Source organism: Vulpes vulpes, chromosome 8 (assembly GCF_048418805.1).
Source record: "Vulpes vulpes isolate BD-2025 chromosome 8, VulVul3, whole genome shotgun sequence".
In the NCBI taxonomy this organism is placed as follows: domain Eukaryota; kingdom Metazoa; phylum Chordata; class Mammalia; order Carnivora; family Canidae; genus Vulpes; species Vulpes vulpes.
Genome location: NC_132787.1, coordinates 98,578,989 through 98,650,816, shown reverse-complemented (window position 1 = coordinate 98,650,816; position 71,828 = coordinate 98,578,989). Strand labels below are relative to the sequence as shown.

Below are 71,828 nucleotides of genomic sequence, written 5' to 3'. Positions count from 1 at the left end.
TCAGTCACCCTCCTAGCAACCCCAGGAGCTGGGCATTATTGGTCCCATCTTGAGGATGAGGGAATCAAGATCTGGGCCAGCTCAGTAGCACAAAGCACCACAATTAGCCAGTGGCATATGGTTGACTGGTTATCTCAAGAGTTCAGCTCTAACTCCAAAGCTCAGGCCCTTCTGAGTCATGCTGTCTTTCCTTCCAGCTCACCCCAGGACACCGTGGGCTGGGCAGTGGAGAGCTTTCTGGACAAACGCTCCCTCCTGGGGGTTCTCGACACTTTCTCTGCTTCCCCATCACTGGGACCCTCATTTCTCTCAACCATCAGAAGCATTTCTGATGAGGCTGTCATTGATTTTGTTCTCTAAATTATTTCCCTTTGAACTTCTGCCTCTGTCCCCAACATTTCCTCCGAAATTCCTTTTACTTCCTTGCTGGCACCTAGCACTGACCACTGAGGAAATGTGACTTCTGTTCATTCGTGTTCAATAAAGTGTTCCACAATTCACACCAGGCTGAGGTTTCTTTGTTCTTCTTGTGGTTTCTGTCGCATTAGCGAATTGGAAGAGAGGCCAGGGCAGGGGTAGGGGAGATCCTTCGCGAAGCGACAAGTAAGGTGATGGAATCACCTTTACTTTTGAATATTAAAAAAAATCAATAGCAAAAGGAGATGCATATGCGAGTGAGTTTTGGTGTCATTGCCTTTGGGGTCCTGCTCCAGTAGCTTGGTATGTGTCTGCTCTGAGGTGTCATCTGCTTCCTTGACATGCTCCAGGCTGCAGAAAGGGCAGGGCCTTGACCCCAGACTGGCTTGAGGACAGCCTCCTCTTGTCCTTCTCTAAGAATCTGAGAGTTCTCTACCTCAAGAATGAAATCTTGAAGCCCAAACTGTGCCTCTTAGAGTAGCTGGCAGGACTCGATATTGATATTTTGGTTCCAAAAAGGCCCTTAAACTGTGAGAAGGAAGAAAGCAAAGAACTTCTGAGGAAGTGGGGAGAAAAAAAGATAATTATTTGCCTCTTGGGTTTGGAAACTATTGACCTTCCTTCCTTGAGCATAATCTCCCACTAAATTCTTCTGTGAGTGAACTCTATTGACTTCTGTTAGTCTTCATTAAGTGAAGTGGGGAGAAGGGGAGGGCTGGGGTCAGGGAAGCTGTAGGAAACCACCATCTTGGGCTCTTCCCAGCAGAGCCAACAACATTATGGATTCATCATCTGAGATGTCAGGCTCAGGGCCAAGGTCTCTACATACTTTTTCTCCTTTAAACCTGACAGCTAACAATAGCACGTGGCTATTATTAGCCCATTTTGTAAATAAAGAAACAGGGTCAGAGAGGTCAAGTCACCTTGCCCAAGGTCACATAATTGGTGCCGAGCCCAGGGTCCCATCAGGTCCGCTTGACTCATTCCTTGGCAATTCTAACTCCATGTGCCAGCAACGCAGCAAGCAAACAATAGAAAGTCTCTGCATTTGAGCCTTTCCCACAAGCCCATGCTCCCATCTGGAAAAGTTGACATTTGCATTTGCCTGGTCCAAACAAACTTATTAGGATTTACGCAGATCAGGGCGTATTTTAAATTGTGATACCCTTTCTAGTCTCCTCCTACACGACATGGACCATGATCATTCTCTCTCTCTTGTAAAATGGAATGCGAGAAAAGTGTGGGGCTTTTGTAACAACTTTGGGGCGAGTGTATGCCTCCAGGGGTAGCATAAACTAGATTTCAAGAAATACCCTTTTTTAGGGACTACAGTTTACACACTCTTTTCCTTCAGTTTCATTTAGGCATGAAATAACAAAGCTTAATATGGCAGTTATACTAATAACAACAATAACAATGAATATTTACTGTGTGCTTACTTTGGGTAAAGCACTGTTTTTTTTCTGTTTTAAAAGATATTTATTTATTTGAGAGAGAGAGAGAGAGCATGAATAGGGGAAGGGAAGAGGAAGAGGGAGACAGAGAAGCAGACTCCTCGCAGAGCAGGGAGCCTGACGCAGGGGCTCCATCCCAGGACCCTGAGGTCATGACCTGAGCTGAAGTAGGACATGGACACTTATCTGACTGAGCCACCCAGGTGTTGCGAGGCACCGTTCTAAGTACTTTACATGAAATAGCTATTTTAACCGCTCTGATGTAAGAGCTAGCTACTCGAACAACCCTATAAGATAAGATAAGATAAGGACTATGCATCTCTGGAGCATAGAGAGGTGAAAACTTATCCAAGACTGTGCAACTTAGCAGCAGCAAACCCAGGATTCACTCCTCAGCAGTCATGCTCCACACTGGCCCTGACCACCGCTCCAGATGTGCCCATGGGGCTCAGCAAGGAGTCCTCCCTCGTCCTCCCCCTGTCCCCTTTCCGCTGTTCATGGTCTCTCTCTGTGTCTCTTTCTCTCTTGCTCTAAAATAAATAAATAAAATTAAAAAAAAGACCGGGTGTTGAACATAACACATGTAGAATAAATGATGGGCAGTGTCCCATGTGGCTCAGTTACTAAATGCTCAAGGGTTTCCTATTGTACTTCTCACTCTGTACTTCTTTCCTGCCCACAAAGGAGAAACCCAGTCTAGAGTGATAATGCTTCAAACCTTCTTTCTTCTCCTGCCTGGTTCCTCTGTATCTCACAGCCCCTGCTGCACCTTTATTTCAAACTTTGCAAAAAATTGCTCCCCAGTTGTACCCACATGAGTCTTGTCTTTCACCCCTTCCTCTCCCCACTGTCCCCATCCTTCGGTACTTGGCCCTCCCTGTGTTCTGTGCCACCCCTGCCCAGCCTAGGGAGGCAGGGGAGATTAAGCAGAGAAAGCCAGAATCTTTAGTTGCGGGGTACATTCGTTCAATGGTCATCCTATCCACTTGTGAGCACAGCACTCATGTGGACTGGCTTGAGGTCTCTTTCACTCTTTTGATCATCTGGGTGCTGCAGATTATGAACCACACGTGTAGCTGGCTGAGTATGAGGCCTGGCGGCAACAAACAAGTGCAGGGTGGTCAAGATGCCACAACTTTAAACACAAGTGACACTGTGATCTTTCTTGACCTATGCGATCTTGTTCAAGCCCTCTGACAATCTTGTGAGGGCAAAATGTGGTCTCTGTTCTCAAGATGTTTAAGTGGAGCTGGGGCTAGATCTATCCCTAAATAAGCATATTATAAGCAAAATATAAAGTGAGAAGAAATTTTACAAAGGTGTCCCAAATCAGTGGGAATGAGGGGAGGAGAGAGGAGTTCTGTTGGTTGGGGCACCTGGCCTTGTAGGTAAACTGGCACTGAATGTGAACCTAGATGGGTCACTGGGATCTCGGTGGGGCAGAGGGGCATGTCAAGGGAGAAAGAACAGCAAAGCTGAGGTACAAAGGCAGGAATGGGGGCGCCTGGGTGGCTCAGTTGATTTAAGTGTCTGCCTTTGGCTCAGGTCATGATCCTGGAGTCCCGCATCGGGCTCTCTGCTCAGCGGGAAGTCTGCTTCTCCATCCACCCCTTACCACACTCATCCCTATCTCTCAAATAAATAAATAAAATCTATTTTTTTTTTAAAAGCAGGAATGGCGAGAGGCACAGCACGTGGGCATGTGGGCTGTGGGTGTTTGGGTACAGATTGTAAAGGATCAAATGCCAAGCTAAGGGATTGAATGGAGCAAATACCTTTATTTTTTGCTTGACTCATTCTTTAAGGTAGGCAATGAAGATGAATTTATGCACTGAAGAAGAATTCAGGAGTTCATGGCATGTTTCCTGGCCTGCACTCGGTATCTGGGAGAGAGGCAGGATCTCTGTTCTTAGATCTAGTGGTAAGATATAAATGGCATTCCCTGATTGAGGAGAAAGGACAGTGGCATAGGTGCAGGAACTCTGGGAATTGGAAGCACAGATGGAGGGGTTGAGGGGTTACAGGATGTGAGAACGGAGGCTGCAGGGGTAGGAAGGGAGTGAGAGCAGAGCATTCTTACAGGAACTGAGGAGTAGAGTGAAGGAGGGACCAGGAGTGGTGAGAAGGAAATGGTGGGCCTCGTTTTGGAAAGCTCTGGAAAAGCTAGTGCAAAAGACATCATTCTGAAATACTGATCAGTCCCCAAGCATTCTGTTCTTTCTGAAATGTTCACTTCAGTGAAGACTTGCCACAAACAGACCGCCTACCCTGGGCCTGCCTCTTCCTAATACTTCCAGGAGGGCTGTGAGGTTGCTGCCATCATCCCCATTTTACAGATGAGAAAATGAGGCTCACTGAGGTAAAGCAAATGGCCTGGGGTCTGTGGCTAGTAAAGGGCTTCACCTGGGCCTCTCAGCGGCACTGCCCTCATTTCACACAGAGAACCTGAGTGTAAAACTAGAGCATGATGATCCTACGGGAGGAACGATTGATTGTCTGGGACAGTTCTGAACACAGGAAATATCTGTGATTAACACTGAAAATGAAACATTCCAGGAAAGGGGGAGGGACAGAGTTCTTTCTCTGTTGATAGCTGATTTAAGGAAGTACAAATGCCTCCCCGGCCTTTGATCTCGCAGTTTTCTTGTTTGGGAAGGATCTAGTAAAAAATCCCAGGGTTGAATAAGTTTAGGAAATCAAATAAGTTGCCCCAGTCACTTCCCTGGGTCTCTGGTTCTCAAGGCCCCTTCAGTCCATCCTACTCTGGTGCTTCCCTGTCCACCTCTCCCCCCAGGGGGATAGCCAGGCTGGAGGTGCCAAAGTGGGCCCCTGGGGGGACAGAGGGACCAGGAGGTGCCATTATAAAGGGCTCTACTTAAAAGGAGCAAAAGGTGTCAGAGAAATGCTAGGGCCTTGTTGTTTGTTTGTGTGTGTGGATTTTAAATACCAGGAGGGAATAGCAGCTCCTATTCCAGAGCTCCAGGCGTGTCTCGCAATGCCAAGGACCTGGTAGCAGCTTTGTGGAAGCAGGAGCTGGAAGCAGATGCTATTTCCCCCCCTTTGGGAATGCCCTGCCATTCCTCTTTGGGGACAAAGCTGCAGGTAAGTCTCCCAAGCCAGCAGGCATCCAGTCGTTTCTTCCCGATCCAGCTGCTCTAGGTCACCCCACAACTCAGGCTCACTGTGAAGGCCACGGACAGATGTTTGGGCTGCCAGGGAGGCCCTCTGGCTGCAAACCAAAGAATCCAATCAGGAAACTTTATTTCCGGCTGGAGCAGGCAATCCTGCAGACATGGTCCTGGACTGAAGAGAGCCAAGAGCAGAGCGAATGGGGGAGTCGGGGATGCTCCAGCACACACCTTGGGGGTCGTGCTCCTGGGCTTCAAGGTGACATCCCTTGCTCCCAGCCAGGCTTCGAGCAGACTGGGTACCAAGGCAGAGGAACAGCCGTGGGGCTCCAGTTCTGTGGCCTAAGAACTTGAGACAGTGAGAAGTGGTGGGTTAGGGAAGGACCTGAGCAATGTCTCCAAACTCACAAAATTCATGAAGTCTTTAATCTGCAAAATGGGGGCAGAGCTTACTTCCCAGGCCAGGTGTGAAGATTAAATGGATAATGCCATTAAATTCCATGCACAACGATTGATGGAGTAAATGCTAGTTTCTTTCGCCTCAAGTCAAAGAGCTCTGGTTAAACAAAACAAAACAAAACAAAACAAAAAACAAAACAAAACAAAACAAAAAAATTTATCAAAAAGGTAAATCAGCAAGCTTAGTGGAGGAGAGTTAGCCTTACATGACTTTTCCCCACAGTGGGGTGGCGGGCTGTGTGTGGGGGGTAGGTGGTCCCCTAATGTCAGAGACTGTGCTCCCTATAAATGATCCATCTTGGAGACAGAGATCCCAGCTCAACTACAGAAAGAAGCTGCTGCCCTTATTTCAGTCTTGAGATGATGGAATTATTAAGTATTTAATCATATAACAAAATTGTTTTAAAAAGGTCAAACAGTATGGACAAACTGAAAATGCAAAGTAGAACTAGCTTTCCTTATAGACAGTTACTATACTTTTTTATTCTAGAGATTGCCTTATGAAAGCTAAAGAAATTGGCATTTACCTGTTTCAAGCAATGAACCTCCTAATTGTTCTTTTTTTTTTTTTTTTTTTTTTTTTTTTTTTATGATAGTCACACAAAGAGAGAGAGAGAGAGGCAGAGACACAGGCAGAGGGAGAAGCAGGCTCCATGCACCGGGAGCCCGACGTGGGACTTGATCCCGGGTCTCCAGGATCGCGCCCCAGGCCAAAGGCAGGCGCCAAACCGCTGCGCCACCCAGGGATCCCTCCTAATTGTTCTTAATGCCTTTTTTTAATATCAGTAAGATTTTTATCTATTATTTTTATTTTCAAAAAAAGCTTTTTTTTTTTTTTTGCTTTCTTTTTTTTTTTTTTAATTAATTTTTATTGGTGTTCAATTTACCAACATACAGAAAAACACCCAGTGCTCATCCCGTCAAGTGTCCACCTCAGTGCCCGTCACCCATTCCCCTCCAACACCCGCCCTCCTCCCCCCTTCCACCACCCCTAGTTCGTTTCCCCGAGTTAGGAGTCTTTATGTTCTGTCTCCCTTCCTGATATTTCCCAACATTTCTTCTCCCTTCCTTTATATTCCCTTTCACTATTATTTATATTCCCCAAATGAATGAGAACATACACTGCTTGTCCTTCTCCGATTGACTTATTTCACTCAGCATAATACCCTCCAGTTCAGATGCAACGAAACGTCGGGACACCTGCACCCCGATGTTTCTATCAGCAATGGCCACAATAGCCAAAAAAAGCTTTTTATTTATCTGAAAGAGAGAGAGAGAGAGAGAGAGAGATTGAGCAAGCACAGGAGCAGGGGTGAGGGGCAGGGAGAAGCAGCAGACTCCCCACTGAGCAGGGAGCCCCAAGCGGGTGATCCCAGGATCTAAGGCAGGTGCTTAACTGACTGAGCCACCCAGGTTCCCCACATCAGTAAAATTTATAACATATACATTTTGTTCTCTAATTACAGTGAGTTGTTCTGTGCTTTACTTATAGGTCAAGTCTAAAAACTGAAAACTGATGAACAGCATTTACAACAGTATTCAGTATGTTTTATACCATGAATTTTTAGTCATGGAACTGTGTTTGGAGCCTTCTGAAAGCAATATATCCATGCCTCAGCCTGGTGCATACTTTATTTTTTATTTTATTTTATTTATTTTTTAGATTTTTTATTTATTCATGAGCAACAGAGAGAGAGAGAGAGAGAGAGAGAGAGAGAGAGAGGCAGAGACACAGGCAGAGGGAGAAGCAGGCTCCCTGCAGGGAGCCTGATGTGGGACTCGATCCCGGGTCTCCAGGATCACGCCCTGGGCTGAAGGCTGTGCTAAACCACTGAGCCACCTGGGCTGGCCCTGGTGCATACATGTATACCACCTACATGGCCTGGGGGCATCCAAGCATAGAAATGGCCATCTTTATCATTGGAGGTAAAGAAGACTCCAAATTATTGTAGGTTTATCTTTGCCATAACTGGGAAGGTCTATCTGGGAATGAAGATGAAGGAAGGCCAAGCTAGGTGTACCCCAAGACTAACTCTAACTCTGAAGTTTTCAGTTTCCTGAATGAAGAACTTCCACTGGCCTATTTAGAACAGGGCATCTGTTGACTGCGACCAAGGGCCCCAAGGCAGGAATAGTCCCTACGTAGTCCAACAGGCTAATAAAAAGCCCCAGATATTCATGTGCTACCAAACAGCTCCTTTTCTGTTACCCACAGGGCAGGCTGCAGCTGTGCCCGCCATGAACATCGTCGAGTGCTGCTTGGAGGAAATGTTTGCTCTAACAGAAAAAGTAATGCCTCGAATCCTCCAAGAACCACAAGTAGTTAGGATCCCGACGATTTGTTTTAAAGTTTGTTTCTGTAATAGCTAAGCTATATTGCTGAGTGGTTATGAAATAAATCCATTTGCATTCTCTATGCAAAATATATGTCTTAGAATTTTATGGAAAAAAGCGTCTGCTTCTTTTTGCAAATGGCATTTTGCCTCTTGTAATTTGAAAACCTCTTTGACTAAATAGTGTTTTAATGACTATTTAATGATGAAGAGACACCATAGTCTAAACCATCTTAAAGTCTGAGATTTCCAACTTCCTTAACGATGCCATAATATTTATATAATCATATTTTCTATAGTCAATCTATGCACATGTTCTTTAAAGGGGTATCACAAGGTCAAGAAATATGAATTTCATAATGAATTCGAACTGCTTTATAATGTCTTCTTAACATTAAAAACAGTCTTTGTTAGTTTTGTGGGGGAGAGAAAAACTGTAAGTTTTCATTCATAATTCATAAATTGCTTTCATCAGAAGAACAAGATATTCTTAGATTTAGAAATTGACCCACCTTTGATTCCCGGGCTACAGGGGCTGTGAACACCACTCACAGCAGGACCCTGGTGTCAGCTCTCTTCAGGGTCACACAGCTGGTGAAGAAGATAGGTGGGTCAAACTCAAGTCTAAGCACTCTCCATAATCATTTGTGGCTTCTAGAAGATGTGTAGCTCCTTTTTGAAGGGCTAGCCACCCCCAAAACAGCTGTTTCTTAATGGTAATAGTCAACTATTTACATGCTTGCATGCATTCAAATGTGAAATCTATAGTCATCCCATGCCCAGAGGTCCAGAGGTCCAGGTCCCAGTGAAATAATAGTCTTCAGATGGCAAACGGGGCTGGTTAATGCTAAGAAAGGCAGAAGGTACCGGGGATTTATGGGAAACAGGGTTTGAGCTTTACCTTCAAAATATGCAATCCTTTGGCATGATTAAAACCAAGGAGAACTGCCATGGCTCCCCAGACCCCATGAGAATCCAGAGTGGTCAAAGCTGTACTCATCAACTGCAAGAAGGTCAGTTTACTTGTCTCTGCCATGTGGGACCTCGAGGATCACGTGCATGAGGCTTCCCACGCGCTCCAGAGTCATGAAGGTTACATCTGCATGTGTGGAACAACATGAAGAGGGGTGATGAGCCTCCTAAATACCACTGTTAGCTCCTCTATGTCCATGTGGACAAGAAGAACCTTATCACCTACCTGTAGTAGTGGCTCCATGTCTGAAAGCCAAAGCTCCTATATGAATTAACATGCAATAAAAGCACAAATCCTACTGTTGAGTCTGTACACCAATGTCTTCCCCTCTCTGCTTTGAGACGTATTGAGAGAAGCTTACCAAACAGCAGGAGAAAGAGGAGCTGAAGGGGTGTGGGGAGACAGAGACGCACAAACATATATGCACAGAGACACAGAAATGGACAGACATGCACAGAGAGAGAGAGAGAGAGAGAGAGAGAGAGATGATCAGAACCTTGAGGCCTGCGGCTCTCTCAGACCCATCATAAGAGCCTGGTAGGATCCCTCACGTCATAAGATGGAGCCCATACTATAGCAAGAAGCCCAGCCTTTTGGCCTTTTATCTCTGCAGACAAGTTCTGCTTTCTCTTTGGCCTATCAGCATGGAGCTGCCCTCAGCGGAGCTTGCAATCACCAGGAGAAACCATTAGAGCTGCCCTTCCTCCCTTCGCAGCAACAAGACAGGACCCTAAACAGTTGTCCTATAAGGAGGCCCCACATTCTCTGGTTCTTTCCTAAGGCTTGCCTTCACATCTGTCATAATGTTCCACAAACACTCAAAGGTGGAGGCCCCAAAGTAGGGCTGCCAGATAAAATACAGGGCACCCTGTTAATTTTGAATTGCAGATATGACTCAGAATATTGCAATATTTAGGACACACTGATAGTAAAAAATTATCCACCGTTTATCTGAAATTCAAATTTAGCAATGTATCCTTTATATTTATTTGCTAAATTTGACATCTCTATTAAAAAGATCTTTGTTTTGTTGAGCTGAAAAGGAAACCTTTAGGATGAGCTAGAATAGATATATTTTTCCAAAATTTTTTTCTGCCACTTTTGGTCAGACGTTCAAGTTAAATGGATAATTGCTAGGAAAGGCCCGTGTGATGTTTGACCGAGACTGGGCGACGTTGGCGAGGGCTTGAGTAATTGGGAATACACGCACACCAAAGCCTCATCGGAATGAGAACTTTTCCGTGGCAAGAATATGTTATGGATTAAAACCCTTTAAATGAGAACCTACTGTTTACCAGGGATTGTGCTAGAGACCAGGGTTGCAGGGGTGAATGCTCATGGCTCTCATGGTGACTAGCCCCCACCGGGCTGGCGAGCACCCTCAGGAACTTCGTGGGTGCGATCTGAAACTGGCCCCGTATGCAGAGGGCAGGGGGGAGAGGAAGGCCACTCCAGACTGCTAGGTGGTGGTTGTACTTACACAAGAGACCTTGCATGCGAGGCTTCTCCTGGGCACCGCAGGATGGGGAGATCTCCACCAGGACATCCGCCAGGATCTTATAGAGAGAGGCCTTAACTGGATTTAATCACATATACTGCCCAGAAGCTCTCAGCAACCCATTGCTTTCTCAAGTCTGTGTCCTTAGAACCATCTCCTCGTGTGGGAACAGTGGGCCGAGCATATATCGCAGACAAGGGCGGTTGTCCAGGTCAAGCTCGAGGGTCAACAGCAGTCACACTCTCTCGATGACCTCCTCGAGAACAGACCTGGCTCATGAGACACTGATCAGCTCTCTCTCTGTTAGTTTACTCAGCTGCTAACTCCAATTGGGCATCCAGTGGGGGGAAAAGGCTCAGAGGACAGTTCATGGGTGATGGTCCCATTCTACAGCCCTGTGGGTGACGAAGGAGCAGCTGCCCTGATCAGTGTGTTATAGCCTCTGATTTTTAATTTGCTGCCAGCGATGGTCCCAACACTGGAAATTTAGCCTTCTTTCTGTTTCACATTGAAGACACTCTCTTAGGATCCATGATTAGCTGCAGAGCTGCCTCTGGCCCTAACCTGCTGAGCACTTTGGTCAAGTCCTCTCTCCTTGCTGGGCTTCCATGTCCTTGTAAGTACAAGGAGCTTGTCGGGCTGGATGATCTCTGAGGCCCTGTGAGCTGGGACGCAGAGTGATTTCTCATTAAAGGACGCTTCCTCCCATGAGGGTCCTGGTGGCTGAACTACAGCTGTGGGCAGAGGCTCAGTGGGAGGGGATGGGGTGGAGGCATCTGGCTGCCATACAGCAGGGCTTGGGGACTATAGGGGGCACAGAGGGATTTCCTCACTCACCTTGGGATTTCCTGGCTGGTCACATCAGCTGGAACAGGAGCTTATTTAAGTACAACTGTGGGAGAATTCTCAGAGTTTGGAATGTCCCTAAGCCAACAGAGGAGCATTTAATGGGAATAGGAGAAGACAGCCCAGGAACGACTCAGTGCCCATTTGTGTGTGTGTGGGGGGGGTGGGGCATGAGAAAGAGCTGAAGTCATTCTGGTTGGATGTGTGAGACTGATCAACCACGACAGTGACAACAAATCTGGAAGGTGTCCCAGCTGAGGTTGTTCGAAGACACCCCCCCCCAACCCGCACCCCGCACAGGGGTAGGTAGCAGAAAGCTCTAGTTGGACAGGTCCAGGATCTCAGACAGAACAGGGCTTTGGGGTCATAGAAGGGGTATGCTTGATTCCTGGTCTTGACATCCCCCGCTGTGTGACCTTGGGAAAGTCACTTAACTCTTCTGAACTGAGGTTCCTTATCAGTAAAGTAGGAAGATCCTGCACCACAAGGTTCTCATGTAAAAAGCACCTTTGGAAATGATGGACACACACTCAGGAAAACATGCAAGAAGTTCCCTTCTCTCTTTCCATCCTCAACTCCTACCTGGAAGAATAAAGATCCTCTGAATGTGTACGTGTGTACGTGTGTGAGTGACAGACACACAGACAGCCGGTGAGAGAATTACGGAGTGTAATGTAAGTGATTATTTCTCAATATTTCACAATTCCTTCACAGTTTTGTGCAATAATTTTTTTACATTAAAAAATGCCCAAGAATAGCAAAATTAAATTGTCTTGGGAGATTAAATGAAAAAAGAGGCATATACATCCGCATGCCTTCTGTGCTAATGGGAAGCCTCCTGGAAGTCAGACGGTAATGTGACCATTTCTGTGCATAGGAAGGGTCTGAGTGCTTCGAGAATTGTCCGGAGGCTGCAATCTTGTGCGGGTGCAATGGCCAATGCAGGTCACAGGGGGGCGCCCGGGCCTCTCGAATGATTTTCTGGAGGCTCCGCAGAATCACAGGTGAGGATGAGAGCCCCGTGAGCTGTGGACTGGCTTAGTTGCTGGAAGGCGCCCCTGAAATAAAACGTGCCCTAAGCCCCCCTTTATACAATAGTTGGCCCTATCCAGGGAAGGCGACATACTAGAATGAGACTGGGATTGAGCAAGATAGTCTCAGGTCTGAGGGTGTGTGGCTGGGGTCACGAGCCCAGGCCTCCCTCCTGCTTTCCCCTTGGCCCTTATGTATCTCTGGGACCCAGAGTGGAAGGACCAAGTGCCCCAGCAGAGGTAAGTGCCCACCACAAGCTCGGAGGTGGGAAGCTCCAGGAGGTTCAGGAAGGATATGGCATAAAGGTGAGACTGGCCACCTGCCTGGGCAGGGATGTCGCAGTCCTGCGCTGAGCTGTCCTGAGCAAGCAGGAAGAGCCCTGGGTGGGGACCGGGTCTACTGCCCTCCTTTGGTGTGATGAGAAGGATGAGTTTTCCATGGCCTGCGGGATACCATGGAGGGCCCTGGGGCTTGCAGGTTTGCCCTCTGTGATGGCCATCTATGGGGAGGCGCTTCAACCGTGAGTGGAAGTGGCTGGGGGAAGAGTGGGTAGGGAAGGAAGAGGCAGCCATCTAGGCTGGAGTCTCCCATGTTAGTGGCATGTGTGGAAGGACCCTGTCAGGTCCTCTGAGGTGTGCACACCTCTCCTCTCCATCCACATCGGACATTTGTCACATAAGAGCATTGCTGGCCAGTTGGTGGGAACCAAAGGAGCCATGACCACTCACAGGAGCACAGCAGTGGCCAATTCATTAAAAATAAAGAAAGGATCCCAAATCACACACACACACACACACACACACACACACACACACACACACAATGATTGTTTCCCTCCCTCTTTCTCTCCTCTCTGCTGGAGTTGGTCCTAGAGGAGGAAGGGGTGTGGAAAGGGCTGGGAAACAAGTCACCCCTCTTGAGTCTTACACACCTGGGAGTAGAGAGTGTCCCAGGTCCCTTGTCCTGGGCAGAGTTCAATTCTGCTGATTTTCTTTTATTAAGGCTGGCCCCCCCCAGTTCATGATGCCAGGCTCATGTGAGATTCAGAGCTGTTCTCCTTGGCTGTTTGAGGTCACTGTCATGATTTTCTTTTATTAAGGCTGGCCCCCCCCCAGTTCATGATGCCAGGCTCATGTGAGATTCAGAGCTGTTCTCCTTGGCTGTTTGAGGTCACTGTCACGCTCAACAGCCTTGGAGCAGGGAGAGAGCATGTTCTCTTTTACCTCCTCCTCCTCCCCTTCACCTCCTTCTGCTTCTCCTGCCTCCTCTAGTCTTCAATCCAGCAGAATGTTGGGGCAGGGAGGTGGAAAGGGGGCGGTGGTGTGCTGGTAAATGTTGAATGACCAGCTCTCCAGAAAAGATTCCCCAATTTGTAGCATCTGCCTATTTCTGTGTGGTAAATGGCCCACCATGGCTGCTTTCAAGTTGCTGGTGTGATGTTGCTGGACATGGCATTGGGAAGAGGTGTGTAAACTCTCCCAAAAGCTGAGGTGAACTGGTATGACCCAGTGTGAGGTGGAGTGAGTTGCAGTGAGCACATCCCTGGATGAAGGATAAAGAACTAGCCTACCTGGGGATGGGGGGTGGGGTGGGGGCAGATAGCGTTCCTTCTGCTGGCTGCCTCTGCCACTCTGGCTGCCATCAGTAGGTTCTGATATGCTCTGTGGGCTTTAGGGGCCTCCAGTATCCCCACTGCTCAGTCCCTGCACATGGAAGACCTGACTGTTCCACTCCTCTTCAGCTCCGGCCACCAGTGCCTAGTCTAGGGCCTTTTGCTGATGGTCCCCCTGGGCTAGGTGGGCAGCTTCCCTCCCATCATGGGGCGCACCTGCAAGGGGGCCCAAGCTGAGCTACATTCTCTAGTGTCTGCCTGATGCTCAGAGAAACCATGAACCCCTGACACAACAAATCACAGGAAAGCACATACTTTAGTTCCTGTTTCTGCTCTCTGAACTCTTTGTAGGAATAAGTTTTCAATCTCATGCCACTTCTGATACCAAATGTGTGGGTTTTCCACTGCAAGCAAGTCTCCAGTTCTCAGTGAACACCGACTAGGTGTCCCATAAGTCACTTGGGTTCTAACACTAACTACCTGGCTTCCTTCACATGAAGACACAGCAAGAAGATAGCCGTCTGTGAACCAGGAAGCCAGCTCTCACCAAACATCAAATCCGCTGACACCTTGGTCTTAGACTTTCTAGCCTCCAGAATTGTGAGAAATAAATTTCTGATGTATGCAGAGAGTTTTATCAATGCACATTATTCAACATGGGTATTTTAGAGAAAGTTGACTGGGTGGCATAAATAACAGATATTTATTTCTCACAGTTTTGGAGGCTGGAAAGTCCAAGGTCCAGGTCCAGTAGATTTGGCTCCTGGTGAGAACCCTTCCCCTGGCCTCTATAAAACCACCTTCTTTCTCTGTGCTTATGTAGCCTTTCATTGGTGTGTGTTCTGGAGAGACAGAGAGAGCTCATCCCCGAGTGTGACACTTATAAAGACACTAATCCCATCATGAGTGTTCCACTCTCAGGATCTAACCTAAACCTCATTACCTCCCAACAGCCTCATCTCCAAATACCATCACTGTGGAGGCAATGAATTTTGGGAGGTCATGAACATTCAGCCCAAGGCTACTACACACACACACACACACACACACACACACACACACACACACCCATATATACCTGTGTGTATCTATATACCTTTTTAGGTTTTTGCTAAATCTAGCAATGTATCTCCTACCAGTGCATCCCCTACATTGCCCCTGCCCACCCCTACCCCCAACTTAAGCAAGCAAATTCGTAGGGAATGGGTAGCATCTGACACCACTGCCCTGGAACCTGTCCAAGGTCCCAGTGTGACCACCAGTGATTCCAAGCCACTCATGTCCTCCTACCAACTCTGCTATATTGCTAAAGAGCTCTCCTCTCTCCTGAAGGAATCCAACTTTCTGAACTCTGATGGAATGGCCAAAGATTCTACATTAAGTTTTGGTGACTTTGATGAGCCTTTCAAATTATACACTGATACCTACTTCAAAGGCTTGCAGGTGGTGTTCAATGAGGAGAAGATGAGGAAAAGCCTTTGTGGTATTTGTGAAAATTGCAGAGCTTATCTCAAAGCAAAGTCCAATGCCTTTATCATTATGTGGAGCTTTTAGTAATAATATAGGTTGTTTGATCCATAGCATGGCTAAGTTGGGTGCTGTGGGGCAGCCTTGGGCTCCAGCCTGGTATAGGTGCAGAGTCTTAGGATTCCTGTACTGCCAGTCCCACCCTCAGACCATTGGCATCACTTCCAGTGGAAGACCATGGGTCATCTGCAATGGCAAATGGACTGATCTGTTGAAGAAGGAGCCATGGCTGAGAGCCTGGGGTTATCACCCAGGCAGGAGACTGGGCATATAGCAGTCACAGTTATGTCACTCAGACCTGCCCAAGATAGAGAAGAACAATGATTGGCAAATTACTCATTGAGAAGATTCCAAGATGCAGAATGATGGGGGGTGGGGCTGATATGTTTGAACTCAATATGATTCAATATGATTTAACTCCTGGCTGCTAGTAACTGAAATATGACTGATACATTTAATCAAAGAGTAATTTCCTGGGAGCTCACAGAGTACATGAGAATCCAGAGGATCTGTACTTGGGGATGAGCAAGAATCAAGGCCATTCTGGATGGCTGCTTCCACAGCCACCACCACTACTATCTGAAACCAACTTCACCACTTGTCCCATGTTTGCATTGCCTTCTTGGGAGATGGCTGATTGGCCAAGCAGAAGTCTCCTCTATTCCTATGCAGTTTTATTTTTCCCATTCCTTGAGGAAGGATTATCACCCTGGCATTTTCTGAGGCCTGCCCCCACCCATCTTTTGCTCTAACCTCAGAAATCCAATGAATATAGAAAGTAACTACTACCCTTCCATAGAGCCTGGATGCACAGCAGACTAAGTACTAAGGAAAGGGTTAGAATAGAAAAAGAAAAAGTCCACCCTTTGATAAATAGAGCTGACAAGAAAGCTTGTCTGTTTCAATTTGGATTCTGGGTGGAATAATTTTTTTTCTACTTTCACAATTAGGGTTGGGATTTGTATTTACACTATTTTATGGTCCATAGAACCACCACTTCATGCCATTAACCTAAACATGGTCTCCAATGATAATGCACCAGAGAAAACAAAAAAAATTTTGGTACGGCAGGCTTAAAACCAGGCCTTACAGACATCTTGGATGAGTGGGCTGATGTGTTCATTAGGATGAGTATGAGGCTCCTTTATGCTGTTGGAAGGAACCAGAATGGGAAGGCAAGAGTATCTGATAAGGGTCTGTGGACCTCTACCTGTGCTCCTGTCATAGCCCCAGAAATGTTAGGATAGGGACAGAGCTAAATCCACGGGTTAGGTTACAAACCAGTGTTTGATAATTACAGCCAATCTTTGGAGTTTATATTAGATATGGTTAGTGGGCCTGTTTGCTGTTTGATGAAAATTTCCCATTGACTATGAGCCTTTCAATGGCAGGGACCATGTATGGTTAATATGTGGTGAGATGATGTTTTAAAATATTAATCAGAGTGCTTCCCCTTCCCATAGATTTTATATACAATCTTCTCCTCTTTTAGTTAGAGGCCAGGATTAGGATTATAGGGATGCAAAGAGGAAGAAATGTCAGGGTTTCATTTTTGACTTGCAAAATAGGCTCTTGACACTCATATCAACAACTTCGAGAGAAACGAATTCATTATAGAAGCTCAAGAGCCAAGGCTGTAGAACAAACAGTAAATGGGAAAGGAAATACATGAAAAGCCAGTTTTCCTAGAGTTGTTGGAGCCAGGTGAGAGATGGCGGGAAGACCTATGGAACTTAGATCTGAGAGAGCTGGTGGAGGCCCAAAGAAGGGGAGGGAGAGGGAAAGTCCAGGTCAATTTGGAAGAATCCCAATCAAAGGATACCAGTGTCCATATTTGAAGCCATATAGAGAGATCTGCTCCCAGCGTGGCGTTTGAGACAGGGTAGTGGCAACTGAGTAAGCTGTTGGGGAATGCGGGTCTATGTGTATCTTGCAGGGTGCTACACACTCCATGCAGTGTAGGAAATGGGGCTGGGAGTTTCACAGCCTGCAGAGAGGCTGCAGCTGTGCTGAGGGTGGAGTGATGGACCCAAAGCATGAAGGTCAGGACCATGAGAACAATAAAGTCAACAAGCCCAGTGGAAACATAGAAACCAGTAATGCATGACCAGATAGGATGAGGGTCAGGCATTGGGCAGTCCAGTCCAGCAGAGGCCATTGAGGTGCATTCCTTCACTTACCCTCACTTCTGGGGTGAGGGTACACAGGCCTCCACAGATCACAGGTGTTCCAGAGAATAAGGGAGGGCTGATCTTACAGAATTTGACTCTAGGAATCACCAGATTTACCTGGAATTGCCAAAAGCGTTTTCTGCTGCCACACAGAAATGGATTCTCAAGAGCTGTCAGGGATAGAGAAATAGAGAATATTTAAAAATGTGCACCTGTAAATCTGAATCCCTGAAATTCACATTCAACCATCCCAGTTTTTTGCACTGATCCTGGAGTGGAAATAATGTTTGGAAAACCTTTGTTGCCAGGGAATTAATGAATGACAACACAGCATTTCTGATCATCAAAGAGAGCATATTTGGAAGCCGTGCTGCCAGCCCCCTGGCCTAAGGGGTCCTTCCTGTCATCATCTGGCAAGACTTGCAGCCTCAATCCTGGGATGATTTACGTCGAATGAGAATGTTGTTCAACTAGCTGCTTACAACCTAGAACTTTATTGTGAGAACAGAAGGGTATACTTTGAAGTATATGTGGGATTTATATTGATGCTTCTCATTAACAAACTAGAAATTTATTTTGTTTATGAGGAATTCCTCTTTCTATACAGAATAGGAGCAGGGGTGCTACAAACCAGGAAGGAAGATAATTCACACTTATTATTTCTTCCTGTGCTTGATGGGGCACCAATGCCTCAAGACAAACTTTCAGGTTCATAGCATTATTACCTCCATTTTATAATAGCTGAATTCTAGCTGCAGTTAGTACCCTTGACACTCAGTATATCTTCAAATGTTGGTTGAAGGAATTCATACATGAAAGTTGAGTCACATGCTCAAAGCCAAACAGGTGGTAAGTGGTAGAGCCTTGATACAGCTCTGAAACATACATATTTCTACTATGCAATGACATGTATTCTAAGATTGTAATCTATTCCTTGGTGATCATTTATTTTTTTTATATCTATTGTTTTTCTTTTCTTTTTTTTTAATTTTTAAAAATTTTTTTAAAATTTTTATTTATGATAGTCACAGAGAGAGAGAGAGAGAGAGAGAGGTAGAGACACAGGCAGAGGGAGAAGCAGGCTCCATGCACCGGGAGCCCGACGTGGGATTCGATCCCGGGTCTCCAGGATCGCGCCCTGGGCCAAAAACAGGCGCCAAACCGCTGCACCACCCAGGGATCCCGGTGATCATTTATAAAATTCTCTTTCTTGGGACACCTGGGTGGCTCAATCGATCAAGTGCCTGCCTTCAGCTCAGGTCATGATCCTGGGGTCCTTGGATCAAGCTGACATGATCCTGGGATCCTTGGATCAAGCTGACACCTGGGTGGCTCAGTCGATCAAGTGCCTGACTTCAGCTCAGGTCATGATCCTGGGGTCTTTGGATCAACCCCACTGTGGGCTCCCTGCTCAGCGGGGTGCCTGCTTCTCCCTCTCCCTCTGACCCTTCCCTCATTTGTGTTCTTTCTCAAATAAATAAATAAAATATTTTTTAAAATCCCTCTCTTTCTCTATGGTCTTGCTTCTCTTGGCGACCATTATATTGGCTCTCCAAAGTACATGGGTATAAGCATCTTTCCTCAAAGCAAGAGAAAAAGAGAAAATGTATAAGCCTCAGAGACTTTGAGGTGGACAAGATGGAAGGTGAGGGACCACAGTTCCTGTAACCTCTATTGTCTCGGTAAGCAGGTGGTCAGGTTACATGCTAAGGATGAGACCCGAGGATTGGGTTGGAATGGAGACATTCCAGGGCTTAAGATGGAGACTTGAAAGGGATTCTATAGAGAATGTTGAAACAAATTGAAGTTGACTAAGAAAGATTTGCTAGGACCAGAGGAGATTCCCTAAATAAACATCTCACAAGTTTCTGAGGGTGGAAGTTCTCATTCCCAAGGTTCTACAGGTACTAAGCATTATTGAGATTTGTGTCAACTCCTGTAATTATCTGTACATTTTTAGAGCTGACTTTTAAAATTTATCTCTCAGTTAATTAAGTCATAGAATGCTCATTTCTTGAGAGCAGAGATTGTTTCTTTATCTTTGCATTTTCCAAAGTCCTTAACACAATATGCAGCTCTGAGCAGCCTCTCAGAGGACTGGGATTAGAGGTAGAAGTTGAGATCTAGGAGACATCAAGATATACAGGCAGGGATTGAGTCAACTGATAAACTGGTCGAGAGGAGCAGCCCCGAGAAGAGTACAGAGGCTAGGGTAGGAGCTTAATTCACCCTTAATTTACCCTTCTTCTGACCCTGAATCAGCATGTGGGAGGGGATCCCCTTCTTCCTGAATCTCCCTGAGTGTACCTCCATGGCTAATGATCAAGCTGTCTTGCCCTTGCTCTTTATGACTCAGCATCCTACATCCAACCTAGTATACATCAAAAATGATAGTATTATCATCTTTAAAATGAGGGCAGCCTGGGTGGCTCAGCGGTTTAGTGCTGTCTTCAGCCCAGGGCCAGATCCTGGAGATCCAGGATCAAGTCCCTTGTCAGGCTCCCTGCATGGAGCCTGCTTCTCCCTCTACTGGTGTCTTTGCCTCTCTCTCTCTCTCTCTCTCATGAATAAATAAATAAAATCTTTAAAAAAATAAAAAAAATTATAACTCATAATAGCTTAGTGCTCTGATGAAGGAGAAATCTGGGGCTTTCACATCTCAGGGAACTGCTGGCAAGTGCCGCTGGGTGTGGATGCGAGGGGGTACCTGTGTGCGTCTGTGTGTGTGGATGAAACATCTGTAGCTTCCTGGCGGTGTATGCACACCCATGCAGGTGTGTGCATTGTAGTGTATTCATGTGTAAATAGGGATGCATGTGGGCCTTCATCTTGTACAACAGATTTGCTCTCCTAGAAATGTATCTGTTAGTTCAGAAGAAGATAGAATTTTCCATACTTTTCAGCCACAGAATGACCTGAGCCTGAACATGGATTTGGATGTCCTAAAGGTAGTTACGAAAAATACCTGTAATGCATTGCTGCACCACCATGGAACCTGACATTTCAGAAGCTAAAAAAATAAAAATAAAAAATTCTTGAAGCATCTCAATTTTCTAAAAAACCTCCTGGTGCCTTTAGGAGCTAAATAAAAGAGTATGTAATATTTTTTAATACTAAGCATTTTTCATAACAGCTGAGATTAAGATCACTTGAATACATACACACACCTACACACAAATAATTTTTTTTTTCTCTCAGGTAAAAGAATTGCAATGATTGGCAATATATAGCGTTCATTTATATAATAGCTCCACGAAGTGGTGAAGGCCCCAGATTCACAACTCTTTGAGAGAGGTACCTGTTCTGATAACCTCCTAGTCACCTGGTTGGTGAAGGAGGATTCTTCCCATAAATAGGATGAGTCTTGAACACATGACCTCCGACCCAGGACAGATGAGACCAATAGCAGTTTATTAGTCCCGTGTACTCACAGCCAGGGGGAGGGGGGCCCTGCACAAGGCCACTTGGGAATGCTTGGGAGCAGAGAGAACCAGCAGAGGCTCCAAGGAGGCAGGCCTTGTAGTGATGAGAAGATGGGGTGACTCTTGGTTCCTGCAGGAGGATGTGATTGGCTTGTTTGAATAATTCCACAGGCTGGCCCTGAGGCAAAACCCATTAGGTTGAGGACCAGGTGAGGTGCAGCTGGTCCAGTCAATAGGGCTACTAGCCAGAAGGGGAGACTTTCCCCATGTGTTGGGGTGGGGGGAGCACATCTGACCAGAGCAGGAGAACTCCTGGCTAAGCCTCCAGGAGTCCTGTGAACCTCAAAAGTGTCAAGGCAGCACACGGGATCTCATAATAATTGAGGGATACAATATGGGATAATGATCCCCAGTTTACATGGGAGACACAGAGACACAGTGAGGGCTAAGGTGACACAGATAATTTTATGCTGAGTTGGATACCAAGAGGCTTTTTCTTTCCTTCCTCTATATTGTTCTGTATCGTCATTATCTTATTTGAACTTTACTCCCACCCTGTCAGGGAGCATCTAGCTAATGAAGAGGCTGAGGGTCAGGGAGAGAGGAAATGCTCCAAGTCACACAGCTAGAGAGGAAGAGAGCCAAGGTCAAACCCAGGAGGTTGAGTCTAGAGATGCTTCACTTGCTGGCACAGCTGCCTTGGGTGCTGGCCCTGATATCAGGAGAGCGGTCACAGGCTGCTGGCTCCCATGTCTCTGCACAGCATTGGGTAGGACGCAACCGCAGTAATGCAGATGGAAACATCAGCAGGGATTCTGCGGCTCTGAGAATTCCAAGTCCTGAGAAGTCCAAGAGATTGGACTGAGTCCTTTGGGTAAGTTTTTTGTTGTTGTTGTTGCTCTAGGAAGAAATAAGGACTGGGACCATCGAGTCAAGTATGTGCATATCCAGGGGCAATAGTTAAAATATTTAACAACTGTTGGAAAGACTGTCAGCTGTAGCTGGGCCAGGCACTGGACTTTGGCCCTTCGGCTGTAGGATGGTTGGAAGTTCTGGGCGATCCTGGACATAGGCTGAGACAACAGGAAGGATGCTCAGGGAGCTTTGGGGCAGGGCAGGACTATTTATCAAGTGGCATATAAGTATCTAAATATTTCTCTCAGCCTTGCCTACACCCTATGACCAGCAATGCTGCTGTTGGGTACGTATGACCCTCTCAAATTCTTCCCAGGTCCCTAAGTTGGGCACGTGCAAGATGTCCTGTTCAATTACTGTGGTAGTGGTGGAGAATGTAGGGCATTCTGAGCACCCGCCACTGGGGAGGAGACGGTGTGCAAAATAAAAAAAAAAAAAGAGGAGCAGACCAGATGCACACAGAGCAACAAACAGGGATGGGGGTCAAAACTACTCGAGTGGAGTGAAACACTCAAGATGATGAAGATAAAGGACAAATTTCCATTTGCATAAATTAAAAGTGCATGCACTCAAAACAACCCTCTACAAGGACACAGGGAAACAGAAGGTTATCAATAAACTCATTAGAATGGCTGCCTATGGAGGGTGGGCTGGGAATGCCAGTGTGGAATGGGGAATAAAGGAATAAATAAACAATAAAAACAGGAAGAGGCTTTGTGCATACTGCTGCTGACAATATGCCATACCCGAGGGATGGTGAGTGATTTAATTCTTTGCAACCAAGGGGAAAAAAAGAAAAAGGCAAGAGACATGAAGTCAGTGCAGCTACCCAACACTCATGGGTGTTTGCAGCTGCATTTAAAGATGAAGAGTGAAAAAAAATAAGGATGAAGAGTGGGGTGCATTCGAGAGAGTGATCTCCCAGCAGATAGTAGGGTGTTGACTTTCTGCCTTGCTCCTCCAGAAAGATCTTTTGGTTTCTTCTCACCATTGTAACTTGATACAATACAATCTCCTCCTTATTATCACTGCAGTAAGAAGTTGTGATTTTTTTTCAAAAGAAATTTTAATAGAAAATTCCTCCTGTCCCAGAGACTGAATAGGCCTCTTCCACTGCCACCCCATTTGAAAGAACTCAGTCATGTGCTCTCCCCTGTTGGCATGGGAGGCTTGGACATGTAGGCTTTATCCTGGGCCTCAGTGTATCTAATAGGATGACCAGAGTCCTGGTTTGTCTGGACTGAGGAAGTTCCTGGGACACTGGACTTTCAGTTTTTTAAAAGTGGGACAATCTTAGGAAAACCTGGAAGAGTTGGTCACCTTATGATCCAGGTAACCATTGGGGATATTTTTACTGAAGAATCAGAAAAGACCATGGGGTTGTGTCTAACGGTTTCTGCCATGGAGAAACTTTTCACTTGTCTAGTTGGTAATGAAAGCTAGACCCCAAGTTTCATCACAGGAATGGAGGTTTATTAAAATAGGCACAGAACTCTCCAAGAGAAGGAAAAACCAGGAGGTTGACCCATCTGGTCTTTGGTGCCTCTGAGTTGTTTTCCTGTACTCTCCCTGAAGTCTGAACTAAGGTCTTAGTTCATCCATCTATCCATCCACCCATCCACTCAATGACCCATCCATCCATCCATCCATCCATCCATCCATCCATCCATCCATCCATCATCTACTTCTTTATTCTTGAAGTAGTCACTGAACATCTGTAATACACCAGGCTCTGAAGATATTGAGATGAGCAAAACCACATAATGTCTGCCTTCAAGGAGCCTGCAACTTAATAGAGAAGATCCAATCTAAACAGGTGCCCGTACTGTAAGAGTATAACTATAACTAGAGGCTTGTATGAAGTATGAGGGGACACAGTAGAAGGATTTACTAAAAACTATTCGTGGCTCAAGGAAAACTAAAAGAATGGGTGATAATGATATTGCAGGTGAAGTTGGCATTTGCCAGGTAGGGAAGGGGACATATAGGAACAGGCTGTGGACAAGGCCAAGGCTCAGAGAGTATACATGAACACAATGGAAAGATGGATCTATTGTGTCAGGCTGGAATGCAAGAGTGGGCAATGTGTGTGTCAGGGTCAGGGAGGATGTGTGGAGTGAGTGAGGCAGGGAGAAAAGTGTGAAGAGCCCAAAATGTGACTGAAGAGGTAAGTTTCAGTCCAATTGTGAGCACTCTGGAAGTCCATTCCTTGGAGTATTTTCATGGCTTGACCTCTCAGACAGAGCCCTAACTATGCTGAAGCATGGGCCAGGCATTGGTGGGACATAGTATGTGCTTGTCCAAAGTCTTTTTTTTAAAAGATTTTATTATTTTATTTATTCATGACAGACAGAGAGAGACGGAGAGGCAGAGACACAGGCAGAGAGAGAAGCAGGCTCCATGCAGGGAGCCTGATGTGGGACTCGATCCCTGGTCTCCAGGATCACACCCCAGGCTGAAGGTGGCGCCAAACCGCTGGGCCATCGGGGCTGCCCTGTCCAAAGTCTTCTGACCTGACACAGGTGTTCCATGGAACCCAAATTGGGAAATGCTCAAGGATCCTTGGAGGACATCTCCAACGACCTGAGGAGAGGATTCCTTTGTGCCTGGAGACTTAAGCCATATTCTGTTACAGAAGGTTTTCTTTAAATTTAATAATTTATAAATAATGTCCTTTTATCTGTGAACTGTAAGGCTTTTAGAACTGGCAAACACCTTGGGGATCATCTTGTCAAGTCCAGAGAGCCAGAGAGGAGATATCACTGAGTTGATCAGAGGCAGAGATAGCTTAGAATTCAAGTCTATGGACTTGAAGACCACAAATATTTAAGGTACTTTTTTAAAAAATAATTTATTTATTTGTTTGTTTATTTATTTATTTATTTATTTATTTATTTATTTAATATAGAGAGATAATGCAAACTGGAGGAGGGGCAGAGGGAGAGGGAGAGAGAGAATCTCAAGCAGACTCTGCACTTGAGCACAAGGCTTGACCAGGGCCTTGATCTCATAACCCCAAGATTATGACCTGAGCCAAAATCAAGAGTTGGAGGCTTAGCTGAATGAGCCACTCAGGCGCCCCTAAGGTACTTTCAATATAAAAATAATATAACAGCTTAATAATAAGCATACAAATAGTTTTGTCAAAGAAGAGAGATCCTTGGAGCAGTAGTCTGGGATAAAAGCATTCTAGCTAAATAACTAGATTTAATCTCTTGCCTGGCATCCAAGCAGAGATTGATGTGATGGTTGATATGTTTTCTCTTTACCTGAGGGAAGAAATAAAGTATATCAATTTCCATCAGAAGCACATGTGGAGTTTTCAGTAATTCACCTCATAAACACGTAGACCCTATTAAAGGGTCTAGAAATTCAGCCTTCAAGGAGTTCAGCGCCAAGTTGAAGATAAACAATGAAAATCCAATATGGTAGGTGTTACCTAAGTGAGAAGCAGAAAGCATGAGGGAGTGTGAAGGGGAGGTACAGACTCCTGGATAGGTGAGGGGGCTTTCCAGAGGGTAGTGACCAGCAACTGAAAGGTGTCCTAAGAGAAAGGGAGTTGGGTGAGCAAACAAAGGCTTCCAGTTGGGAAGGATATTCCAAGCAGAGGGAGATCACGGTGAGTGCAGGGAGACAAGAAAAAGGCTGGCACTGTGGGGAATTGCAAACGCTTCAAGTACTCCTGTGACATTCAGGCTGTTGTTTAAAGAGATGCCAACAAAAGGAACCAGTGGAACAAATGTTCACCCCTGTTACTAATACTCCCTCACTCACCATCTCCTCATCAGAGATAAGAACACCTTCATTTTCACAGGTAGACCTTTTTCCATTTGAAAAGCAAATTGATACCTCACTGGCTTTCTGTCATTTGGATTTGAGAGAGAATGAAGGGTCAGAGACAGGTTTGGGGTGGGAGAGGAGGGGGACGACATGGACCTGTGGGTAAGTGGGTAAGAGAGGGGGACCTACCAAGAGTGTCCAAAGCAAGGAGAATTATGGAAGCCTGGAAGACATATGCACCGAGGCCCGCATTTGCTTGAGATGTCTCCACTGACCCAGGGAGTTCTGGAAACCATGGAGGAGGGAGTATTATTGTCAGCCAATGACTAACCCCTTATAGGTTAATGTCTGGCTTGTCCAGATGTTTTTCCATGCACATGGTTAATGAAAAGGGGATGGGCCGTATTATGTGGCATAAAGACATTTTAATGGAGGGAGGAAAAAAGGAGGTGGCGTGTGGGAGGAAGGAGGCGGTTAAATGGATCAGAGCAGGCATTGTGGCAACGATGATTGAGATTAGGGGAAGATGCCCTAGACACACGGGGTGAGAGCATGACTCTGTGTGTGTGTGTGTGTGTGTGTGTGTGTGTGTGTATAAATGCATTTACCACCTTGCCTGACTCAACCTTGGTAAATGGTCAGGGGTGAATTTCTGGGGAACAGACATGCATTTTATGGCCCATACAATGCTTCCCTGTTGATTATTCCATTTGCCTCATATGATCCCCCTGATGACCCCGGAAGGTGAAGAAGAAGAAGAAGAAGAAACATCATGTTGAACCACTAAGTGACTTGCTCACAGGGCTCCCCCTGGGTACAGCATGATGAGAACCCCAGTCTGTCTCTTAAATCTGAGCCCCTTTTCTACCACACCCCCATATGTGCCCAGTAAAGTCCTGTCCTTTCTGTGCCCCGTTTTCACAGATGCCGAGAGGGGGGTCCTCTCGGAACTCCACCATGGGTGCCTCCCTCTAGTTCCCAGGTGCTATTCAGACCAGTGAGAAGGCCCTGGCTTCCTGGCTCTTCTGCACTGCAGATGCGCTCTGCAGTGCATGGAGATTCTGAACATATCTCATTCTCAAGTAAACAATGCTGGACTTTTCGGGTTACTTAATGATTTGAAATGATTAAAGAGCTAACTGCTGGGAGAGATTTGGAAGCATTCTTCTCAGGTGCTGATAAAATATAAGCATATTTTTAGAATAATCTTAGATCTTACGCTAAAGATGATTATTGTATATGCAAATTACCTTCTTCAGAGGCTTGCAAACAGCAGTGTAGACAAATGCTTTGGATCCTCTTCCATAAGAGAGGGGACAGGCCTGGGAGAGCCAAACAACAATGGGATTAGGGACAGAGGGCCCCCAAACACCTGTTTCCCAGCCACCTGCCTCCCCACCTTGCCTTCCATGAGCCAAATGAAAATGCTGGTGTCTGAGGGAAGACTCTGCTGTGCTTTTGCTTCTCCTCTGCCATTCCTGCTTGCTATTATCCTCTCTTGTAGCTCAAACTCTCTGTAAGGTGCAGGTTTCACCCCCTTTAGAAGCCTACCAGACATTGTAAAACACCGCTCCCCTTTCTCTGATTCCTAATGTGGGTTTTGATCAAACAAAAACAATGAGAAAATCCAGACACCACTGGGTCCTTGGATGAGGTCAGACAAAAGTGTCTTTCACCTTTCCCGTGCATCCTTTGCCCCTGTCCCCCCCCCCCCCCCCACGTGCCGGCTCAGGGCCTGGAACTTAACTCTGTGTGGTCCTGCTGGGTGCTTGTCTGAGGCCAGCGGGCAGCAGGCGCTGGGTGGGGGGCGGTTGTCCCATTGCGTGCTGTGGGGCGGGAACACCGGGCGCCTACAGCTTGGAGCAGCTGGCTCTGAGGAATTATTGCAAGTCTGCACAACTTAAAAATCTGCAGTTTGGGGGCGGGAGGGGGAGCGCGGGGGTGGGTCCCCGAGCGTCCCATTTCTGCTCCGGGCGGTTCACTGAGTTCCTGCTCACTGCGGAGGGGCCGGCCCGGCCTTCCGGACCCCACGGCGCCCTAGCTGACGCCCCGGGTTCGTTCCTCAGCCTCGGGCCGCGGGCGTCTCCCCCTGACCTCCTCTTCCATCCTCGGAGGGAGACCCGACTCGCCTTCCGCTCGCTGCGTGCGCCTTGCCAGGTAAGTCGAGGAACGGAGCGCGTGAAGCAGGCTCGCGGCACAGTGCACGAGCCCCGGGCCGCGGGGCTGGCGGGTACCAGGCGGGAGCGGGGCTGGTTCCTCCTTCGCACTTTGTTTTAAAACAAGTTGGGGCCTCGGTACTTCCAGGGGAATCCCGGCAAATCTGCAGAGCGTCGCTAGGGCCGCGACTTTTCGGAGCCGCCGGGGGCGGCGGAGGAGCTGGTGGGTGTCCGGCGGCGGCGCGGGCTGCAGCCCGGGGAGGGGGGCGCGCAGGGGGGCGCGGGGGGGCCTGCAGCGGGGGGCGCAGGGGGGCGCGGGGGGGCCTGCAGGGGGGGCGCAGGGGGGCGCGGGGGGGCCTGCAGGGGGGGCGCAGGGGGCGCGGGGGGGCCTGCAGGGGGGGCGCGGGGGGCGCAGGGGGGCGCGCTCCTGCTCGCAGCCGGACGGGGCTCGCGGCTGCGGGGCTCGGGGCGCTCGGGGCGGGGGCGGGGGTCTGTCCTCCCGTGCGTCCGCCGGAGGCGCGGCGCGGGCCCCGCAACCTGCCAGCGCCGGCGGCGGGGCGCCTGGCCCCGGGCCGGGGGAGCGCAGGCGGGGGGCCGAGGCGCGGCGGCCGGCGGAGCGGGACCAATGGGGCGGCGGCCGAGCAGCCCGCCCCGCCCCGCCCCTCCCCGCCCCTCCCCGCCCCGCTCGCCGCTGCCCCGCGCTGCGCTCCCGCCGGGCGGGACGGGCCGACCGACCCGGGCGGGCCACCCGCTGTCCTCGCCGCCGCCGTGGCGGGCGCGGGGCCGCGCGGCGAGGCCGGATCCCTGCGGCGCGGGCGGGCGGGCGGGGTCGCCGAGCGGAGCGAGCCCGCGGCGCCGGGACTCCCGCAGGTACCTGCCCGCGTCCCCTCCTCCGCGCGCGCTCCGGAGACTTCTCCGCGCGACCCCGCAACTTTCGCCACGTCCTGCCGCCCCCGCAGCCCCGCGGCCCCGCTCACGGCCCGCGGGGACTGTGCGCTGTCCCCCCCCCCCCCCGGCCCCGGAGCCCGCCGTCGCTGGAGCCCTGCAGATCGCCTGTTGCGCGAGCCGCGGGCGGCGGGACGGCGGCTGGGCCCCTCGGAAGGCCTCGGGGGGGGGCTGGGCCCCGCTGTTGCGCGTGGGGTGGGGAGCGGCGGGTGCAGGGAGCCCGCCGGCGGAGGACGGCGAGCCGGGGAGGCGGCACTCCGCCTCGGGCATCCCTGGGGCGTCTCCTGCGCCGGGAAGCCTTTCCTTCTCCTCCTCGAGAGGAGGCGCTTTCCCGGCGAATGTAAGTGCTTCCCGGGCCGCCTGCTCCGCCTTCTTGCCCGTCATCCCCCCCCCCCCTTTGCCCTGCCCGGTGCCAGGCGCCCCGCGACAGTCGCAGAGCGGAGCGCACGCGGGCCCCGAGCTGGTGCAGCGCTGCCCACGGACTGCCGGGCGCTCGGGGCGGGAGCGGGGCGGGAGCGGGGCGGGAGCGGCGCGGGGCTTGCAGGGCCGCCGTGAGCCGCCCGGCTCCGCGCGTTTGCGTCCGCGGTGGTGGGGGCGGGGTGGGGGCGGGGGCCGGGGACGTCCCTCCCCGCGCCCCTCGGGGTGCCTGCCGGACCTCCCGAGGTGAAGCGGCCGGCGGGCGAGCCAGACCTTCCTGCAGGGGCCGCGGCGCGCCGGGCCGGCGCCTTTCGCATTGCAGGGCTCGGTCGCCCCCCCATCCCTCCTGCGCTCCGTCTTTCCCCGTCTCTTTTGGGAAAGGAGCACCGTTTGCGTCCTTGGTTGTCACCCACCTCTCGGCTGGGGAGACTGGGCCGGTGGAGGACAGCAAAGAACCACCTCCTCCCGCCCGAGTAACCCGGGGGCTCGGGGTTGATGCCCGAGCGCGAGCGGGTGGAGCGGGGTGGTGCGTGGTCTTCGCACACAGCGGACTTGCGGCTCGTCCCGCTCTTGGACCTTTCACTCCATCCTACCCTCCGAAGAGTGGGGCAGGTGAGGAAAGCCAGATCAGAAACCTTCCCCTCCCTTTTCCATGCATTTGTTTAAGTGATTTGCATAACCATTTGCTTAGAACTGTATACATCCCCCACCCCCGCCCCCGCCCCTTAGACTCCTTGCAAATACCTGCCCAGGTAAACAGGAAGCTAGCATTTTCCTGAGCACCTGCCCCACGGAGTTCAGGCTGAACGAGGGTGGAGTTGATTTTGTGGTTGAACTTGGTGTAATAGTTAGGTTACATTCCTCACCTGGGTTGCAAACTCCGTGGGGACGTGGATCCAGGCAGTTTGCATTTACCACCCGTTCCTCTGGGGCTGGGCCCCGGGCTCTGCTCCGGGGAATACACAATACAAAATGCAGTTTCTGCTCCCCGTCTAGTCCTGTCCTTCTTTTTCTTTTTTTCCACCAAATTCCTTCTGTTCTAATATTAAATTTGTCTTTTCACAACTGGGGATTGTCAGTATTGGGATAGGGAGAAGGTGATACGGAAATGCTTTAGAACTCTAAATCCAAAGCATGTCGTGAATATTCTAAGGAGATTTGTGGGTTGTGTTTTAATTCAGTCTTGTGTCTGAGCCATTTTTTTTAACCTGGAAAATCAGCCTGAATAAGCCCATTCATCAATGCGGCAAAGCCAAGCTTTTGCTGCGCAAGTATATGTAAGCAAATAGGGAGTGGAAGCCGTCTTTGCTCTGTTTAGAAATACTAAAATATTAAAAATCCAATGCTCAGATACTGGGTTTTGCTAGCAAAGCACCAGCTAAAGATTTTTCCTTTTCCCTTATTATCATTATTATTATTTTTTTTTTCTTAAAGATAGACAGGGAAGAGTGAGACTCCGGACACCACTTCTGTCTTAAGTCAATCTCACCCTTCACTGTAATTCTTCATGGACTTTGTGTCCCTCTGTTCTACCCAAGTGAGATCTCAGTCTGCCCTGTGTCTGGCATTTGGGATTGGAATGTGTACAGCTTCTAGAGAGCAGGCACTACTAATGTTTTAATAGACAACATTTATTGGCTGCATACCATATGCCAGCTACTCTGCTCGGCACTTTTCCAAGCATTATCTCATTTAATCTACAAAACCACCCCATGAGGGAGTGAGGTTTTCCTTCATCACAGTGTTTCTGGCGGAGCTAGCAGTAGATGGAACCCCTCTAGGTATATTCTGAGTCCCATGGGAGAACAAAAAGGGCAAGGCCGGACTTGGGGTCCCATTGGCAGGCAAGGGTGGCTGTGCAGGGTAGTTGGAGGGACAGTAGAAGTAGGTGTCTTTACTGTCCCCGCTTATCAGGTTTCAGCTTATCTGGACTCTCTGGAGTGCCACTTGTGTGAAATACCCACAAGGAGCTGGGTTCCAGTCCTCATTGCAATCTCTTTATGGCTCCTTGACTTAAGTCACTTTGCTTCTCTGAATCGCAGTCTGTTCAGCTACAAGGATTTACATGGTTCATATTTTTGTTACCCTATACTAGGCACTATGCTAAAAGCTCTCAGTGTATTGACTCAGTTCAACCTGAAGACAACCTTTGGAGGTGGGATCTATTACTACCCTATTTTTATTTTTAAAAAATTTATTTATTTATTCTTATTGAAGTATAGTTGACATATAATATTCTATTAGTTTCAGATATACAACATAGTGATTTGACAATTCCATACATTACACAGTGCTCACCATGGTACGTGTGGCCATTATTACCCTATTTTAGATGAGAAAAAAGAGAAAAACTGGGTGACTTGTGCAAAATCAGGCAGGTTGGACTATGTGAAGCCAGAATTCTATCCCTGGCAGTCTGGCTGCAGACCCATTGTGGGATTCTGCTGACCTTGTTTACCCTTACAGCCCCAACACTGTGCCCTATGCTCAGCAGGACTCAGGCTGGGTTTGTTGAAAAGCAAGTAGTAGAAGTGGCTTGCCATTACCAAGTGACTTTTTGGCTGCTATCTCATCTTTAGAAGGAACCTCGAAAATTGCACTGGAAAAGTATTCTTTTTTGCTTTTGCCAAAAATGCTTTCTTTCCAATATAATTGGGGAAAAGGGAGAAAGATCATAAAGATTATTGTCTAGATAAACAGTATGGCTATTTCCAGAAAAAGTGCTTATTATCAATGAGAAACCCAGGAAGGTCATGGAACACTTTGTACTCTGAGTCAAATCCGTCAAAAACGCCAACAAGTAACCAACCTACAAGAATTTATTATGTGGGTGCCATGTGCCCAGTACTGCAGGCATCACCAGCAGGCAGATTGTAAGGCGTGTGTTCTCTGAGCCTGAATATACAGTGGACCTGGAGGCTCGAGATTAACAAGCACTAGACAGGTCAATATGAGATGCTAAATATTTGAGTCCTGATAAAAGTCAGAAACTGTCACATTTGTACAGCCTACTATAGTCTGCGGAAACTTTCACAGGTAACCTCATTTCACTCCTAGTAACAGTGCCATAGGCCATGGGCAGGGTGGTGGTTGGAAGCCCATGTTGCAAAGGAATAAGGAATTAGGGCAAAGTGAGCCACTTGACTTTAGCCATGGCAAGGGGTCTTCTGACTCCAAAGCCATCATCATCTGTCTGTCTCACAAGGAAGGTGGTGGATGTGGAGGATCCTCAGAGCTGGCAGTTTGAATTTCATCCTGAAGCTGGCTTTCAGTCACTGCTCTTGGCTAGTCAGGAGGAGCAGGGGAGGAGAAAGTATTTGTCGCTCTTGTTTCATTTTTGCATTTAGGAGTCTGGTATGTGAAACGTGGAGAGAAATTTCAATTATGGTGAATTCAGTAACACTGTTTAGAACATGCAGTCAAATGTAGAACCTGATTTAGAAGAAGCTCCATCCGTGTCCTCCTTTATCATTTTTCTTTCCTCTTTATCATTTTGGGGGCAAGGGGCTCTTGCTCTCTTTGGAATCCTGCAGAGCCTGGCACCATGGTTTGCTTGGAGTAGACACCCTTTAAAATTATCCGTAATTGCCCAAGTGTTGAATGATAAAGGTCTAACATCTGCTTTTAGCTAATAATGTTACAGATAAGCAGTTAATGTTGACAGCAGCTGGCTTCAGTGTGCTTGTTGAGGTCCCCCGTGAATGCAAGCCTCCCGCTCATCATCCTGAGCAGATCAGCTGAGCTCAACTAAGCAGCTAGCAGATGCTTACCAATGTTGACTTAATGAGTAACTTATGTGGTCATATATATAAATGTATATTTATATATATATATAAATCTCCTATACATATACAAATATGTACAAGCATTCATTCTATAAGGACTGGAGTACTTACCCGGGGGTACGTACTGTTAGGTGCTGGGGTACTGTGGTGAAGGAAACAGGCACGGAGGAGTAGGTGGTGGATGAGGAGACAGACATTAAACAAAGAAATGCAAACATTAGGTAGTGCCAGTTGCTCTAAAGAACTTCCTGGGGGCAGAGTGCCTTCCTGGGGAGGGCACTCATTTAGGTGCAGGAGATGGGAAGATCTGAGGAAGGCCCTTTTCAATCTGAGGGAGGCACAGGAGTTTATCAAGTGAAAAGTGGGAGGAAGAGAATCCCAGGCTGTGGATGGAGTGTGAGGATTTGAAGGCAAGGATGCACACTGAGCCTCGGAGGGACTTCCAGAGAGTTGGGTGGGGCTGGAGGTGGGGGTCATGGCTGGGAGGAGGCTGGCAAGGAGGGAAAGGGCAGATCATGCTGCACACCCCTCCCCCCTTATTTATTTATTTATTCATTCATTCATTCATTCATTCATTCATGAGAGACACACAGAGAGAGGCAGAGACATAGGCAGAGGGAGAAGCAGGCTCTGCCATGGGGAGCCTGATACAGAACTCGATCCCAGGACCCTGGGATCGCAAGCTGAGCTGAAGGCAAACAACCACCAAGCCACCCATGTGCCCCCATTGCTGTACCCTTTATGTCAGCTTAGAGACCTTTTGGTGTATCCTGGGGCTGCAGGAAGGATCTCTTGGATTTGTAGGAGGGGAATGTCAGGAGCCAATTTACGTTTCTGCAAGGTGGCCTGTGAAGACAGCAAAGAATAGATCCGGAGAGGCTCAGGCATGGCAGTTGGGAGCCTCCTTAACTGGAACTTTGGAGAGTTGGGACCAGATTGGACTGAGTGGGGACGAACAGGAGCTGAGAAAGTAGAGGCCACACTTGTACAGGTTGGTTCTGGAAGGGATCAGAGTGGGCGCTGGACAAGGGGGTGTGGATATGCCCATCTATGTGCAAGCACCCCTGGCTGAGGTTAGGGAGCTGAGTCCAGCTCCTCAGTGAGTCAACACAGCCACATCTCTGTGCTTGGGGTAATATCTAGCACTTCTAGAAGATAAGACATTTGAATCCTAGCTCTGGTTTTGTCTCTAATTGCTGGAGAAATTTGAGCTTATCTCTTAATCATCTTTGTTTTTGTTCTTATTTTCCTCACAGCCTGTTGATTTTATCATTGAAAAAAGTAGGTAATCTGTCTATGAATATTTTTCTTCAATAGTGTCATTCATATGTGTTAATTTGGATCATTTTTATAAATTGAACTAGGAGAACTATGAGTGGGTATGTGGAACATTTGTGGTGAGTTTCTAAGCATTTGCTCTTTGATGATTACCAATAAGCTGCTTTCGAATTGCCTTAAATGGAGAGACAGCAGCAGCGATAAGCCTGGTGGTGAGGAGATGCTGAGCTCTGCTGAGTTCTGTGGGGGTGAGGCCTGGTGGAGAGCTCTAGGCATGGCTAAGTGTCTCAGTGGAATCCTTCCTTACCGATTCTTCCTCATCACGTAAGACTCTTCCTCTTTATCCATGGATATCTCATAAAAGAATGCAAGAGAGGTACCTCTGGTCTGTCATTTGGGGACACATGTTTGGGAGAATGTGACAGCCTAAAGATCCATAATGAATATGACACATAGCCTAATGGGGCCTTGGAAAAGTGATCCCTTTGTAGCTGTGTGGAATGAGGACGTAGGTAGGACCATAGAACTGGGAGTTACTCCAAAGATCAGTTTTCAGACTTCCTCCTCGTAAATAATTATTGTGGTGAGATAAAAGAATGACAGCAGACTAAAATTTGAGGCTTGAAGATACCCACATTTTTTTAAACTCTCATTCTTTTACAGACTGGGTGTGATTTTCTTAAACTCTGACTGACATGCCAAGGTGAACCTCAAAGCATTTCCTAGGGTTTACTTAAGGTAAAGAATTTCATTGGCCAGAGTGGTAGGTGAACTTGGCAGCCAGACTGTGGTTGGTTGGTTTGGATTGAGAGGAGGTGCCTGGGTTCTGGCAAAAAGTGAGGTCAGCACTCTTATCTTTGAGGTCAATAAATCATACCTTCTGGGCAGGGTTTTCTTGTGGGTTTTTAAGATCTCAGTTTTCTAAGAGTGGAACCTTCATGAGGCTGCTTACATCAAACCTCCTCCTCCCCTCCTCTTCTTGGTGATAAGACATCATCTGGCCATGGTTTAGCTCCAAGGATGTTTCAGGGTTGAACCTTTTCCTCCTCTAGGCTAAAGGTATAAATGAAAAGTGTCATTGTCCTTTTGTCAGTGTCCTTTTGTCTATCCATCCATCTACTTTTTAAAAATTATTTATTTATTTATTTTAAAGAGAGAGAATGAGAGAGAGAGAGAGAGAGAGAGAGAGAGAACACAGAGGAAGGGACAGAAGGAGAGAGAATCTCAAGCAGAGCCCCTGCTGAGCGTGGAGACAAGCTTGGGGCTCCATCTCAAGACCCCGAGATCATGACCTGAGCTGTAATTGAGGGTTGGACACTCAACCGTCTGAGCCACCCAGGTGCTCATCTTTGTCAAAGAGTAAAAAGGTATCGGTATCCTTATCTCTTATGATCTCCTTAAACCACAAATGCACAGGGTAAGCTCTCTGGATATGCAAAACTAGGAATCTCATGAAAGTTCATATGATGCCTGAGAACTTCACCTTTTATGTAGTTTCTTCAGACTTCCTGACCTAATTAGAAAGCAGAGGACAGTGTGGTACATCTTTGTGGTGATGTGCACTGAGTTCTCTCCCAGCCACCCCCCACCCCACGACTTAAAATGCGGACACTGCAGTGCATTTTGCCTTCTCATCTAGTGTCCTTTACGTGAGGCTTTGAAGCAAAGAGTACAAGATACAGTTGTGTAATGTGGCCCTAAACTCTAATGGGTTTGCTTTTAGCTGTTTTTGACCAGTCACTCCTGTCATCCACATCATTTAAAAGCATCCAAGCAAGCCTGTTTTTTCAGATGCTTTTTTAAAAAAATTTTTTTTTGCAAGCCCTGTTTTACAACCCTTCATTCCTAAGTTAGTGTCAGCAACTCAGAAATAAATCCTACTTTAACGTTATTAGGCACTGGGTTAGGTTTCAAAATGCTTGCAAATGCAGAGGTAAGTCAGAAGGAGTAGGAAGCCAGATGGTTCTTAGTGGAACGCCACGATTGTGTGGTGTAGAAGAGAGGTGCAGTTCCTTCTGCTGAAAGCAGGGCTCTACTCCACACACCATGCACACAGATGCACACCCTACAGGGGAAAGAGTGCTCGCTGCTGGGGTTTGCTCCGTGGATTGCACAGAAGTAGACAAACCATAGAAGTACCAATTAGAAATGGAGTTTCTGTTTGACAAGATGCAAACAGAAGGTAGAAGGATGGTACTGACGGTTGCATATTAGGAAAGCATTTAATACCGCTGGACTGTACCCTTAAAATAGGTAAGATGGTAAATCTTATGTCATGTGTATTTTTATCACAATTAATAAGTTGGAAAAGAGAAATTGAGATTCCTTTGTTTTGGTCTCAGATTCTTTACATGCTTAGGGATTATTGAGAACTCCCTGAAAGCTCCTGTTAATGTGGGTTATATCTATCCATATTTTTTCCGGATACCATTAATTTATTATAAAAGAGAGACAGAAGTTATGTACATGATGAAAGATTTCATAACTTCAATTGTGAAAGGGCAGCTTCAGGTGATACCATTACAATAATAATGTATTTCAGTCTACACACTTTCTGAGAATGTCACAGTCTCTAAATAAGCAGTAATCCTTGTCATCTAGAACTACTTTGGTACCTCCATATTCTGGGAGAAGAATTTTATTTCCAATTTTCATGCTAACTGGTTGAATCTCTCCACACTTTCCTTTAGAGCCCAAACCAGTAGCTACTACTGTTGCTTGTAATATTTTTCCTTGAGGTTTTTCTGGAAGCCTAATGTCTCCTTTGGTTACAGTTTTGGCTATACTCCTTTCAACTAAAACTTGTTCAAAGATGGGAAGGGGGCGCCTGGGTGGCTCAGTTGGTTAAGTATCTGCCTTTGGCTCTGGTCATGTTGCCAGGGTTCTGGGATCAAGCCCTGTGGTGGGCTCTTTGTTTAGGGAGGAGCCTGCTTTTCCCTCTCTGTACCCCTCAACCCTGCCATGTTCTCTCTCTCTCTCAAATAAATGGATAAAATCTTAAAAAAAAGAGGGGAAGAAACTTTCTAAATGCCTGTCCTGCTATGACTCTGGTTGCTACAGTGTATACTCTCATCTATCAATTATATATTAGAAATTAAAATTAGTTACATTTTAGGGTGCCTGGCTGGCTCACTTGGGTAGAGCATGCAATTCTTGATCTTGGGGTTGTAAATTGTAATATTCACCATGTTGGGTGTAAAGATTACTTAAAAAAACTTAAAATAGGCAAATTTTGAAGTATTACTAATTCATTTAAAATAACAATAACCAGGCAGCCCAGGTGGCTCAGCCGTGTAGTGCTGCTGTCAGCCTGGGGCCTGATCCTGGATCCCTGGGATGGAATCCCAGGTCGGGCTCCCTGCATGGAGCCTGCTTCTCCCTCTGCCTGTGTCTCTGCCTCTCTCTCTCTCTCTCTCTGTGTGTGTCTCTCATGAATAAATAAATAAAATCTTTAAAAAAATAACAATAACCTCATTACATGTTAACATAAATGGCATATTTTTATGAAATATATCTTTTTTCAAAACAAGAACAATGCAAGAGTGGCAGTGTTTTACATTTTTACAAATGTATTTATCCTCTGGTTTAATGGAAAACGTGGGATTCTTGGACTTGCTTCTTTGTTTAGTCTATAATCCCACAAGTCATAAACTTGCTGGAAAACTCTATGGGACACTTGTGAGAGAATGAATGAAAGTAAACAGGAAAATTACATCTTAGTTGATTATGAAAGCAGTTTTGATCTTACGGACTCTTTAAAGGGTCTTAAGAATCCCAGGGGTCTCCTGACCACATTTTGAGAGCTACTGATATAGAATAAATCTGCAGCCAAATTAATTTTTTTGTTATGTTCTACAGTTTTTAGCTCTGTTCATCAGATGTTATCCAAACTTGAACTTTAGCAATTCAACGTGTTGCTTATCTGTGATTCAAATGCAAGACCTAGGTGGCTCCTGAAAATAAAGTAAAAGTACCATAATTCTTTCCCTGAGTTTGTATAACAAACAACAAAAAAACTCTCTTTGCACCATTCCATTGTTAACTTTTTCGGAAGCTACCAGATTAGTCTAGGATTTTGATTAAATTCAAAATTCAAAGGACTTTGAATTTCCTTTGCTAACCTGACTTGAGTTCAAAGCTCAAGACATGGAAAATTTTGAGTGTGAAAATCAGGTAAAGAAAGCCACGCTTTCCTCCAGGATACACAAAGTTTCCTTTTTTTCAAGTGTGCATTCCTGTTTACTGAGGAGTCTGTCCTGAGGTGGTGCCCAGAGCTATCTCCTGGGTCTTGGCCTTGAGTTGCCCTCTCAGGAGGATACCTCACTCTTCAGAGAACCTCCCTGTCTTCCCTCCAGCTCTGTCCCCCCTCCTCCCTCCTTGTGTGGAAAACTGGGAAACCCTGTGAGGAGAATGCACTTAGGAAATGGAAAAAAGAGAGTTGTGAGATTTAATGTTAATAAGTCAAATTGAAAGCTTTATGGATCACATTGTCTGGGGAATCTCATTATTTTATAATTTTTTTTTCATGTTGATGAAGTATGCGGTTAGTCACAGCAGATAGTTCTGCGGAAAGTGTTAAGGAAAAAAAAATCCTCCCAGGGTGGCTTCTAGAAGCTGGATGTGGATGTTTGTGAAGCATAAAAACATTTTTTCTACCTCTCAAATAATGGATTAGATGCTGTATGAATGATCATATTTATTTGATTATATCTTTTAAATTCTAAATGAAACTTTTTTTTTTCACCCCATGAAATAGCCACTGCTAGAGCAGTAGACACTTGGCTCCCTGAGTTCCTTCTGAACATACTGAGGATTTATGGTTTGGCAAAAGCACTCTGTTACTTCTAGTAGCAATAAGCGCTTTTCTACAATTCTTTGGAAATGTCATAATGTGTCGGACACTCCCACTGGGTACAGAGAAGCAATAGCTCAGCAAGGCATCCTCATCCCAGTGTCTTGGAGGCCTCAGGAAGGCCTGTATGATGTAAAGGCAACTCCCAAGCAGCCTCCTTTGCTCCATTTTGAGCAGGAAAATCCTTGTCTTTTACCCTTAAGTAGATCATTCATTTAGTGATACGTGCACCCAAATCTCCCACTTGTCTGCTGTGTATCAGACACCGATAACCACTGTGTCTTGGTGAGGTTGCTAAGAAATTGGGACTGGCGGTGCCTGGATGGGCTCAGTTGGTTGAGTGTCAGACTCTTGATTTCAACTCTGGTCATGATCTCTGGGTCATGAGATGGAGCTCTGTGTCGGGATCATGCTGGATGTGGAGCCTCCTGAAGACTCCCTCTTTCCCTCTTCCTCTGCCCCTCTTCCCCTGAAGAAAAAAAAGGAGAAGAAGAAAAGAAATTGGGTTCTGGAAGCATCAAGAGGATGTGACTATTTTTTTTCCTATTTAGCATCTGGTGTGTGTGTGTGTGTGTGTGTGTGTGTGTGTGTGTGTGTACGCACATGTGCTCACATGTGGTACATCAAAGGGAAGTGTCCTGAAAGAGGTGATATCTGAACTGATTTCTTGTAGACAAAGGGATTAACTGGAAAAGAAGGGAACAGAAGGAAGAGCGTCAAGGAGATTTGGGGAGGAGAGTGCATTGTGAGGTTGAAGATGGTGAATAATTTGTTGGGACTGAGGCAGAGGGGTTTGAAGTAGACTGGTGCATCAGAGGCCAGAGGGGCAGACAGGATGTTCTTGCTTGACATCTGAGGAGGAGTCTGGACTCTCTCCTCAGGATGCTGGGAGCTCTTAAAGGTGTATGCAGGGCAATGACACATCCTGACTTGGAATTCAGAAAAGTCCCTCTGGCCTGTGGAGAGGAAAGGGAATTAGAAGTGGGGCAAGACCATGCCATTGACTTGTCTACTAGTGCAATTTTGGGGGTATAAAAAGGGGTCTCTGTCACCCAGTCGTTAACTTGGTCTGTTTCTTGATACCCGAAATTCCTCAGGCTTATACATTCTCTTTGTGTTATATTTTAAGTTCAAGAATGGAGAACTCGCTGGGAAAGGTGAATGGTGTTTTTGGCCACATGTTGGTTTGCTATTCCTGAAACCCCTTAATTACCTTTGGATAATTATCCCTCCCCATTTGAACATTATCTTGATGGGACGGCAAACACTAAGGATGTGCCCATAGGTTCCTTCTGCCAGCTGCTTCTGGTTCCCTGCCCTGGTAAGAGCCATTGGTGGGCAGGTGGTGTAGGCTCAGCCTATCACATGCTCTGTCCATTGAGTGACTCAAGGTTGGAAGAGGCCTGGAGTTGCTCCTTGCCCAGACCTCTTCTGTGAGTAGTTTCTCTTTGACCCTGAGAGCTGCAAGTTGCCTTCTGACAAAAATTGCATTTGTTTAGTTAGCCGACACCAGCATCTCTCGCTTGTATCCCAAGAACCCCCCAAGATGTGGGAATATCCAAAGGCCTTATCTCACAGCAGAGTGTAAAGACTAATCTTGTAGCCCTTTCCGCTGGTTTTCAAAGGTGTGTGTGTGTGTGTGTGTGTGTGTGTGTGTGTGTGTGTGGTGGGGGGTGGTGTTGAATGCAAGGATGTCATTTGCTAAAATGGAGCAAAGAATGGACTGAAAGGGACACAGTTCACTAAGGCCCTGCAGATGAGCTTGGCTGGCTCCCCCTGTGTTGCTGCCTGTGGTACCTCTGAGGTGTGTCTACCTGGTGGGGTCAACGCACACTTCTGTAGCACTTGTATTGTGTGCTGGGCACTGTTCTAAATGTGGCCTACATGGTAGCTCATTGCATTCTCACAACAATCTGAGATAAGTATTATCATTTTATCTTAAATTATATATTTGTTCTATCTATACCATATCTATCTTCCTCCCTCCCTCCCTCCCTCCCTCCCTCCCTCCCTCCCTCCCTCCCTCCCTATCTACCTATCTTTCTATCGACAGATGAGAAAACATCTGAGAGATTTTGATAATTTACCCAAGTCATACAACTAGAAGGTAGCAGAACTGAGATTTGAATCCTGGCCGGCCAGGTACAGAATCTGCTCTTATCCAAGAATTTGAACCTTGACTCCACCACTTACTGTGAGAAAACTATTTAATGTCTCTGGCCTCAGTTGCTTGATCTGCCGAGTGGAGATAGTAATAGCATCTGCCTTAAGGTAGATAAAATAAGGTATTTAAAGCAGTGCCTGGTACAAAGTAAGCACTATAGGAGGCTTGCTAGAGATTATTTTGTAATGGATGCTCTAAAGAAGGCTGAGTGTACATCTTTCTAGAGGTAAGCATAGAAATAATTGTGACTCTTCTATTGGTCACTTGTACCTACAAGGCCTTTCTAGATATTTTGAAGCTCTTCATGGCAAGAGCATAAGTTGATGACAATTCATATGTATCATCCCACACTCATTTAGGGAGCTAGGACAGAAGTAAAAGTTGTTTTAAGGACACGAGCCTAGTGTGTAAAAACAGACAGCAAAGCAGCACCATGAAGAGCAGAATGTGAGCAGCTTCCCCAACATGAGCCTCATCCAGAAAGCTGAGCTTGGGCTCTGAGCTTGCTGTTTCCCCTTCATGCTAAGCCATTCTGAACCTCATAAATACCTGCCTCTCTGGGTTGATCTGTGAATTAACAAAGTTCATCCAGTCATTCATTATTTTTTGCTGGGCATTAAGGATATAAAGATTAAGAAAACGTAGGCCCTCCCTTTGTGGGGCTCACAGTGCAGTGGTGGAGGCTTCCAGGAAATTGTTCTACTGCATTTCAGCAGGTTAAATACTTGGTAAAGGCAGGCAATGGTGGATGGGGATGGGGGCCTGGATTTGGGGTCGGGAGAGGTCTGGGGTCAGGGCTTGGTTCTAGAGACTGTGATAGAGAATATGAATGTCAAAAGGCATTCTGAGCAGACAAATGAGTGAGAAGTTGAGGATACTTTGGGGGAATTTCAGGTAATTCCTTACCATTCTAGAGTTTGAGTTGTGTTGTGGAATGTAAGGATAATGGATAAGGAATCATAATAATGATAGTTAACATTTGAGCATTTGCTATGGACTAAGCACACAAGGCTTATCTTATTTTTAATCTTCATGACTGCTCTATGTAATTTGTGACATTTAGTATTCATGTTTTACAAATGAAAAAAATCATTCTGACTGGTGTGAAGTGGTATCTCGTTGTGGTTTTGATTTGTATTTCCCTGATGCCGGGTGATGTGGAGCATTTTTCATTTGTCTGTTGGCCATTTGTATGACTTCTTTGTTCATATCTTCTGCCCATTTCTTGATTGAATTATTTTTTCTTTGAGTATTGAGTTTGATAAGTTCTTTATAGATTTTGGATACTAGCCTTTTATCTGATAAGAAATTTGCAAATATTTTTTACCATTCCATAGGTTGCCTTTTAATTTTCTTGACTATTTTCTTTGTTGTGCAGAAGCTTTTTATCTTAATGAAGTCCCAACCCAGCAATTCTACTAAGTATTTACCTCAAAGATACAAATGTAGTGATCTGTACAGGGAACCTGCACCCCAATGCTCATAGCAGCAATGTCCACAATAGCCAAACTGTGGAAAGAGCCCAGATGTCCATTGAAAAAATACATCTATATATGTCTCACATCTTTATAAATGGATAAAGATTTTATATATATATATATACATATATATGTATACACACATATACATATATATAAAATGGAATACTACTCAGCCATCAAAAGGATGGATTCTTACCATTTAGATCGATGTGGATGGAACTGGAGGGTATTATGCCAAATGAAGTAAGTCAATGAGAGAAAGACAGTTACCATATGGTTTCATGCATATGTGGAATATAGGAAACAACACAGATGATCATGAAGAAGGGAGGGAAAATTGAATGGGAAGTCAATAGAGAGGGAGAGAAAACATGAAAGACTCTTAACTGTAGGAAACAAACTAATGGTTGCTGGAGGGAAAATGGGTAGGGGGATGGGGTAACTGGGCATTAAGGAGGGCATGTGATGTGATGAGCACTGGGTGTTATACAAAACTGATACATTGTTGAACACTATGTCTAAGACTAATGATGTACTATATATTGGCTAATTGAATTTAAATAAAATAAATCACTAAAAAGTTTATAATGAAAACAAACAAAAACCCCCAAGGCTCAGAGAACTCAAGTAATTGACCAAGGTCACACAGCTAGTGGGTGGTGAAGCTGGGTTTCAGACTCAAGCAGTCTGGGTCCAGAGTTCATTCTGAAGGGCAAGGGAGCTAGCTAGCTATCAGGGGACTTGAAGCTTGCACATTTTAGAAGGTGCTTGAATATGGCATGGAGAATGACTCTGAAGGTAGGGGATGGGTTAGATCCAGGGCAGGGAAGACGATTAGAAGTGAATTATAATCATGGTAAAATACAGAGTGTCTGAATTAAAGCAGAGGCAGGAAGGATAAGGAAAGGAAAGGAATTTGAGAAATGTTTGGGAATAGAGGATGAAGGGAAAGTGTGGACACATTTATTTTAAGGTCCCACTGGGACATTCAAATGGACATGTCCAGTAGGCAGTTATAGGAGTCTGAAATGGAGGGAGGCAATCCGGGCAGGAGATACATATCCAGGCTCTAGAGTTCAATGAAATTCCCGGATAGAGGAGTGGAGGGACAGGAGAAATCCATGGGGTTACATCCACACACATTTGAGGCCTGAAGATTATACCCAGGCTACAGATTTGTTTGATTTGGCTCACAGTAGTAAAATATTAAAACCAATAATTGCCAACATTTAGAAAATTGGGAAAAAGTGCACATGAAAATAAGATTTGTGGGTGTTCTTGAGAAGTTGGGCAATGCAACCACTTGATGTGCACAGATAAGGGACAGAAGTCCCCTTTTGGCAGGGCCGGTGCTCTCCAGCTTGTCACAGCAGCCAGATGTCCTCTTTTATTCATTTTGGGCCTCTGCATGGCCTCTGGATATTTTGTGATCCCAGATTTAAGGTACCAGAACATGAAGCAGAGTTTCACCGGAAACCAAGAGTGAGTAGTCAGATGGGTGGCATCAGTGACCCCCAGGGGTTGGGAGCTGGGCAGTGACAAATCCTTGGGCTGGTAAGTCATGCACGGATGAGAGGTGTGCTTAGTGAAAACACTTAGTGGAGTGTTAGGGCAAGAGTTGCACAAGAAGAAGGAAGGGGGAGTGTAAAAAATGATTTTAAGAAGCTGTGTTGCAAAGAGCAGTTGGGGTTGGGAGAGTTTGTTTTGTTACTTTTTAATATGTGAATGACTTGATCATTTCTATATAAGGATGTATGTGATACGAAAGAGTACTTTCTTTGTCCTCAACTCATGTTTTATAGCAATGAGGAATCCAGTCTTACTTAGGTTGTTTTTATTAAAACAGAGTGCTCCAGGGTACAGAACGGAATGAGGCTCCTTGTATGTGTATGAAGGCAGCCCTGCCAAGTTCAGATCTTCCCAATGTTAAGTGCATTTTTGCTAGTTTGAGCAACAGTGCCTTAAAACAGGCAATTGTGTATTTTCACAGCAGCAGGTTAAGTTGAGGTGTGCCCGTGTGGTGACTTATTACCTGCATTTATTTACTCATGTGATTGTTTACTGTCCGTTTCTTTTACTGTTTGCCAGGTGGAATCTGTGTGATGATCTTATCAACTGGCATCACTTCTGTCTCAAGCTGGGTTAGTGGGCCTTTTACTGGATGTACATGACATACCAATTTTCCCATTTGCTTTTTTGTATTTGTTGATCCAATAACATATTGTGTGTGTGTGTGTGTGAGAGAGAGAGAGAGAGAGAGAGAACTCATCTATCTTATCTTTGATGAAAATTCTTTTTATTAAGGAAAAAAATGCATCTCTCTCTGCAGTAGCTGATGACTAAACTACCTTTCTTCTCTGGTGGCCACAATTTTACAAGTACGTTTGCCGTGATTTTTCTTTTCTCCCAGGAATACAATGGGAAGGGGAGACTTTAAAATTTGACATGGAGGGCAGCCCGGGTGGCTCAGGGGTTTAGCACCACCTTCAGCCCAGGGTGTGATCCTGGAGACTCGGGATCAAGTCCCAAATCAGGCTCCCAAGCATGGAGCCTGCGTCTCCCTCTGCCTGTGTCTCTGTCTCTCTCTCTGTGTCTTTCATGAATAAATAAATAAAATCTTAAAAAAAAAATTCGACATGGAGTGGAAGCAGCCAGCAGCCAAGCTATATGACAAATGTTACGTAATGAATTCAACAAATAATTTTGAACCTACTGTGTGTCAGACGAGGTTGTAGGCACTTGGGATATGGTGGTGTTTAAGGCAGATAAAAATTCCTAATTTCATGGAGCTCATATCTGAGTGAGGAAATAAATAATAAATATGATAAAGAAATAAAGTACATGTCTGTAAGTATATTTTGGGGAGTGATAAATGCTAAGGAGAAAAAATAAAGCAGGGAGTGGGGGATATTTTGGATAAGGTAACCAGGAAGGGCCTCATTTGGAAGATATCTTTTGAGTCCAGGCCTGCAGAGAGCAAGGAAGCAAGCCATGCAGTCTCCTATGGATAGAGTATTTCAGGCACAGAGATTAGCCAGTGCAAAGGCCCTGAGGCAGGAATGATTAAGAAATAGCATGGATAACACTATGCCAGACGGGAATGAAAGAAAGGAGAAGGAGATGAAATCAGATAAGTGGAATGGGAAGAGGGGAGCTTTTGCCTTGAGTAAGATGGAAGCCACTGAAGAGTTGAACATAGGAGTGACATGATGTGACTTACATTTTAATAGGATCTCTAGCTAATGGATTCTTTTTGTTTGTTTGTTATTACATTTTTTTAAAATTTAAATTCAATTTGTAACATATAGTATAACACCCAATGCTCATCCCATCAAATGCCTTCCTCAGTGCCTGTCACCCAGTTACCCCATCCTCCCACCCACCTCCCCTTCCACAACCCTTTGTTTTCCAGAGTTAGGAGTCTCTCATGGTATATCTTCCTCTCTAATTTTTCCCACTCAGTTCCCCTCCTTTCCCTTCTAGTCCCTTTCACTATTTCTTATATTCCACATATGAGTGAGACCATATGATCATTGTCTTTCTCCGATTGACTTATTTCACTCAGCATAATATCCTCTAATTCCATCCATGTTGAAGCAAATGGTGGGTATTTCATCCTTTCTGGTGGCTGAGTAATATTCCATTGTATATGTAGACCACATCTTCTTTATCTGTCCATCTGTCAAAGGACATCGTGGCTTCTTCCTCAGTTTGGCTATTGTGGACATTGCTGCCATGAACATTGGGTTGCAGGTGTCCCAGCATTCCACTACGTCAGTATCTTTGGGGTAAATACCCAGTAGTGCAATAACGGGGTCTTAGGGTTCCTCTATTTTTAACTTCTCAAGCAACCTTCACAGCCACTCTGGAAGTGAAGTTTCCTTAAGAAGTTAAAAATAGAGCTACCCTATGACCTAGCTAATGGATTCTTAATTTTTTTTGTGCCATGGACCCCTTTGGCAGTCTGGGGGAGCCTATGAACCACTTTTTAGAATAGCATTTTTAAATACAAGTAACAAGAGCCACAGAATATAAAGAAATCCAAGTATATGGAAATATGTATATCTCAAAATATTTAAACCTACGTATGATTTAGTGATATATGTACTTCTTTATCAGCTCCTGAAGGGTGATCTAGCAGTAAGTCTGTAACTACTATGATTTTAAAGAAACAGTGAACTTCTGTGATTATTTTCTGAGACCTAGAACAACTGTGCTATAATATAAAATTATCTGGAACTTCTAATGGACTGAAGTCAGTGGTACTGCTCTTACTGCCCTGGGGCACTGCTCGCATTTTTACTGGGAGGAATTACTGAATTTCAGTTAGAGATTAGTGAAAATCAAGATTTTTCCCCCCACCCCGCATTTAAATTTAAGGACCTCCTGAGTTCTCTCTACTGACCACTGCTTTCCTGCTCTGGCTGTTAGGTGGAAGTGCAAGAGAGAAGTGGGGTAAATTCATGTGATAGATGTTGCCCATGTTTCTGGTCTTGCCATTGTCTTAGGTCACTGCCATTCCTTGTGGGTTTGCTGTACCCAACATCAGCCTCTAGTTTTCCAGATGTTCTAGAAACAGCGATAACTCTGAGAGTTTTTTTTTTTTTTTTTTTTAAGTCTCTCTGACTGGTTCCTTGTAGCTACGTAGTTCCAGAGACCTGAATTATGGTTCCCGTTTCAGCAGATTCTCTGCTGGGCCACCTGCAATCTGTTCTTTCGTAAAGCTATCACTGACTCACCTTGGTTATATTCCTGGCTCACAAAGGTGTGGATAGTACAGATGTAGAGAGTTCTTTATACTCTACATGAACACCTGGAGGTCATAGGGCTCCATTAGCCAGACTCAACTATTTTCTGCTCTCTGTACATGCCACCAGCTTTCTAGTCTGCAGGGCTTTGCATGTGTTCCTTCCTCTTCTTGCAGAACCACCTTCTCACTCTTACCTGTCTTCTTTCCTTGTTCATGTCTGACCTGGCCCTCCAGCCTCAGCTCAGATCCCACCTGTTCCTATAGTTGTCCTTCCTTCCCAATCCCGGAGGGACCCCTTACCTCCTGTGAACTTCCATGGCACGTCTTGGTACCTCTCCTCAGGGTATCTGACATCTTCTGCTTGTACTGCCGTTATTTATTTACCTACATGCCTTCCCATGACCCTTCTAAGTACCTGTAAGCATTGAGGGCAGGAGCCATGTTATCTTTTCTTTGCCATAGTTCCCAGGACAGTGCCTGCCACAGAGCAGCCATGAATGAGCCACAGAAGCTTATGATTCTGCAGATGACAAAGGAGCCCGTTCCGTCGGTGGAGGATCCCATCTCACCCAAATCTGTAGGGTGAGATCACCTTAGCATCTATACTGCTCCCCCTTCCCCTCCATGGGTACTGACCAAGGCTACTTTTGATCTTTTATTTTTTGGAAAAAAATTCCAAAAAATTTGGAAATTTTTCCAAATTTTTTCCAAATTTGTTTTGGAATCCTCGCAAAGAAAGTCACACAATGTTGAGAGGCACAGAGCAGGAAGCAAAAACCACCCCAAATTCCAGCAGCCCGAGAGAATGCATTTAACATTGTAGCATATCCTTAGAGATTTTTTTTCCCCCCACTTTGTAAAGTTAGACCTTTTTAATAAAGATCAGATCAGGCCGTATATTGTACTATAATTATTTTCTCTTTTCACTTAGCATATCGTGATGATCTTTTCATGAATCTCTAGGTCGTAGAGCGTTGTGGTTAAGAGAATGGCTTTAGAGCTTTATTGTTTAAATTCCAACTCTGAGACCACCACTTAATAGCTGTTGACCCTGGAGAGTTAGTTAATTTCTCTATTTACTAATTCCTCCATCTGTACAGTGAATCCAGTAAAAATACTACTTGTTCAAGTGCTGGGAGGGTTAGGTGCGTTCAGATATGCAAATGCCCAGGGGTATTGAAACATCTGATTCAGGATACGGGAGCTCTTACTATAGTTCTTACTATGAGTATTTCAGTTTTTAATGACCACAGAATATCCCATTAGATGCCTACCTCCTGACATATTTCCCCACTGATGGACATTTAGATTGCCTTTGACTTTTTATATAACTACTGATGCGGTGAACATCCTTGGATACCCATCCTTGCACACTTGTCTAATTCATCCCCTCGGGATACATTCTCAAGTGTGAAACCATGATTTTGTAATACACATCTCTACAGTATCTTCCAGAAGGTTTCCCTTTGCCTGTTTCCATCTCTGTTACCATGGCATGATATGTTTTTTCTCCTCTGTTCCATAAAACTGCTTGCTTTCAGGTACTCTTTTCATCATGGGGTTAGTGCAGATGCTTGATGCATCAGCCACGGGCCAGATGACACAGGATCTATAGCCCCTCGGTGGGCTGGTTTCCTGTCTGTTTGCTAGCTGTAGCCTGAGCCCCTGCTTCCAGCCAGATCTACTGCAGGGGGTTCCTGCAAGGGGGAGGGAACTAGGGCAGTTCTTTTCTGGGGCTGGTGGAACAGTGACAGCCCTATGGGGCACTCCCATCTCTGGGACCCCCATCAGCACCTGGGGATGACCGTGCTGAGGTCAGTGGCTGCGGTGTTTCACTTTCTCGGGGCTCTTCCTCACTTTCCTCTCTGAAGATTGCCTTTGGAGGTGACTCAGTGACTCAGCAGCAGCCTGCTGTCTCCCTCTGTTCCCCAGGGAGGGTTGTCTAGGAACACAGAACCCAAGGAAAGGAAAGTGGTGTTTAGTTACCCGAGAAATCAAGCCTTAGGGATTTCTGGAGATGGTATTACATTTATTCATTCTGGATGGCCAAGAGAAATATAATTTATATTAACTTTTGAAATATAATTTAGGGGCTTTGCTTTGGGAGGTGCTCACTGGTTTCTTCCCCGAAGACCAGAACTTCTATAAATTTATTTTTAATCCCTGAATATATTAGACCCTGAGAAGTTTTCATTTTCTTCTGTGGACAGAGCAAAATTTTTAAAAAATCATTATTAATTCAAGGATTTCACATATTAATAGATGTCTCAAAATTTTGATAATCTGGAAAAAGGAAGTAATTCAGGGATATTCTTAGAAATCTACTGTCTGAGTCAACTGGGAGGTGTTGTATTATTCTGATTGCTTTGGATTATGGGATTTAAATTTAAGTACAGTCTTTCTGGTACACTAAATCTAATTATGGCAGCCTGAATGTGAGATTTTAATTTTATTTAGGCAAAACCCCAGACTACCACTCTCATTAGTTAATCAAGATAGAAGTAGGGTCAAATTTCACCTTTTGTTATTATTCCTATTATTTCATTACTCTTGGATTTTATTGAAAATTAGTCTGTGATTGATAAAGAATGGCAAGACTACAAAACTGACATATATTTGCATTTTTCCTGGGACATCAATGAGTTTTCACAAGATTGGAGCTTGTTCAGGGGCAGGTATGGTCAGCAGGAGGACCCCTACATGCAGAGAAGTATAGTAAGACATCTTTCAGACTATATTAGTGCATTGCACGGTGAGTCATTCTGGCACCAAAAATGTTAGCAAATATCAGATAGATTCTCCAAGAAAATCAGTAACCTTTACTCTAGACTCAAATTGCCTGATGCATGCTTTGAGTTTCAACAAAAGCTTAACCTTCCTTTATCTTTCCTCACTTGCAAAGTTTCGCTTGTCTGACACCAGAAATGCCATGACTGAATTCTAGAACAAGTGTCCAGGGGAATATCCCCGGCTCCTGTCAGCAGACAGAGTATTAGTACAATCTCCCATCTTCCAAATGGGTATCTGAGGTCTTTTTACTCTACTTCAGAGCAGTGGTTCACAACTGGGGATGGTTTTACTTTCTGGGGGACATTTGGCAATTTTGGTTGTCATGACCTTAGGGGATAGAGGGGAGATGTGCTCCTGGCGCCTAGTGGGTTGAGGCCAGGGATGCTACTAACCATCCTGCAGTGCATCAGACAGCCCTCCACAAGAGGATTACCTGGCCTCAAAATGTCAACAGTGCAAAGGCTGAGGAAACTCTCCTGTAGAAGTTGGCCAGGTTAGGATGTCTCCAGGGAACCTGGCTGGCTCTCAGGGTGGTGCTTAAAGGTGTCATTTACCTGGTAACTCTATCACAGGTCAGGGTCAGGCTCTCTCGCAGCCTGGCAACTTCAGAAACTCACTTTCAGGTGTCCCAGAGTTGATCAAACTCTAGCAAATTGACTCATAGAAACTCACAGAAAACTCAATAAATAAACCTCTTCCTGCTTTATTACATTCCACTTATAAATATAACTAGTGGACAGAGTGGACACTCGTGTTGGCAGCTCATATGCTCCCCGTTGGCGAGATGCCTGGGAACTAAAATTGCCAGGAGATGCCTCAGAGAGTCTGGAATCAGAACAAGGAGAGGTTTTTGGGTATTTAATGATACCTGAAACTCTGGGTCTAGACCCTTAACAAGCCACTCAAGATATACCCATCAGGGCTGGGAGGTGCTACATTTTCAGGATGAGATGCCTTTTGCAAAGTTTTGGGCTGGGTCTTGGCAACCTACCTTGATCTTTTACACTTTCCTCCTCTGCTTCCCTTTGACCAACTGCCTTTCATTATCCATATTGATTCTTTTTAGTTAATTTACTCTTTAGTCTCGTTGCCTTGGGGGAGAGGAATTGGTTCAATAAAAATGTGTCAAGCACCATTGTGTAACAGGGATAATGAATATGAAGACTGACATTATAACACTGTCCCTAACTGGAGGCTGCCCAGTCTAGTGGATAGATGAAGGTGACAATATTTCAGAAGAAAGTGAGCAGGGCAGTAACAGGTGCACTCAGGATTCTGTGCAAGTGCATAAGACATAGACCTATTATGCAGCAGTGTCACTCAGAGTGTCTGCTTTGATCTCGCAGACACTGATTTTATAGTTTAATTTTTGGAGAGCAACCTTAATCCTGTGATTCTGAGTCCTGGGAGACAGGCATAGGGAGTTATTATTACCGCTGTATACTGTCTGCTTGTCCTTTTGATTTTCCTCATTCTGTGCCAAGATTGGATGTCAGCTCTCTAGATGATGAAAGAGGCCAATATGCCACTTAATCTCCACCTTTTCCCTCTCAATAATGGAGCAAGTCATTTTGTACATTTTTGAATACTATAGGCAACCCACCAGGAAGTATAGCCACGCTAGAGGGCCTACCGGAAGGATGCCGCGGAGGGGGCCCCCTTTTATCATGAAGAGGATTCTACAGAGGCTAAGTGAACCTGATGTGCTGAATCACCAGCAAAGTCAGAAACCTGCTTAGGTGCTAAATTGCAAACAATACTGTCTTCTTTGGAACAGTTACACACTGATAGGGGTGGTAGGAACATAGATCATGGAACCATTTGGTGGGATTGTAAAGCAGGAAGGGGACACTGCGTTGGATGTATACATTTTTCTTTCCCAAAGCCTTGCTGGTTTGGGAAAATCCTTAACTTTCCCCAACAACTGATTTTTTTCTTCAGTAATTAATGGATCAAAGTTGATTTTCTGTGCTGAGTGAAATCAGGCAGACTTGCCCCAGTCTGAATCCTGGCTCTGGCACCCATCAGTTTTGGGACTTTGGACAAATAGCTTCCCTGAGCTTTATGTCCCACTCATAAAATGGGGATCACAACAGTTCACACTTTCAGTGGTTGAGAATAGAGACGAGGTGTGTGAAACTCCTGGAAGGTTCCTGACATATTGTAGGGACTCAGAAAATGCTGGTGTCATTTATGTAGAAAGGTTACCTTTAGAATGTGAATGCCCCAGGAGGGGTGTGAATTGACATAAATTCACAACAAGAAGTATTGACTGGTATTATATCTTTTCCAAAAATCTAGGGTTTTTTTTGGACAGGAGTCATAGGGATGGAAAATGAGGTGGAACATTGGCATTCTGAGTTTGGGGGGGAGCAGAGAGGAAGGGCAGCCAGGTATGTTATTAATTTATCAGACATTGATGGAGGCCCACTAGGTACCAGTTTGTGTAAAATAAAATACACTTGGCTCACCTCACAGCCTGTCCCTGGGCCAGCCCTTCTGTGATGAGCCAGTGCCCAACAATGCTTAGGGTTTCTTAGAAGTGCCAAATAACCTAAGTACTTCGTTAATTTTTTTCTTCAGTAATTAATATAGTCGTATCAAAGCTGTTTGCAGTTAATTAATTATCTCCCAGCCAGATTAATCTTACCTTCCCTTAAAATGTGCTACATTTGGAAAGGTATTTGATGGGCAAAGGAAGACTATACATGTGTGCTCTACCCTTTAAAAAAAGGCACAGCAGCATTTCTGCGTTTCAGTGGAACAAAAATATTTGAGACTGACCCAATGATGTGTTGCTGGGAGCTTATGGAGGAGGAGGAGAAGGAGGAGGATTTTAGTTCCTGAATTGATTTTATTTATCCTTGTTGAGATTTCTCTACCTCTTCTGCTCAGAGTCCCATCTCAGAAATTTACTTTGCGTAGAGCTGCTTTTTTTTTTTTCTGAATCTTTCATTGTTATCATTATTAGTGGTGAAAATGCACTGAAGGGTTACCCTGGCCATTGTTGGGACCAGTGTGTTCCTGTTCCTGCTTTACTCCCTCTCTATCGCATCACCTTGATGTTGGTAGGATACCATTCCTTTTTATTTCACTTGGTGCTGGGCCTGGGAGCTCCTGGAGTGGGGAGGAGGGGGCAGGCGTGGCATCTTGTTTGCTAGGATAGTTCCAGGCATATCTTTAGTGATAATGAATGTTTGCTTAATGACTGACATAGCTGGAGGCATTTCCTACATTTTCCTACTGAAGCTTGGAATCAATCTTTTCTTCTTCCTCCCCAACCACCCCTGGCCCCCTTTAGGATCTAGCATTGATTGGAAAACATGAAAATCAATGGAGAGATGCTTAGATACTAGTATAAATCTATGGGAAGGGATTGACATGAGGCAAGGCTTACCTTGTTGGGAACTGGAAACTTTTTTTTCCCTTAATTTATTCAGACAGAGAAATGTAATTTTGTCCTTGTGTTCTGGTACAAACTTAATCCCGCCCACCCCTCCACTCCCCCATACACACTACACACACATCCATGGACACACACCTGTTTCACCAAAGGACTCTGAGCTGGCTTATGTAGTCATTTCTGATCTGTGAAATACAACAATGGACAAATAAGGCAAAATCAAATTTGGCCAGCCTTTGAAACCTATTGATTTCAAATTAGAGCAGCAGTGTTAATTCTATTAGGGCAGTCACGCTCAGAACTTGGTCTCTGAAATGGATTAAAATGTATTCATTTAGAGGTTTATAAGTATATCCTTGATGAATTAGCTGGGAAAAATAATACTCCTAGGAGAAACTATGTGGAAAGTGAATGACTGTAGTCCTAATTCCAGTGCCTTATTTTATCTTTGCATGCTTTGTTGGCTTTGGGGTCAGTGGAGATGTTCCAAGTGTCCACTGTGGTCATGACTTAAGAGTCCTTAAGCCTGAGAGCAATTGCAAGTCAGGTCTTGGAGCTCCCTATCCATCCATCTGTCCAGTGAGAGTGATGGTTCCACGGGGAGAGAGGAACACACCCTCCCTGAGATGAGATGGGGCTCTAAGATATGGGTCTAATCAGCAAAATGCCCAGATCACTGAGTCTGTGTTAGAATGTCTTAGATGTGTTTCTTCCTTGGAGCTAAAACTTGACCTATGGCTTTCTCTGCAGGTGAGAGTGGATTTCCCAGTGATTGCTTTGGCTGATACAACCAGAAAACAGGATTCTTCTCTTCTTTCTGGCCACCAAATGCCTATGTGCACCACACATATCCGTGAGGGAAAAAGGGCGGAGCTTCTTGGATGATGATGGACATTCTACTGGACAGGATGAGGGCAGGGAGTGTGACATCGACACCACAAGGGTAAGAGCTGCCACTCACCTTTCCTCTGGCACCATTATTAATCGGAAGGGAGAATGAGCTTTACAGTGTAGTGACAGAAATGAAGGTCACCCACCAGAGAGACTATTCTGACTAAAATTCACTGGCCGTTGGGGCAGACGAGTAAGGAAGAAGGTGAGAAAGCCAGCCTGGAAGGATTAGGTTGGATTCTTTTGGGGGATGCGCCAAGCCTGCTATGGAAGACTCGGTGGTCCACATTGCCCACCTCCCCTTCTGACATTTATGGCTCCAACTTGAGGAAATAACAACTACTGTTAATTGTGATATGATTTTGTTCGTGTCCATTTAAGTCAGTCTGGCTTAAAATGGGCCGTGGAGCCAGGTGGGTAAGTCTGGCTCAGGTCACAGATTGTGGGCTTCTTGGAAGTACCTGGCCTGGAGACACATTTTGTCTGGGCCACATAATGTTGAACACGTGTTGGATCAATTCTAATTTTTTTTTTGATTTTAAAAATTTTTTAAAAGATTTTATTTATTTAAGAGAGAGAAAGTGAGTTAGAGAAGAGAGCACAAGCAGGGGGAGCGGCGGAGGGAGAAGCAAGCAGACTGGCCGCTGAGCAGGGAGCCTTGATGTGGAGCTCTGATCCCTGAGCCCTGGGATCATGACCTGAGCTGAAGGCAGACACTTAATTGACTGAGCGACCTGCACGTCCCAGATCAATTCTAATTAAACTTGAGATATCCCACATAAAAATCAGGATTTCAAGGTGAGATACGTGTGTACTGGCTCTCGGTTCCCGCAAAGGACTCTGGTACTGAGTGGCCTCTGCCTCTGGATAGTTCACCACAGTCCCAACCAACCCACTTCATTTGTTTAACTTCCTTGTTTCGCCGCTGGAAGCATTTCATTTCACTTTGTTGGGTCCAGATCATTCTGCTAGCTTTTTGACAAAAATAGTGATAGCCTTTTAATTCTTCTGGACAAAAGTGAGTATCTTTCACTAGATTATGGCAGAAATTAGCATATGGGGCTGAGACTGTAGAGGTGGCAATACACGATTCCTTCCATCGAACAGCTGAGGGTATAAAGGACAGCAGTAGTCAGACCTGGGGGGTCAGGGGTTAAGGAGAACTGTAAAAACATTATAATATCTGGTGGTGGGTGCTAAAATAATTGTGTACTGGGGACTGTTGGGAGAAGGTGAGAGGGGTGAAGAAGCGGGTTTGTCCAAAACTCCCTCCCCTGGACACCAGCGTGAGCATGTGTTTGTGGGTTCCTCCATATAACGTGACTCCTGATAGGGTACCTCCAGGAGAGTTAAGGCTCCCCTCTTGTGGTCTATCCACATTTTTCCTATTTCAGGTTGGAAATCCTCCATCTGTGATGTTTTGCTTTTTACAAATAGGGCAGATTTCTGGCCACTTGCCTCACCAAGTCACTTAGCCTTCCAAGTGGCCTCTGCTTGGAGATGAGCTGTATAAATGACAGGATCCCTGGAGTTCCTAGGGAGGAGCAGCCACACTAAATAGGGAATGACTACTATCATAATACTGTTCCAGGTGAGGAGAGCTGCCTCTTTTCCAGAAGGCTCTTGGAAGTTTCAGGTATTCTTTTTTTTTTTTAATATATATTTTTAAAGATTTTATTTATTCATGAGAGACATAGCGAGAGAGAGAGGGAGAGGCAGAGACAGAGGCAGAGGGAGAAGCAGGCTTCATGCAAGGAGCCTGATGCGGGACTCGATCCCAGGTCCCCAGAATTACAACCTGGGCCAAAGGCGGCGCTAAACCGCTGAGCCACCCGGGCTGCCCAGTTTCATGTATTCTATATGCTGGCTCTGGGTGTGACCTTTTAGATGTCTCATAAGCAGACCTTCATTTCCTAGAATTGCACTATTTTAGCTGCTCTAACAACATTGATGCAGGAAGGCCTGAACCAGGGAACACCAGCATCTCTGTGTCTAAGTCCACACAGAGTGGGCTATGCCATGCCAGTGACATTTCGCCATGCTCTCTGCTCTTCTCTGGCCTATCATTAAGGTTTTCTTTTCCTTACACGTTACCCACACCAGTGCATGGGGAGAAGGTGCCTGGTGGGAACACCTCTGTCCATGGGTGTGGGTTGACTTTAGATATCTAATTCTGTTTACATGTGCTTGTTGTTGTTTTTTAAGATTTTATTTATTTATTATTTGACACAGGGAGAGAGTATGAGTGAGCACAAGCAGAGGGAGGAGCAGAGAGAGAGGGAGAGGGAGAAGCAGGTTCCCCACTAAGCAGGGAGCCCCATGCAGAGTTGGATCTCAGGAACGCAGGACCATGACCTGAGCTGAAGGCAGACGCTTGACCGGCTGAGCCACCCACGTACCCCAACATCTGCTTGGTTTTGTTTAGAATATTCTCACGTGCCATGGGTAGAAATAAAATTTAACGTGACTTACCCTTTTAAAAAAACATTAGGGGCAGCCCGGGTGGCTCAATGGCTTAGCGCCGCCTTCAACCCAGGGCGTGATCCTGGAGACCAGATCAAGTCCCAAGTTGGGCTCCCAGCATGGAGCCTGCTTCTCCCTCTGCCTGTGTCTCTGCCTCTCTCTCTCTCTCTCTCTCTCTGTGTGTGTGTGTCTCTCATGAATAAATAAATCTTTAAAAAAAATTAGTGATTTTTCTTTTAAATTTAATGGGATGAAATGCAGTTCTTAGAAGATTGTCCCAAAAAGGTGGCACTCTTAATTCAGAAAAATGCTGTATCTTTTTTTTTTTTTAATTTGATGGAAGGATTAATGCAGATTTTGGACAAGTGGGAGGGCAGAAGGAGTCTAGGTTTTTATTTACACTTATGCAATAATGGAAAGAGGTGGTTCTGACCAATCAAAAGACCGACTTGCATTTGTTAGGCTTCTGTTACTTTTCTGAGCAAAGCAAGAGCATTAGCAGAGCCACTCAGGCACACGTGTGCATGTATATTTGTCAGCCTTGAAAAGACACAGTTCTGAGAGTATTTTTTAAGTGAGTTGGAGAGCATAAAGCAGAAAGGGAGGGAAGTGGACTACAAAGAGGTGAGTAAGAGGTTAATGGCTTTGAAAAGCCTTTTACAGGGTGCCACTCGGAGGGGAGTAGATCAATGCAGTTCTTCTTTTAAGCTGCCAGTGAATCTCTTGGATTTTTGACATCTTTTTCTTTTCAATCCTGTAAACACCAAGAGGCGCAAGGTGGCCAAATACAGTATACAGTGTTTGTGCCATGAGTAATTTGGGTTGATAGTAGGCAGGGGAGAGTGACATGGTGAGCCATGCTCTTCTTGAGAAAAAGAATGAAAATAGCATTTGATTTTTCAACTTGGTGGCCCCATGCCTTTTGTATTCCTGGGCACACCTGATTGGAGACCCCATGAGTCCTCAGCATGCTGATACCAAGTCCCCTACTAAAGACTATAGCACTCTTTAATAAGGATGATGAAAAACGAGGTAAATTCAAAGATCAGCCCCCTTCCACTTAAAAAACTTTAAGGACTCATATTCGAGGAATAGTGGAGAGAGTGCTACGTAAAAGCTAGATAATGTTGGTCAAACTCTGTGTGTTGGGTGTCCCTCTTTGCAACATGGGGTATAAGATTGACCCCTTAGGACTGTTAAAGAATTAAAAGAAATTATTCATTCATTCAGTGATGCTTTCTCATCGCCTCCTAGAGCCCGGGTACTGCCTGGGTTGCTGGGAATCCAAGGGTGGACGGTAGTGCATAAGAAAGCACTTACTACAGTGCGTGGCCTGAAAAAGGGCTTAGTAGATTTTTCTTGAAACATTTTTGATGGGGAATTTTAACATGTACCAAAATAGGGAGACTAATACTAAACTCACATACCCATCACCCAGCTGAACAGTGATCAGTTTATGACCATATCTTGTATGAACAAGATACATCTCCCCCACTGCCCCCCAACCCCCTACCTCCTAGCTCTGTCACCCCCCTTTCATGGATTATTTTGAAATGGATCCCAAACGTGGTAGAATTTTATCTGTAAAATTGTAGTATATATTTTCAAAAGGTAAGGATTCTTTTAAAAAGCAGAATGCCAATACCATCAGCACATTGAAAAATGAACAATAATTCTTTTATCAAGTATCTCTTTGGTACCCAAATGTCCCTGTTTTTTATATATATATTTTTAAGCATTTGGCTAGTTAAAAATCAGGATTCATACAAAGCCCACACATTGGATCTATTTGGTACGTCGCTTATCTGGTCTGTGCTGTTTGTCCTGTAGTTTTCCCTCCGTCTGGATTTTGCTGTGTCATCGCACATGTTCCTCTGAAATCTCTATCTGATTTCAAATGGCAGATCTAGACTCTCCATAAAATTCAGGCCTGATTTTTTGTTGTTGTTGAAATTCTGCAGAATTGTGTATATAAACTCCCATCAAGAGGCATGTCGTGTCTTGTTTCTTTCTGTTACTTGAGGCTTGATCAGCTGGCTGGGGTATTGTCATTCTGATGTGGCTGTGATAAAGTGCCCCATCAGCTTTTTATCTGGGTTTTAGCAGCCTATGTCCATTATTTCCTGATGACTTGCAAAATAGAGAGATTTTAATTCTCTCATTCCTTCTTCATGAGCTGGGATCCTTTTTAAATTAAATAACAGTTTTATTGAGATATACTTCACTTACAATAAAATTTATAAAATGCATAATCCGGTGGTTCTTAATATATTCATAAGGCTGTACAGCCATCTAATTCCAGAACATTTTTATCACCCCCAAAAGAAACACATACCTATTTGGTCACACCCTAGTCTCTCTTCCTCCTAACCCCTAGCAGCCGCTAATCTGTTTTCTATGGTTTGCTTATTCTAGGTATTTCATATAAACAGAATCATACAGTATGTGGCGTTTTTTGGTCTGTCTTCTGTAGTTTCAGGCCATTCCTTCTTATGGCCAAATAAGATTCTATCCATTCGATGGATAGGATGGATCAACAAAACAATATCCTCAGTTAATGGACGTGGATACTTGGGTTGTTTTCCCTCTTTGGCTAATAGGAATAATGCTGCCATGAACAGTAATGTGTACGTTTTGTTTGAACATATGTTTTCAGTTCTCTCAGAAATATGCTTAGAAGCGGAATTGTCGGATCATATGCTAAATTCTGTGTTTAACTTTTTCAGAAATGGGTTCAACTGTTTTCCAACATGGCTGTACCATTTTACATTACCCCGGATAATATAGGAGGGTTCTGATTTCTGCATATCCTCACTAATGGTTGCATTATAGTAAATTGCTTATATTTTTATTATTAGATCATTATCAGATAAATGATTTGCAAATATTTTCTTCCATCATAGGGGTTGTCCTTTCATTTTCTTGTTATTTGTCCTTTGGCTTGATAGTGTCCTTTGAAGCGCAACATTTTTTAATTTTGATGAAGTCTGTTTATCTATTTTTCTTTTTATTGCATTGTGATTTTGGTTTCATATCTGAGAAGTCATTTTAATCCAAGGTCACAAAAATGTATGCCTGTGTTTTCTTATGAGTGTTTTATTGTTTTGGCATCTATATTTAGGTTTCTGGTCAACTGATAAATTAATTTTTATATATGATGTGAGGTAGGCATCCAGTTTTATTCTTTTGCATGTGGCTATCCAATTCTCCCAATACCATTTATTGAAAAGATTATTCTTTCCCTGTTGAATTGTCTTGACATCCTTGTTGAAAATCAGTTGACTGTAAATATGGACTTATTTCTGGATTTCTTAATTCTGTTTTCTTGATCTACCTGTCTATCCTGTGCCAACTCTACCCTGTCTTAATTACTGTAGCTTTGTAGCAGGTTTTAAAATCAGGAAGTATGAGTCTTCTGACTTTGTTTTCTTTCAAGATTATTTGGCTATTTTAGGTTTCTTGCACTTCCATAAGAATTTTATAATCAGCTTGTCAATTTCTGAAAAGAAAAAGGCAGCAAATATTTGGATAGGAATTGTGTTGAATCTAATTAATTTGGGGAGTACAGCTATTCGGGGGTGTCTTTACATTTATTTATGTCTTCTTTTATTTCTTTCAACAGTATTTTGTAGTTTTGGCACAAATTTTTACCACTTTTGTTAAATTTATTCTTAATCACTTTTTGATGCTATTATAACTGGAATTGTTTTTTAAATTTCATATTTTGGCTTTCTCATTGCTAGTATATAGGAATACAATTGATTTTTGTATATTGATTTCATATTCTGCAACAATGATGACGTTATTATTAGTTCTAATATTTTTTACATATTCCATAGGATTTTCTGTATACATGATCGTGCCAGCTACAAATAGAGATAGAATTTTGGAACTTAATTGCTGGGTACATCTATATTTATAATTTTTATGTCTTCTCAATTGATTATTTTTATAAAATGCTCTTTGGCTCTGGTAATAATTTCTGTCTTAAATTTTATTTTATGTGGCATCAGTATAGTCAATGCTGCTCTCTTTTGATTACAATTTTCATGCTTTTACTTTCAAACTCTGTGTTTTTCAATATAAATATATATTTTCTAGTGTACTATTTTAATTGTTTCTGTTACTATTATTTTTGAGTTATTAGAATATTTTTGTAAGGAAAAATTTCCCTTTTTAACTGCTATATGGTTCTTCTAAGGTATAATTCATACAGGAAAACAGGATAAATGTTTGATTTTCTTTTTTTCTCCTCACACTCCAGAATAATGAGCTGATACTCTAATAATAGCGCCCAAAGGGGACCAATGTATTTGTTTCTTTCTTTAAAAAAATATTATTATGAACTCAGAGATTTTAACGTATTTGACATAGTCCAGTCCATCGGAGATTTTTAAAAAATTTTTTTCTGAGTCCTTTTGATTCTTTCCCTATCCTTGTTGGTAGCTTCCTTGTTTTCTAATATAACATGATAGGCCAGGCTTATCTTGGGTATTTCTTACCCCAGGCCAGGGATTGGCTATTTCTCTAAGGAGCCCTTGTTCTTTTAGTGAGAAATTGTATTTTAATGCTCCAATCTGCACAAACTTGAGATGTTCATTGCTCTTGACTTGGCCTCTTCATTTGGGTTCCCAGGGAAATAGCCTGAGGCAGAGATTTATGTGTAGGTTTGTTAGGAGGTGCCCTTGGGACCAATACCAGCCAGAAATGAAGGAAGGATCAGGCAAGGAGAAGAGTTGAACTGTGACGAGGTTGGATCAGAAATCTTAGTTGATCCTCTGGGAATTCTGGAGCTGGGTTCCTACCTTGAGAAAAAGGCGCTGAGTCTTTACAGCCCCCTCATATACATAAGTCACTGGATATGAACTAACCAGAGGAAGGAGTATGACCTTGGGCAAGATAGCTCTCTTTGGCTGAGAGTGATTCCCAAAGAGGGATTTAATTGAGAGCCCTTTGCTATTAACACTTTCATCAGGTGTGAGAATGAGTGGCTCAGTCCTAAAGGGGAGATATAAGTGATGCCTCACAGCATCCCCTAGAGCTCTTCACTTTGTTCTAGGCTCTTTTTTTTTTGGCTCTTTCAGTGAAAATAAAATTTTCTTTTAGGAAAAGTTAATTTATCAGTTCATAATGCTATTTTCTTTCTTCCTTTTTTTAAGGTTTTATTTATTTATTCATGAGAGACAGAGAGAAAGAGAGAGAGAGAGAGAGAGAGAGAGAGAGGCAGAGACACAGGCAGAGGGAGAAGCAGGCTCCATGCAGGGAGCCCGATGTGGGACTCCCTCCCAGGGCTCCAGGATCAGGCCCTGGGCTGAAGGTGGCGCTAAACCGCTGAGCCATCTGGGCTGCCCATCTTTCTTCCTTTTTAAAAAAAGATTCTATTCATTTATTTGAGAGGGGGAGAGAGAGGGAGGGGGGAGAGAGAGAGAGAGCGAGCGCTAGAGCACAAAAGCAGGGAGAGGGGGAAGCAGACTCCCCGCTGAGCAGGGAGCCCAATATGGGGCTTGATTACAGGACCCTGAGATCATGACCTGAGCCAAAGGCAGATGCTCAACTGACTGAGCCACCCAAGTGCCCCAATAATGCTATTTCCAATTCAAATTTAGGATCACTGGATTTTTATTTAATTTCTTTGATTTTTATATTTGTATATTTTCTTTAGTTTGGCACTCAAAACCTTGAAGGTTCTTCATAACATAAACATAATCATTTATTTGCTTTGCCCTATGTGTGTGTGCAGAAAAGCTGTAGAATAATTATACCAATATGAATACTAAAATTATCTTAAGATTTCTGTGGTTTATTTGTCCTAGGAATGTATACCACTATGGCTGTACAAATTATTAAAATTATATTTTAAAAATCTGCAAATAATTTATCTCTCTGAGGTTAATGACCCACTTGATACACAGCAATGTTAAATTTTTAGGGATTGTCTTTCTTTTTTATTTAATTTTGTTTCATAATTATGTAAAACATTTACACGATTCCCAAGTCCAGCTTCCAACACTGTCGCCTCTACCCTGTTCCCCCTCTTCCCGTACAGGGAAGCAGTTTGTTCATTTTCAATTTGTCCTTCTGCTGTTTCTTTTTCTCTTTGTAAGTGTGTGTGTATGTGTGTATACGTATGTTTATGTATATGTATGAATATATACGTGCATATTTTCCCTCTACTTAAGTAATATATCCTAGAAATCTCTCCATTGCATATATAGAGATAGACCCTAGTTTATTTGGCCAATCTTCTATTGATGGATATTTGGATTGTTTCCAGTTATGCAAGTGTTTTGAATTTTTGTCTGTCTCTCTTTGAGAGAGATTTCTAGAAGAGAGTTTGCTGGAGCAAAGGGTAAGTGCCTATACAGTTTTGCTTGTCAAATTCCCCTCCACATTCTCTTCCAAAAAGGTTCTCCTTCTTGCATCCCACTGCCCCTGTTCCCTCCCCTGCTTCCCCACAGACTCATTAATAGAGCATGCAGTTCAAGTTTTGGATTACAGATCACATGAACATGCATATAGAAAATGCTGTAATGTCTTTAAAGTTTATTTATGTACTTATAAATACACATACAAATATGTATATGCTTACATATATAAAGAAATGTATATTATAAATGAATTATAAATGTGTCATTCATATAAATCATAAATATACATAGGTATGTATAAATATACCTTTGATCTAGTAAATGTTTTCTGGATAGGAGTAAATGGATGGCTGTTAAATAGATGCTGGTCTGAAATAGGAATCAGAAATAATCATGTTCAGTATCTGCCTTTCTTTATGTCACTTTGGATGTGAGGCAGCATGCTGTAGAAAGCCCTAGAGTCGGTAGGGCTTGTACCTCTGATCTAACCCTTAATAGCTGTACTATGCCCACTCATCTCCTCTGATCCTGCCTCCTCATTGGCAAAATCCCAGGGTGGTAGTGAGGGCCAAATGACAGAAAGAATGTTTATAATTGGCAAGGAATGGTCTGCATGCCGGGGAACCCAGCTACAGAAGGTAGAGGTGGAACTCCTTCTTTCCTGCCCCCGTCCGCTCCTGTGGGATGGACACAGGCGAGGAAACCAACCTCAGCCTCTGGCCACCATGCCTTGGAAAGTCTCAGCTTGGACACTGAGTTCAAGCATTCGATCTGATCCAGAGATGCTTTCCTTTTTTCTCTCTGCTGAAGGCCCCACAACAAGCAGCCCCTTATTTTATGATGTATATTGCTTTTCTGATTAGACTTTGTGACATGAATGGGCCTCATAGTGGGCTCTCTTTCACCAGCATAGAATGATTAAAAAGCAATGAGGACAGAGTAGGAAGACTGACATGAAGGGTGATAACAGTGTTCTTTAGAAAAGTGACTGCAGGGTGCCCAGGAAATGGATGACACACTCTCTGATTATGAGACCATCTTCTGCAGGTGGGTTATGAAGGCAGACACTGGTGTTCTATCACTGTGGCTCTCCAGAATAGCTGACATGAAAAATAAGCCACCCGAAGAAAATGTCCATTAAAATCTTCATGCCAGCTTAGCTAAAACTAGCACCTTGGAACAGTTTACTACTATACTGGCCATGAGCACAAGCCTGCTTTCAGGGATCTGAGGTTCCATAAATATTTGGACCAAGACATGAGCTCTGATTTAGGCCCTTCAAAGAAGATATCTAGCTAAAAATAGAAAGCTGAGGCAGAAAAAAACCCAAGTATTTTGAAGAGGTCAGCAAATCTTTTAACTGGTATGTCAAGCTATGCTATGGTCTCTGGTTTCATGGGAACACACTCATGGGAACACATTCAGTTAGTGTCTCGAGAGCAAATGCCCATGCATGCTTTGTGACAGTAGGCTTCCTCCTGGGGCGGATGACAGAGGTCTGGACTTTGAGGCTGTGTCCTCTGGTGTGTTCCTTGGAGGAGGAATCTCTTGTCTCGCTGATAGCCTTGGCTTTTCATAAGCATAAGGGGCAAAAAATTTCTTCCTGACTTTCTTGTCTCCTCTGATCGTGTCACCACATCAGCCACCTGCACAGAGTAGAAAATGCATCTTCCATTTCCCTTTCCACTTCCTGTTCTATTTTTCAAGTCACCAAGTACTGCTGAGTCAACATTAGAAACTTTTCTTGATTTTTGTCACTTCTTTATACACACCACTGCTGTATGAGTTGGGGCCTCTCCCTTCCTCTCATCTGTTCTGTTGCAGCCCAGTCTCCTTGACCTTGGCCTTTGCCCCCCCCCCCCAGCAAATTCCCACACTGCCATCAGCAGTTTTTTCTAAGTCACAGTCACAGAGAAGATGGTGTTCAATCACTGATTAAGACCATTTAGTGGTCTTGCCTACAGGTAAAGTCCAGACTCTGTAGACCAATATACATGATTCCTCCCAGTCTGGCTTCTGTCCACCCTTTCTTGCCCGCTGTTGGGAATGCCCTTTCCCCTCGTGTGGTCAACTCTGCTTGAACCTTTAGCATTTGAGCCAAATATAACCAATAGCAAGGGTCAATGCTCTTTTCTCAAAAATGCCAAAGCTGCTTGCCTCATTTCTGTTATAGCACTTCCCACATTGGATTACTGGATTATAATCTGGGAGAAAGTGGGGGAGAGGGAGTATGTAGTGGAAATATAATGGGTTTGGGGCTAATCCAGCCTGGGTTTAAATCTTGACTCTACCATTTACCTATCCTGTGATCTTTGACTCAACCTCTCTGAGTATCCATTTTTCTGTACACCTTCTGTAAAGTGTTAGAAGGATGAGATGATATCATGTCTACAAAGCATCCAATAGTATCCTGTAGGAGCTTAGTATTTGACAATCTCCTACCTTTCTTTGATCTGCACCATCTGCTCTGAGGAAGCACCGTTGTGTTGAGTGATGGTTAAAAGCTATTATTTTCTCTCTGAGAAATAGATCTGGTGCATCCCAGTTTGTGTCACAACTAGAAACAGGCGGTATGGGCTGGACCAGTATAGAATTGGTATCTATGGAGCAATCGGGAGTGTGTAGGGGATGGTCTATGAAGAGAGGGAGCAGGTGGGAGAGAAGCCCGTTTGTGTCAGGAACCTGATAGTGCAATTAACTTATGGAGGTTTTCCCAAGTCACTTTCTTCCCTGTGGAGGTACCTGAAACACCATCCCATTAAGTGTAACTATATCTTTAAGATGTAGGGGACTTAAGGACAGGGAGATAATTATATCCTCTTGATTGTCCGCATCCAAACATAAGGATAGGGCTTTCTCTTAAAGGAGTGACACATGGGAGAACGGGGGAAAGCTGTAGGAGCCGAGCCCCCAGTCATGTGTGGGTTGGGGGTGGGGTCAGAGCAGAGGGGAGAGCTGTTTGTGAGGGTGCATGATTGAGCCCTGGGCGCAGGGAGAGGGGAGCTACGAGCCAGGCGGCAACCAGCCTGTCACGTCTGGACCAAGCATTCCCAAATGCAGAAGCCTCGTGCTTGAGACTGGAGATGCTTGTATTGTGTAAGTGATCCATGCATTGCTTTTTTTTTAGGGGGGGGGTGGTGGGGAGGCGGCTGGTAACTTTTGGATGCTTAGCAAAATAAAAAAAAAAAAAAAAGAGGAATTCAGGTTCGTGAAAATGATCTGGCAATCTTCTGTTTCCGAAAGCCATGGATCTCCCAAGCCCAGTTTTTGAAAAACAACCTGTTTTGTGTTGATTTCCTCCGAGTCCGAATGCATAATGCTGTTTCCCTTACTCTTTTTTTGTCCCGTTTCCTGCTCTGCTCTCCGTGCAGCCCATCATCCCAGAAAGGGCAGATTAAAAATAAGCCTGGCGAGGCCCGGTGGGACAGTGCTAATGCCGTCTTGTGCTCCTTCCAGGTGCAGCGTGAACTGCCTCATCTCCCTTCCCGTCCAGCTCCCTGCCTCCCGTATCCACCATGGTGTTTGGTGAGTTTTTCCATCGCCCCGGACAAGACGAGGAACTTGTCAACCTGAACGTGGGGGGCTTTAAGCAGTCCGTGGACCAAAGCACCCTGCTGCGGTTTCCGCACACCAGGCTGGGAAAGCTGCTCACCTGCCACTCGGAAGAGGCCATCCTGGAGCTGTGCGATGACTACAGCGTGGCCGACAAGGAGTACTATTTCGATCGGAACCCCTCCTTGTTCAGATACGTCCTGAATTTTTATTACACGGGGAAGCTGCACGTCATGGAGGAGCTGTGCGTGTTCTCCTTCTGCCAGGAGATCGAGTACTGGGGCATCAACGAGCTCTTCATCGACTCCTGCTGCAGTAATCGCTACCAGGAGCGCAAGGAGGAAAACCACGAGAAGGACTGGGACCAGAAGAGCAACGACGTGAGCACCGACTCCTCCTTCGAAGAGTCGTCTCTGTTTGAGAAGGAGCTGGAGAAGTTTGAGCAGCTGCGATTTGGTCAGCTCCGGAAGAAGATCTGGATTCGAATGGAAAACCCCGCGCACTGCCTGTCTGCCAAGCTCATTGCCATCTCGTCCTTGAGCGTGGTGCTGGCCTCCATTGTGGCCATGTGTGTCCACAGCATGTCGGAGTTCCAGAACGAGGATGGGGAGGTGGATGACCCCGTGCTGGAAGGCGTGGAGATCGCGTGCATCGCTTGGTTCACTGGCGAGCTTGCCATTCGGCTGGTTGCTGCCCCCTGTCAAAAGAAATTCTGGAAGAACCCTCTGAACATAATTGACTTCGTCTCCGTTATTCCCTTCTATGCCACCTTGGCTGTTGACACCAAGGAGGAGGAGAGTGAGGACATTGAGAACATGGGCAAGGTGGTCCAGATCCTCAGGCTTATGAGGATTTTCCGAATTCTCAAGCTTGCCCGGCACTCGGTAGGACTTCGGTCTCTAGGGGCCACGCTGAGACACAGCTACCATGAAGTCGGGCTGCTGCTTCTCTTTCTCTCTGTGGGCATTTCCATCTTTTCGGTGCTCATCTACTCTGTGGAGAAAGATGAGCACACGTCCAGCCTCACCAGCATCCCCATCTGCTGGTGGTGGGCCACCATCAGCATGACTACTGTGGGCTATGGAGACACCCACCCAGTCACCTTGGCCGGGAAGCTTATTGCCAGCACGTGCATCATCTGTGGCATCTTGGTGGTGGCCCTTCCCATCACCATTATCTTCAACAAGTTTTCCAAGTACTACCAGAAGCAGAAGGATATTGATGTGGACCAGTGCAACGAGGACCCACCAGAGAAGTGTCAGGAGCTACCTTACTTCAACATTAGGGATATTTATGCACAGCGGATGCACGCCTTCATTACCAGTCTCTCTTCTGTCGGAATCGTGGTGAGCGATCCCGATTCCACAGATGCTTCGAGCATTGAAGACAACGAGGATGTCTATAACACAGCATCCTTGGAAAATTGCACAGCAAAATGAGCGGGGACGTTCGTGCCTGTTATCTTGTGTCCCTTCCTAATGTTAGGTTAACACAGCTTTATAAACCTCAATGGGTTCGTTAAAATCATTTAATTCTCAGGGTGTACCTTTCAGCCATAGTTGGACATTCATTGCTCCAAAATGATAGAATCTTCTTTATTTTTCTCAGTGAAGTGAATTAAATGCCTTGTTCTGAAATTTATTTTTTACAAGAGAGTTGTGATAGGATTTTGGAAAAAAGGTAAACGGTATCGGGTGGGATTTATTGCTACGGCTTCTGTATCATTCTGTGTTTGTCATCTACTCACATTGAGCTAACTGTAAATTACTGACAAGTAGAATCAAAGGCCCAGCTGACTGAAGACTACATGCATGTAAGATCCACAAAATGAGACAATGCATGTAAATCCATGTTCATGTTCTAGACATGGAAACTAGAAGCCTAATAAACTTGCGTAATTCAGTATGGAGAATGTCTTGGTTGTATGTGTTGATGTCAAGTAAGTACATTGACTATGTTCACAAGTGGTTTGGAAGGGACATGCTCTTTTTGGAGTATCAAGAGTCTTTTCTGTTCATTTCTGGATTTTGAGTAAAGCTTAATGATGGGCTAGTTCTTTTGTTTAGTAGACTGGTGGTAGTTGGCAGGGAGAAGGACCAGGTCCGAGACGAAACCAGGCTGTCCCGTGTAAACTGATTAAACGTGTACACGTTTAGGACATACTCAAGGTAGCATATATGAATGAAGCATGTGCCCTTACAGTTAAACTTCCGGGATATATTTTATATTTTATAATTTCTCCTGCTGAGATAACATATCATCACCTGAAAATTATGCAGAACAGCGTGAACCCCCACATTCACAGGCAGCAATACACTCAGTGAGTAGAAGAAAGGAGAAATGCTGCACACACACACACACACACACACACACACAGATGTGATTAGCTGTGGCCAGAGGAGTGAAGCCTTAATCACTGGAGAGCGTGATGCCAGCAACTATAACATGAGCCACTGTTTGAAAATAGCCTTTGAGACAGTAATGTCTGCATCTTATATAAAAGCCCCTCACAATGAAAGAAAACATACATACTCATTTCCAGAGCAGGGACAGAGCAATTCTATCCCATGTGGAGAGAATTTAGCTCACATCTTAATTTTGGAGATGTATGGTGACTCTAACTCATGCTGTCAGACTGAGTTTCTTTCCCTGAGATCTTTTTGAATGAAAAAGCCACGTGGATTTATTACCCAACTTCCTATGTTTGCAGATGCATTTCATTGAAAGAAGGACGTCGCCTGTAGGTTATCTGATGAAGAGAACTCTGACTCATCTCTCCTTTTAACGTTTCTGTGCCTTGTGAGACGGATATAACTGAACAGGGTTTATAGTCACTTTTAAATCTGGAGGTTTATTCATGCTTGTGTGTCATCCCCTGCCCATTTGAAAAATCTTCCTTTCCCCCCCAAATGTTGGCATAAATTGAGTTTTGAAGCATAGCAATAGAATTTGGGATCCAGTTTTATTAAAGATTTCCCAATTAGTAGTGAAGTAGCTGAAGACTGCTTCTATAGAAATAGGAATAGGAAAAGAATAGTACGAGCAATGACCTTGGTAATGATGATAGTAATAAGGGCAACAGCAATGATAATAATCAGCTTCTATGGAAGCGCACGACCTATATAATCTCACCGATTGCTTACAGCACTGCTGTGAGCAAGGGTTTATTACTGTCTGCATTTTAAGACAAGGAAACTGAGGTTTGCAAGAAAGGTGCCAGTGCACACAGTGAGTAATGAACTTGGGTTGAGAACCCTGGGATGCCCGTGCTTTGAACGCGGCATCATGCTGTCTCCTCTTCCACTGTGTTGGGGAGTAGATTTAAGGACACATCGGGACAGAGTTCACCTGGAGAGGTGAAGAGCAACAAACTGCTGGACTTTGATTTTTCTGGAATGTGAATTGAAAGGGGGAAAATGCTGGCTCTGTACCTGTCCTTCGCTGACCCACAAAGCAGGCATGTTGGTCTGCAGAGCTGAGTTTTCTAGAATGCCCTTGAAGCTGAAGCAGACTGTGAAGGTCTCCTTGAACCTGAGTGGCAGGTGGGAAACTATGGTCGTACAAGAATTCTGGAATGTCTCTCAGCTGGTAGGACCTGAAGGAGGGCTAAAATCCTACATATTTCACCTGAGTTTTTATGGTTGGAGCAGACTAGCAATGGTATTTCTGCCTCTCTCCATACAGGTCACCTTTTGTTCATTCCACATGGTGAGATGGCAAGTTCCTTCTCAGAGGGTTGAGTCAGTGGCCAAAGGCCCCTGGCACAGGGGGGCTGGCCGAGGAGCAGGGACTGCGGGGCAGGGGAGGAAGCCGACCAACCCGACCTACCTCTGGCACTGCCTGTTGCTGTGTGATCAGTCCTGGACACTGGGGTTTACTGAGCAGGACCAGGCCACTTTGGGAGAGTTTTCTCTTTTAATTCTTTCAAACTCTTCATCTGTACCCTGTGACCTCTTCCATGTCCTCGGATTTGTGTTACCGTCTTCAGCAGCAGTTCTGTGGTGGTTTGGAAGGCCATTGACTCATCCAAGGACCTATGTCACCAGCCTTGATTTTCTCCCTCTCAGCCCTCCTCCACTGGAGATTGTCTCAGCTTGCTCATGTTTCTACTTGGCCTTTCCCCAGTGCTTACTGGGGTGTGTGCTCAGGGTAGGTGGGCACGGGAATGAAAGATGGACATGTGGTCTTTGCTTTCAGGGAGACTGTAGGCTGATGGGGAGATAAATTAGTCAGCTGACATGTATGTGTGTGGGTGGGTAGGTGTGAGAGACAGGGAGAGCTTCCTGGAGGAGGTGGCACCTGAGCTATTTAGGAAATTTAGTCTGAGATCCTGGTGAGTTTGGTTCAGTTTTAGGGAGAACACCTTCACTATCACTGGTTGGGTCCCAGCCACAGACACTGTGAACCTCTGCCTTTGGGACTTCTCTTTCCCTCCCTCTTCCAACCAACACCCTTCTTTAGTTAAAGGATCTTCCATCTTTAGATGTGATTATCCCATTTTTTCTTCCCTTGTGGAGGTTTAACTATGCCCATATTAGTCACAGTTGCTTTTTATATGCCTGAGCTCATCCCCATGTGTTGATCTTATATTTAACTTAGAATTTGGGGGCAATTAGTATTGTACCCACCTTGAGGGTCATGGTGGGCCATCATCATGGGGTTTCTGTGCTTTGAGACCCCTGTACTATTTTATGGAGTTGTTTAATAGTATTGGAAAAGCTTTTTCTAACATTCTGAAAAGGATGATTTGCACCATATGAAATTGTCATTATTCCATCATTTTTTTTTGTCTAGAATCACAGCAGCTCCAATATGATTCAGTGAAATATTAAGGGGGTTTGCCTTATGTTAGCAAAAAGGTGTTTCTCAAGTTCTTAGGCAAACCCGTGACTGTCCTGTCTGTACATCTACTTTAAGGAAGAAGTGGACATCAGGTAGCCTCAGGAGGAGTTATCAGCGCCAGAGC

General features: G+C 45.0%; 1 protein-coding gene and 1 pseudogene across 4 annotated transcripts; one reads left to right on the top strand and one right to left on the bottom strand.

The window, feature by feature from the left end:
* Positions 1-26,704: 26,704 nt before the first annotated feature.
* Positions 26,705-68,774, top strand: KCNS3 (potassium voltage-gated channel modifier subfamily S member 3). Of its 4 annotated transcripts, none has more exons than XM_026014952.2 (3): positions 26,705-27,724; positions 54,339-54,531; positions 66,767-68,774. In XM_026014952.2, exon 3 carries the CDS (start codon positions 66,826-66,828, stop codon positions 68,299-68,301), a length of 1,476 nt encoding a protein of 491 aa, XP_025870737.1. In that variant the 5' UTR covers positions 26,705-27,724; positions 54,339-54,531; positions 66,767-66,825; the 3' UTR covers positions 68,302-68,774. The 4 variants fall into 4 exon arrangements, with proteins under 4 accessions (XP_025870737.1, XP_072623766.1, XP_025870738.1 ...); XM_072767665.1 differs by having other exon boundaries at positions 27,720-27,946; XM_026014953.2 differs by lacking the exon at positions 26,705-27,724 and adding an exon at positions 29,265-29,697.
* Positions 36,687-37,221, bottom strand: LOC112932131 (10 kDa heat shock protein, mitochondrial pseudogene; annotated as a pseudogene).
* Positions 68,775-71,828: the final 3,054 nt, after the last annotated feature.

Bases quoted from the DNA above. Each gene is read 5' to 3' on its own strand.
- KCNS3 (XM_026014952.2), top strand. From the start codon at position 66,826: ATGGTGTTTGGTGAGTTTTTCCATCGCCCCGGACAAGACGAGGAACTT.